This window comes from Oryza glaberrima, chromosome 2 (assembly GCF_000147395.1).
Source record: "Oryza glaberrima chromosome 2, OglaRS2, whole genome shotgun sequence".
Classification (NCBI taxonomy): Eukaryota; Viridiplantae; Streptophyta; class Magnoliopsida; order Poales; family Poaceae; genus Oryza; species Oryza glaberrima.
This window is the reverse complement of record NC_068327.1, coordinates 11,710,766-11,782,587: the sequence shown is the minus strand read 5'-3', so window position 1 is coordinate 11,782,587 and position 71,822 is coordinate 11,710,766. Positions and strand designations below refer to the sequence as shown.

Genomic DNA, 71,822 nt, shown 5'->3' with positions numbered 1-71,822 from the left:
AAGGCAACATTGTGACCATCACTCCAGACAAGCTGACACCTAATCAAAAGAAGGATTTTGAAGCGATGATGCAGCAAGCACGGAACCAGTTTTTAAGCTCATTTATGCAAACTCGCAAGGGAACAGTGGTGCAGAAGTATAAGGTAAAGGTAGTCGCTGATGTTCCTGGGACTGGTTCTTCTAAGGATGGAGAGGTGAAACAAGCTCCAGATGGCTCGGCTCAACCGAGTGATAAAGGTGCTACAAATGGTTCTCAAGGAAATCAAGGTGACAACTCTCAAGGAGTACAGGGAGTTTAAGGTGATGGTGCTCAGGGAGTTCAAGGTGGAGGTGTTAATCAAGACAGCAATACAACACAGTTGCAGTTCAACAACTTCCAAGATCAGGTTGACTATGCTGTACACCATGCTTTGATCAATCAATCTGGAATATTAACCAATACTTTGGCAAACATGGTGAAATCAATGGTTGATGGTTCAATGGCTGAGTATAAAGCTACAGGACCGGTTTATATACCAGGAGGAGTGTTCCCAAATTATAGGCCATTAATCACTGACAATCAACCAGTTGTCCAGTCAATCCCTCTCAATGCACCATCGGCTCAGCCGACGGCACCAGTATCGGCTCATGCACCTGCTGCACCGTCATCGGCGCCAGGCCAATTAGTTAATCCTCGGTTGCTGGTGAGAGAACAACCACAGCACAGTGGACAGGCAGCAGGTTGTGCAGCCGACCCAAAAAACACCCCCAATCCAACAGGTTGTACAACCAGTTCAGCAGACGCCTCAGAGATGGTAGGTTTTGCAGCCAATTCAGCATACGCCATTAAGGCAACAGGTTGTTCAGCTGATTCAGCAGCAAGGCTTAATGAATGCATCGGCTGGGTTTGCGACACCTGATGGTCAGCCTGTGCAGCATGCTGCAAATCAGGTCGTCCTAGAGCACTTGGTTCATCACGTGCAACCGGATGGCACGGTGATACCTCAGGTTATTCCTGAGCATTTGGTGCGCAATATTCAGCCGGACCTTCAGAATTACCAGGGGGGCAATTTGAGTTATCAGTATCAGCCGCCATCCCCGCAAGTTCAATACCAGTAGGCAGGATCGGCTCAACCCCAGTTTGTTCCTCAATACAATCAATTCGAGCCCATGACACAACAACCTCAAGGAACACCTCAGCAACGACCATGGGCCGATATGATTGCGGATATCATGAAGGAGCAGTTTGGGCTTAGGCCGAAAGATGCTGGAAATTTGTACCGACAACCTTACCCTGAATGGTTTGAGAGTGTTCCTCTACCTAATCGGTTCAAAGTTCCAGATTTTTCAAAATTCTCAAGACAAGATAGTACTTCAACTTACGAACTTGTTAGCCGATTCTTAGCTCAGTGTGGTGAAGCATCGGCTGTGGATGCCTTGAGGGTTAGGTTGTTCCGGTTGTCTTTGTCTGGATCAGCTTTCACTTGGTTTTCTTCTTTGCCATATGGGTCGATTAACAGTTGGGCCGGTTGGGAGAAACATTTTCACAGATATTTCTATAGTGGGGTACATGAGATGAAATTATCCGATTTAACAGCAATCAAGTAGAGACATGATGAGCCTGTGCATGAGTATATTCAGAGGTTCAGAGAGATGAGGAATAAGTGCTACAGCTTAAGTTTGACTGATGCCCAGTTAGCCGATTTGGCATTTCAAGGTATGATTGCTCCAATCAGGGAGAAATTCTCATCTGAAGACTTTGAAAGCTTGTCGCATCTTACATAGAAGGTAATCTTGCATGAACAAAGGTTTGCAGAGGCTAGGAAGAATTATAGAAAGGTTAATCATGTCTGTCTTTATATATATGGATCGGATGATGAAGATGATGATTCTGAGATAGCTGCAGCCGAATGGGTAAGGAGCAAAAAGGTTATACCATGCCAATGGGTGAAGAATTCTAGAAAAGAGGAGAGGTATGACTTTGATATCACCAAGGCTGACAAGATTTTTGACTTGCTACTCCGAGAGAAGTAGATTCAACTTCCTGCTGGTCACACAATTCCATCGGCCGAAGAATTGGGCAAGAAAAGGTATTGCAAGTGGCATAATTCTGGGTCTCATACTACTAATGATTGCAAGGTCTTCAGGCAGCAGATCCAGGCAGCTATTGAAGGAGGCAAAATCAAGTTTGACGATTCTAAGAGGCCGATGAAGGTTGATAGCAATCCTTTTCTTGTCAATATGGTGCATACAGCTGGCCGAACAGCCGATGGGGGTCGTGCAAGAGGTTTTCAGGTGAATTCGGCTAAGATTATTAATAAATATAAGAAGAAGTATGACAAACAGTAGGAAAAGCATTATGAAGAGGATGGTGATGGCTTTGATCCTTATTGGGGTTGTGAGTTCTTTAGATTTTGTTGGAATGAGGGTATGAGGCTGCCGTCTATTGAAGACTGTCCTGGGTGCGGTGATATTGTGGAGAGCTCAAGCCGATCGTGTAGTAGGGGCAATCGGCTAAGGCAAACAAGAGTTCCTGTTCATCAAAGATTAGGTCCAGTGAATCAAGATTGTAGCTAGGAGGAAAATGAAAATAGGAAAACTCAATGGTCTCCTTCTGGTATCTTTACAAAGAATCAGAAAAGAAGGGTTCAAAGATTGAGGAACAGGGAGTGCTTTCAGAAAGTCGAGCAGGAAATCAATCATCGGCTGAAGAAAACAAAGCCGAAGCAGGAGTGGCGTGTTAAGAATCAAGCTCCTGTAGCCGATGAGGCCACGGCCGATGAAGCAAAAAGATTGGCTAAGGGAAAAAGTGTTGTGACCGCATCGGTTAACATGGTTTTCACGTTGCCTGCCGAATTTGGGGTGAAGCAAGCCGATGTCGATGAAGTTGAAGAGGAATCGGCTAAATTAATTTTGTCACCAGAGCAGGCAGTTTTCGAGAAGCCAGAGGGGACGGAGAATCGATTGTATATAAATGGTTATGTCAATGGGAAGCCGATGTCCAAGATGATGGTCGATGGTGGGGCTACAGTAAATTTGATGCCTTATGCTACATATAGGAAATTGGGCAGAAACGCTGAGGATCTCATCAAGACAAACATGGTGCTCAAGCACTTTGGTGGCAATCCATCAGAAACCAAAGGAGTTTTGAATGTGGAACTAACAGTCGGCAACAAAACCATCCCTACAATATTCTTTGTCATCGATGGGAAGGGTTCTTACAGCTTGTTGCTTGGAAGGGATTGGATTCATGCCAATTGTTGTATTCCTTCAACCATGCATCAATGCTTGATTCAGTGGCAAGGCGACAAGATTGAAATCGTGCCAGCCGACAGGTCAGTCAATGTTGCTAGTGTCGATTTAGCTCTTTGGAAGATGCAAGTCTTGATTGTTTATCTGGAAAAGTTTGGGATGGAGATTTTCTAAAAGTGTCCGATTCTGATATATAGCCAATTGAAGATGGAGAACCGAAGCTATTATTTTGAGGGCGTCGTGGAGGGTTCAAATGTCTACAACAAGGACACAGTAGATGATCTCGATGACAAGCAAGGACAGGGTTTTATGTCGGCCGATGATTTGGAAGAAATTGATATAGGTCCAGGTGATCGACCAAGGCCGACATTTATTACTAAGAATTTATCTGTAGAATTTAGAATCAAGTTGATAGAGCTGTTGAAAGAATTCAGAGATTGCTTCGCTTGGGAGTATTATGAGATGCCTGGACTCAGCCGATCGATTGTTGAACATCGGCTACCTATCAAACCAGGGGTTAGGCCACACCAACAACCTCCGAGAAGATGTAAAGCCGATATGCTTGAACCTGTCAAGGATGAGATTAAGCGATTATATGATGCTGGTTTTATTCGTCCTTGCCAATATGCTGAATGGGTTTCTAGTATAGTTCCTGTTATCAAGAAGAACGACAAGGTCAGGGTGTGCATTGATTTCCGAAACTTGAATAAGGCTACCCCAAAAGACGAATACCCAATGCCAGTGGTCGATCAGCTGGTTGATGCTGCCTCGTGGCATAAGATTTTGAGTTTTATGGGTGGTAATGCAGTATACAATCAAATCTTTATGGCCAAAGAAGATATCCATAAGACAGCTTTTAGGTGTCCTGGTGCAATCGGCTTGTTTGAATGGGTTGTAATGACTTTCGGCTTAAAGAGTGCTGAGGCTACATATCAGAGAACCATGAATTATATATATCATGATCTAATCGTCTGGTTGGTTGAGGTCTACATTGATGATATGGTTGTTAAGTCTAAAGAGATAGAGGACCACATAGCCGATTTGAGGATGGTTTTTGAGAGAACCAGGAAATATGGCTTGAAGATGAACCCGACAAAGTGTGCTTTTGGCGTATCGGCTGGCCAGTTTTTGGGATTTCTTGTTCATGAGAGGGGATTTGAGGTAACCCAAAGGAGTGTTAATGCGATCAAGAAGATTCAGCCTCCGGAGAACAGGACGGAATTGCAAGAGATGATCGGCAAGATAAATTTTGTTAGAAAGTTTATTTCTAATTTGTCTGCAGTTAGAGCCTTTTACACCATTGTTGAGATTGAAAGCCGGTCAGCAGTTTACTTGGGGGGCAGAGCAACAGAAGGCTTTAGATAGTATTAAGGAATATCTTAGCTCTCCTCCTGTTTTAATTCCTCCGCAGAAGGGAATACCTTTTAGATTATATCTATCGGCTGGTGAGAAGTCAATCGGCTCAGTCTTGATTAAAGAGCTTTAAGGGAAAGAAAGAGTTGTATTCTACTTAAGTCGTCGGCCCTTGGATGCAGAAACTAGATATTCCCCTATGGAGAAGTTATGCTTGTGCTTGTATTTTTCATGTACGAGGTTAAGGCATTATCTATTGTCCAATGAATGCACTGTTATATGCAAGGCCGATGTTGTCAAATACATGTTATCGGCCCCGATTTTGAAAGGAAGGGTTGGAAAGTGGATATTTTCCTTAACTGAGTTTGATCATCGGTATGAGTCGTCGAAGGCGATTAAAGGACAAGCTATAGCCGATTTTATTGTAGAGCATCGAGATGATTCAATCGGCTTGGTTGATGTTGTGCCATGGACTTTATTGTTTGGTGGGTCAGTGTGCACTCATGGTTGTGGCATCGGCTTGGTTATTATTTCCCCTAGGGGGCAAGTTTTGAATTTGCTTATACTATCAAACCTTATGCGACCAATAATCAAGCTGAGTATGAGGCAGTGCTCAAAGGATTGCAGTTACTTAAGGAAATTGAAGCCGATGCTATTGAAATCATGGGGAATTCTTTGCTGGTAATCAGTCAATTGGCAGGAGAATATGAATGCAAAAATGATACATTAATGGTTTATAATGAGAAGTGCCAAGAACTGATGAAGGAATTTCGGCTGGTTACTTTGAAGCATGTATCTTGAGAACAAAATATTGAAGCTAATGATTTGGCCCAAGGGGCATCAGGGTATAAGCCGATGATCAAAGATGTTAAGGTCGAAGTCGCAGCAATAACAGCCGATGATTGGAGGTATGATGTGCATCAATATTTACAGAATCCATCTCAATCGGCGTCTCGGAAATTAAGATATCAGGCGTTGAAGTATAATTTATTGGATGATGAGCTCTATTATCGGACGATTGATGGGGTGTTACTTAAGTGTTTGAGTGTTGATCAGGCTAAAGTTGCAATAGGAGAAGTTCATGAGGGAATTTGTGGTACTCATCAATCGGCTCATAAGATGAAGTGGTTGCGTCGGCGTGCAGGGTATTTTTGGCCGACAATGCTGGAAGATTGTTTCAGATACTACAAAGGGTGTCAAGATTGCCAGAAATTTGGGGCAATTCAACGAGCTCTGACGTCAACTATGAATCCTATCATTAAACCATGGCCATTTAGAGGTTGGGGGATTGATATGATCGGCATGATTAATCCACCATCGAGTAAAGGACATAAGTTTATATTGGTGGCGATCGATTATTTCACCAAGTGGGTAGAGGCGATTCCTTTGAAGAAAGTTGATTCTGGGGACGCTGTACAATTTGTTCAAGAGCATATAATTTATCGATTTGGTATCCCTCAAACCCTTACAACTGATCAAGGTTCAATTTTCGTGTCCGATGAGTTTGTTCAGTTTGCCGATAGCATGGGTATCAAATTGTTGAATTCTTCACTATATTATGCACAAGCTAATGGGCAGGCTGAGGCATCTAACAAGAGCTTAATCAAATTGATCGAGAGAAAGATTTCCGATCATCCTCGGCAGTGGCATACTTGGTTGGCCGAAGCATTGTGGTCTTATCGGATGGCTTGTCATGGATCGATCCAAGTCCCTCCTTATAAGCTTGTTTACGGACATGAAGCTGTTTTGCCATGGGTGGTTAGAATCGGCTCAAGGAGAACTGAGTTGCAAGATAATTTAACAGCCGATGAGTATTATAACCTTATGGCCGATGAAAGGGAAGACTTGGTTCAATCTAGATTAAGAGCCCTTGCGAAGGTTACCAAGGATAAAGAACGGGTTGCTCGGCATTACAACAAGAAAGTGGTACCCAAAGATTTTTCGGAAGGGGAACTTGTATGGAAGTTGATTTTGCCGATTGGAACTCGAGATAACAAATTCGGCAAGTGGTCGCCGAATTGGGAAGGACCGTTTCAAATTTATAAAGTTGTATCTAAAGGAGCTTACCTGTTGCAAGGACTCAATGGAGAAGTTTATGGCAGAGCACTAAATGGCAAATACTTGAAGAAATATTACCCAAGTGTTTGGGTTAATGCATGATCAGCTGATGTTGCCGATACATGATAGCCGATGTTTTTTCATCGCCTTGAGATGGCCGATATGGTCATATCGCCCTTAGTTGTTTTTAGATTGTAATCGGTTGTGGTTTGCCGATGTACAATGGCCGATATGGTTATATCGCCCTTAGTTGTTTTTTCGATTGTAATCGGTTGTGGTTTGCCGATATACAATGGCCGATATGGATATATCGCCCTTTGTTGTTTTTCATATTGTAATGGGTTGTGGTTGCCAATGTGCAATGGCCGATATGATTATATCGCCCTTAGTTGTTTATATAATTTTATCGATGTTTTTTTTTGTCATTGTAAAACTAGGGGGGCACATACATGGAAAATTGCAAATTTTTGAGCGAATTATATTAATCGGCATAAAGGATTGTCAAGACAGCAAAGTACTAGAGTATCTTAGCCGATTACAAAAATTTCTAAGGCCTAATATACAAAAAGTCACTGGGACAAATAGTGCTGGATAGCCGATATAGCCATTTGCCTAATTTGTTCTACTTCTTCAATGGCTTGGGCGTCTTGAGCATTGGTTCCAGGGATGATTTTCAAATACTTGGTTAGATCAGCAACATTCTTGATGGCCGATTTAAGTCTTGCCTTCTACTCTTCGATAGACTTTGGGAGATCGGCCAGCTTTTTGTGTTCTATATCCAGCTCGGCATTGCATTCTTCAAGTTGTGCCAAGAGCTCAATCTTGCGAGCCTCAAGCCGATTAATATTGGACTTAATCGGACTCTCAGATAGCTGATCAAGTTTGGTTTTCTCTTCATGAACAAGCTGCTGATTGGTTTAGATTGTAGCTTCGATATCTTTGCGCTCCCGACGTTCGGCTAGTCTTAGCTTGGCCTTCTCCAGCTTGAATTGATGTTGCTCAAGATGGACCGCTAGAGTAAGGATATCGGCTAGCTCATCTGGGATTAGAGCTTGGATCTCATGTAGCCGAGTCCTAATCGGTCCACAGTTTACCACCAAGTTGTCCAGTGATGATGCTTCCAGCCGATGAGAGATGTCTTCAAGGGTTTTCTTCACATCATTGGACAAGGGAACCAGAGATTTGCTGGTTGTATCTTCTTCTGCTTCTTCGTCAAGATAATCTTTAATGTCAAAAGAAAACAGATCAGCTAAGGCCTGCAAGAAAGAATTTTAAACTGAGTCTCGACATGAGTTATGTGGCCGATTCAAGATTGTTATAAGACAAGACTTACCGGGATGGTAGGAGCAGCTGGTTGTATTTCTTCTTCAATGTGATGACTCCCTACAGCCGATGGAGTTCGGTCACTTGATGATTGCTGTACAGGAGGAGAAGGAGGAAGGGGTTGTAAAAGAGACAAGTGTTAGACAAAATCGGCTGAAATCAAACAGTAAAATTAAGAATATCTTACTGGTGGAACTGGTTTGAGAATTGTTGCTGCCGATTTCCTCTTTACAGCAATTTTCTTCTTCTGCAACTATAAAGAATCAGTGATTAATCGGCCGAGAAAACAAAGCGATTACGAAAAGGATCAAAGAGAGCTGCTTACTCTTGAGAAATGAGTTGGGGTAGAAGGAGTTGGAGGTGTTTGCTTGGGCGAAGCCGATGGTGTTCTTTCTGTATCACTCACTTCGGCTGCAGCCTGATCAACATCATCTTCAATATCTTCTTCATCCAGAGCTTGTTCGATAGATGGATCCAAGACAGGCAGATCATCGGCTAGTTTAGGTTTCTTGAGTTTGGCCTTCTTTTTCGGGGCTAGAGCTAATGTATCTGCAGCCGATGACCTGGTTCTTCTCTTTTTGCCTGCATCGGATGGTTCTCTGATGAGCCCTTGAAGAAGGGTTGAGGTCTTGGGGGCATTGTAGCCGATGACAGGAGGGGATAGTCCACCTCCATTTGGAATTAAACCTGGGGCGTATTTGATGTCTCTACCACTGTTGCTTTGATGTGGAGGGGAAGATTCTGTTGTCTGCAAAATAGAAGAAAAGGTTAGTTGAATTATGAATCGGCTGATAGTTGTTCAAGCAGAATTAATGAGACCAAAGTTTACCCGAGGTATAACATCGGGGAAGAGATATGTCATATACATAGAAGCCGATTGGTGGAATAGATGCAGTTTCCACTCGCCCCACCATCTATCAAAGTTTTTGCTCTTGAAACCCGCCAGCTCGATATTTTCAATACTGCCTAAAGGAGGTCCTTGGAGATTGAGCAGCCAATCCATCATTAAGGTTGATGAAATTTCCCCTCGGCATTGGATCTTGTCGGCGAAGAATAGGCGATTGGGAGTTGGCCCAATCCAAGTTGTCTAGCTGAGCTCATCGGGTGGTAAAATTCATAAGAGACCTGAATGTTTCTTCCCTGATAAATGCCGACAGGTAGAATGCATGGGCTGATTGCAGCTGTGAAAACTTCCCTGGCTTTTTGGTATCTTTCATGATTAATGTCTTCAAATCTGAAGTCTGATGGAAGTTCAAGGTCTGCTGAGTCTTCATAAGGAAACCAGACCCGGGCATCTTTTTGAAAACCCTCATAAAAGCTGCAGAACCAATCCTTGAGCAGCTCAGCCGACAGCTTTGCTCAAGCATCGGCTAGCGTAGATGCGTATTCTCCATATGACATGCATCTACGATGAGTGCGTTCTTCTTCATCATCTTCCACAATCAGATCCAACCTTGGAAATTCAGCTTCTGTCACAGATGGCCAATTGACAACTTTCATGACCATCAGATTTAGCCAGGTCTGCAACAACCACCATGGTCCACCTGCTCCAATTACTGAGCCGACAGCTATCTTGGCCCCGATGCATTATTCAACATTTAGTATAGATAGCCGAGGAGGATTTTGCCCAAAGGAAATTGTTTCTTTGATTCTAGGGCTTCGGCTACAAATTGCCAATTGGTTGTAGGTCCACAACTGGATCCACAGAAGAGGAATTTTTCTAGCCACATTAGCAAGAAAGCTACATGCTCCCGAGGAGTGACAGGTCCTTTACCCATATATGCTGCTACATAGCCAGACCAACCCCCTATGCTTTTGGTCCTGAAGTAAAATTGGTTCTTGGTGTTCATACTCATAGGGTTAGCCGATGAAGTTATATCTAATTCGGTGATCATGGTGATGTTGATCAAAGTTGGAGTCATCGGCCCTTGGTTGAACAGAAAGGCATTGATGGTGTTGGACCAGAAATAAGTGGCGGCGGCCATCAGAGGTTCATCCTTAGCTGAATTGGCTATGGTAAGGGCAAGCGCTTGGCCGATCCCGATATCGTCCCAGTGAACTTTTTTACTAGCCGATACGCGCTTGTACCACGTAATCCAGCTCTTCTCGGGTGGGGTTTTCTCAAGCGATGGCCAAGATTTAAAGGTGTTTTTCCAGTAACCTAGATCTGAGTTGGCTAATCTGAAAGGGACCCTATTTGTTTCACCAATGATGAACTCAGTAGGGTCAAGGTTGCCGATTGGACCAAGAAAGTAATGGTTTTCATGCGATAGGCTGGGAATCGCAACTAGATTGGAGAGGTGCTACAAATCCAAAAGAATCGAGAAGAGGAAAACAAGATGAGGAAAAGGGAAATCAATCCGGTGCAAGAAAAGGAGATCTAGGCCAATGAGAACTCACCTCAGCGTACTCGGCTGACGGCGCGGATGGGCTGGCGGAGGACGACACCACAACGGGCGGAGATCTGGCCGGAGATGGAATCGCCTTGGGATCGCCTTTTGCGTCGGAGGAATCACCGGAGAGGGAGAAGGCAAAGTTTGCTTCAGCGGTGAAAACGGAAGAGGATGGTGTGAGATTTCTCGGGGGGTAACGGTTAGTATTTAAAGCACGGGAATAACGGTCGGAAAACGGCAAGAGCGAATTTCACTCGGAATCGGCATATGGCAAATCCGAAACATTATCCAATATTCCGGACTTGGGGGGCATGTGTTAACAACCAAATTTGGCAGTATCAGCATTGGAGATGGAGATTAGATCGAGGTGGAATTGAAGACGAAGATCGATTCGGGAATAGAGTAAGAGTCGGCTGGAGTCCAAATCGGCTACTATCAGGATCGGCTGAGTCCGAGTTAGGCTGGATAAGCCGATACAGCCGATACAGCCGATTCCGGCAAGATGACTTGGTGTATGACATCGTGTTGACTTGATATGCTTCAAGATGATTGCCATGCATGGATAGAGTCCTGAGAAGGCAATTATATATATTAATTAGGATATTTTATGTAATTTTCTTAGAGATATGTTTGGGCAAAAGTCTGCCGTAAAGACTTATGGTATCTTAGAGTTTGTTAGAGATAAGAATCGTGTCCGATAAGGACATAGTTTGTAATTTTCGGGTATAAATAGACCCCGAACCCCATGTAACCAATTAACACACACGTTCAATACAATCTCGGCGCATCGCCACCCTTTTTGCTTTAGTTTTATTTCAACGAGTTCTTGCTTTCGGATTGAGCTGCATCGGTTTCGATCTTCAACAAGAGGTAAAACTTGTTATGACGGTTTGCGTTCTCGGGATTAGTGCTTCCATCTTATGATACTCTAATCTTGTTTATGTAAATCCGTCGAGTTATCATATATCTTCCATAATCTCTAGCAATATCGCTATTTAACCTATAATCGGCTAACATCTGTCAGTAGAGGGCAGCCGATTAGGTTAAATATCGATGTTGATTTAGATTATATAAGATATCCACCACACTATGAAACTTCCGGCGGCTTGATTGTCTAGATATTGTTCTTCTTTTCATACTTAATGCTGCATGAGTTGAGTTTGATCTATTAAGTCGTGCTTGGAATATCAATCTCTAGCCTGCCTTCTGGTTGTCGATATCGGGATTTCAGCCGATCTTATCTGATTTAACTACATTTGCTCTATATGTTTTATTGACATGTTAAATCTGCCCTTTATGTCAAGATCTTATTGCATCTAAGTATATTAAGCTTCTGTTTGGTATATTCTGTTTGTTTTAATATCTTAACATAGAGTTGTATCGGAGTATTGCCAATACATGCTAGATCTATCTGATCGGCTATGCTATGAACATACATAGTCTTGTTGTTAATATATATTTCGATCTAAGTGATTTATACTGTCTCGGCATGGCGACCGATCTATCCCAATCACTTGATTTAAGTATATATCAACACCAGGATTATATATTGTTAATATCTACAGCCGATCGAGTAGATTTAGTTCTTTATTATCTATTTATAACTGCCGATTGATTTACATATGACATCGGCTCAAAGATAAATGATACGTCATCGGCACCTAGCCGATCAGCTATCATTTATGGATTTAACCACGATTTCTTTGTCTGTATTTCTTGTTGATTGCAGGATCAAATCAACTGGCATGCTAGCATACCCAAAGGCGAATTTTGGACCTGCACTAGAGTTAAGCAGATCTCCCAGGCCTCGTGTTTTTCATCAACAAAACCCTAAAGCGAATTCCAACCGATATGATCAAATTGTGGTGCTAAACTAGATTAACTAAGATATATGATAATGATAGCTTACCATAAAGATATTAATACATCTAAAGCGACATAATAGGCCGGATAATGTAAACAATTGAGACAAGTTATCTCTCGTTATAAGATCGAAGTCAATGCCCTAACTTGAAGCAAGAACTCGCCAAAAGAGTTGTATTGATTCGTCCGCTTTTTACATGATTCTGGGTTTATATTTATATACCTAGAGTACAAACTATGTTCATTATAGACACACCTCTAACTTCCCTAAGCTTAAAAAATACGAACAAGCCCACACGGTAGACTCTTGACAAATATCTAAGAAACCGCCTTTAAATATCTAATTATTAGATACAACTAGAAAATTAGGCACGCACATTGGCGTACCAACTATTTAGCCTGTCTGTGCTTAGAGTTACATTTAAAATGCATAAAAGACATAATATTTGAACATATTAGCTAAAAAATTATTGATGAGTTTTTTTTTTTGAAACAGTCGATTTATCAGCCATTCAGATTCACGTCACAACTCACAAATGACAATAGTTAGATAACTATAGAGTAAATAGCATCAGCGGTATACGAACTTGTCAGGTGGGTGCAATCTAGTACATGAACTTGTAAAACACTCGTTTTGGTGCATGCGAACAAGGTCAAAATCACACGGCAAGGTTAATCGTATTGATTTTGTTGTTAATTTAAACTCTATGTAAACATGTGTCTAAGAAGGATAAACATATAATAAGGCATAATGATTGCATAAAAAAAATAAAAAACCGAGTAATGATGTAAGGGATAGAAACAAAGAAAGATAAAGTGGAAAGTAAGTTTATAAATATAATCGTTCTGCTATGTGAACGCACATCATCTACTAATTTATACTCCCTCCATCTACTTTTGATAGTCATATTTCTAAATCTGAAAAATTTATTTTTGATAGGCATATTTCAATCCAACAATCTATCATTTTAATGACTTTCTCGGATTTAATGCGTTACTCTATTCTTCCACGCAAGATTGGCTATATGGGCATCAAGAAATGTAAATATTAATGAATCGCTTGTTTACGAGGAATGACTAATAGCATGTTTAAATGGATGATAAGTAGAATTATTTATCCTTGGTCTGTGTGTCAAGATAAAATATGACTATCAAAAAGTAGATGGAGGGAGTAATGTCCAACATAGAAAAATCAGTCTTATTGTGCCATTTTAGCCTTAGTTTGCATATATCAAACAAGTTCATGCACCAAAACGAGTATTTTACAAGTTTATACACTAAATTGCACCACCTGACAAGTTTCATATACCGCTAATGCAATTTACTTGTAACTACATTATAGATAAACTATAATTATACTATGACTACATTTGAAAGTCTAGCCCCATATATGAAAGGATATATTTTTATCAACAATCGTTGTAGCAAAATCTGTTGCACTTAAGAAAATAAAAAACACCAAATTTTCCATCCACGTTTTTACAAATTTTCCGGGCTTTTCATTAAATTTATGGAAGTCAGAAGATATATTAATTATGTCAGGAAGGAAGATATATACTCATGTTGCTGTCCTTGCTAGCTTAATACAAAATCCACTAAACCCTAAATTTAGGGACTACAAAGCAAAGTAATATATGGTCATATCATTTAACTTAATTGAACAAATAAATATAGTATTAAAGAAATCTTTGAATATTGTTTAATATTTAATTTCATATAAAGAACTTGCAAAAAGACCGATTATGCATTTATTTTTTTTCTTATTAGTATTACATTGATTTTATATTTATTTTAACTTGTCCTCGTAGTCCATTGGGGCATGCGATATATATTTGGCCCAAACAACGTGGGTCAGTTCAGAGACAGACGTGTTCTCGTGTTTTCTTGATATAGATCAATCGATCTCCATCTCTGCCTTTTCTTTTCTGGAAGGGCATCGGTCCATCCATAAGTTACGTGCGTCAGTTCCTGGAATACCTACATGGACACGTGTCAACAAAACATTGAAGGATGCAAACCAACCAATCAGCTGGCTGCAAACCAGCCAGCTTGACATAATTAGATTGTCTAAACGGACTCTTTCCTTGCACGACAATGCTTTGTAATCTAATTTGGGTCTGTTACGAGCCCAACTGTATCTGTATCGGCTCAAGTTTCGCCTCATCGGCTCAACCCAATCCGCCTCTATTTCCAGCTGATACAAGCTACAACCGATGCACAAATCTGCTTTAGTGTTTTATCTCCAAATCCAAATATATCTTACCAAATTTTACCATTAACATTGTCCTCCTATTAAGATTTTTTTTTTATGTAGTGAGTAGGCCACCAAGGAGACCAGGACAACACTTATCTTTAGGCTGAAACGACAACCTGAAAATTGATAGAATCAACGAATTTTTTTTTTACACAAATGACAGTTAAGCAAATCCCTAAAATATTACGGAACGAAAAGCAAACATAAAAGGGAAAATAACCACCAACAGAAGGAAATAAGGAGTCCTGGTTATCCTTGCCGTGATTTGGAAATAAGGGCTACGATTTCAGAGGATTCAGGGAGGCGAAGCCAACCTCCTCCTCCTCCGCCGCCGCCGCCGCCCACAACCCCAATCCCACCGAAGCTGGTCGTGGCCACTGCTCCGCTCTGCCCCCACTGACGCCGGCGCCGACGCTTCTCCACTCCTCCAGTCCTGGCTGTGCTGCTCGTGAGGAAGAACCGGAGGGCGGTGTGATTTTCTCAACTCATCTGCTCATCAGCTCTGCACATATAATGTCAAGACAGGAGATAAGAAATGGGAGATTAAGTTCAGAGTTTCAGAGTTGGGAAGGAAACTTCAGTTAAGTTTAGAAAAGATCAGAGCTAAGGGGAAAAGAAGAGGTGATACCCTTTCGCGAATATGTAAATTAGACGGAGGAGATCAAACTGGGACCACTGTAGTCGTTTTTGTCGTTGTCATTGCTTTTTTGGGGACAGAGGAAGATGCTCTGTTTCATGTGGTTGTTTAACTCTAGCTTTACAGCTGTGTAATAATATTTGTATGCTACTTATAGCGGCTATTAGCCCATAATGAAGCAGGAAATGAATCTACTATATCTTTGTCTTTAGGAGTAGCAGTAAAATTAGGGTTTTCTTCAGCGTTCTGAGTCTTACGGCGACCACCATCTTTACTGAATTTTCCTGAAGAATTCCCTACTCCTAATCCAATGTCCTGACAAAGGTATCAGAGCTTGAACAATCCTTGGCTCTTGGATCCATTCGGTGAGGGTTGGTGGAAGGAGGCGGTGAAATCCACTGTAAAATCCCCCCTGAGCTGTGGTGGATTCAATCCGGTGGCGAGGAAAAGATAGGCAACAGATTTGTTGAGCGAGGGTTGGTGAGCCATCTTTGTAGGTGTGCTCCTGTAAAATCTCCGGAGCTCCAATTCTGGGTCGGGCGGCGGTAGATCTGAGTGCAAGTGGTGAACAGGGAAGGGGGAAACTCCTAAACTGAACTTGCAAGGGAGGTTGATGGTAACCAAGACTCGGTCGAACGAGACAATTATTGATATGGAGGAGATGAACGAATTTCGAGTGGACATGGCTGCTCTGAAGAAGGAGGTGGCAGATCTCAAAGGGTTGAAGAATGAGGTAAAAGAAATCAAGGGGCTTTTGTTGGATCTCTGTAAGCGGAAGGAGGTTGAAGAGGCTGAGGTTACTGCTGCTGCGGCTGCTGCAACTACGGTTACTGGTACTACAGCTGCTGCTATGGGGACTGGAGCACAATCTTCTGCTATGGGTGCGGATGTGGCACAGACCAGCACACAAGCTAGAGGTAATCAACAGGGTCCTGAGTCCCAATTTGCTATTGAAGTGAACACTGTGAATCCAACTCTCCCAATGAATTAGTGGGTTTCTCCATTTACTCTGCCACAAAGGGTCAATGTGAGGGGGGTTCATACTTCTGCAGACACGGCTGGGACATCCATGCACACGACCCAAGGGGGAAATGTTCCACCTAACACCACAATTCCATTCGCTGATTTTACTTTCCAGCATTTCCAGCCACGGGTAGAAAGAGCTGGGGGGGTCAGTGAGTGTGTTTCAAGGGAATCCCAGAGTCCATGTGATTGATCAGCAAAGGAATGGGCATCATGGTCACTTTGTGGAGGGAAATCATTATGCAGAAGCTGTGATCAAGGGACCACGACTGGAGATATCTTTGTTTACTGGTGAGGACCCGGTAGATTGGTTAAAGCAATGTGAGAAGTTTTTTGAAATTACTGGAACTCCTGTAGACCAGTGGGTTAACTTGGCAGTGGCACATCTATATGGAAGAGCAGCTAAGTGGTTCAGAGGTGTTGGATTGCGTTGGCAGGTCATCACCTGGCCCCAGTGGTGTGCTATGGTGTGCACAAGGTTTTCTGCAGCCAATGTACACGAGGAAGTGGAACTATTTCAAAATGTAAAACAATATGGGCTGTCAGTGGAGCAATATACAGATAAATTTGAGGAGTATATGGACCTGGTAAGAAGGGATCATCCTTACTTACAGGAGCAATATTTCACTAGTTGTTTCATCAGTGGCTTAAGAGGAGAAATCAAACATGATGTGTGTGGGCAGAAACCTCAGGGATTGTTGGAGTCCTATTGGTATGCTAAGAACTATGAGAAGGCTGCAAATGCAAGAAAAACTGCTTCTAATTTTAATAGGAATAGGAATTTAAACCTGAATGCTGGCCCACCAGGTAGAAATGCAGGAAACAGAGCCAAGCAGAGGGGTGAGGTGGAGAAGAAAGAAGAAAGGAAGTGCTGGTTTTGCAAGGAGCCCTGGTTTCCTAGGCATCAGTGTAAGGTGAAAAATGCTCTTCATGCTTTGTTGGTAGAAAAGGAAGAACCAGAGGAGGAAGAGATGACTGTGGAGGATGTTACAGAAGAGGGACAACAAGTAGAAGGGATGGTTGCACAGCAAACCGAGGAAGCCAAAGAGGAGTTACTGAGTATCTCTTTAAATGCTATTGAAGGGACCAGTGGACTTGACACTTTTTCTGTCATACTGAAGTTCAATGGGAAGAAGGCAGTGGGGCTGATTGATAGTGGTAGCACCAGTACTTTTATGGACAATGAGTTTGCAATTAGAAACCAATGTCCTTTGATTCACACCAAAACCAAAAGGGTGGTAGTAGCTGGAGGTGGAGAATTGAGATATGAGATACAAGTTCCTGAAATAGTATATGACATACAAGGAGAACATTTTAGGAACTGCTTTAACTTACTGCCATTAAAGGGATATGATGTGATTTTAGGAGCAGATTGGATCTTTAGGTATAGCCCAATCACACTAGATTTAAAGAAGAGGGAGCTTGGGATAACTAAAGATGGGAGGAGAATAGAATTCCGAGATTTTACTAGGCCAGGGAAAAATATTCAAGTCAGTGGTAAGCAAGTGGATAAAATGTTGAGGAAAGGAGCTGTGGGATGTATACTGCAGGTGTGTGCTATTTCTGATGAAGAAAACTTTTCTAGAAGCATACCTGAGGAAATTCAGGAGGTACTCATGCAGTTCCCTGCAGTGTAACAAAAGCCAAAAGGACTACCCCCTAGAAGGAATTTTGATCACATTATCAATTTAAAAAAAAGGGGCAGAACCACCTAATCTCAGGCCATATAGAGTGCCACATTACCAGAAGGAGGCCAGGGAAGATATTGTATCTGAGTTGATCCAGTCTGAAGAAATCAAGGTGAGTGATAGCCCATACTCATCACCTGCAGTAATGGTAAGAAAAAGGGATGGTTCGTGGAGAATGTGCGTTGATTATCACCAGTTAAATGCTCAGACTATTAAGAACAAGTTCCCTATGCCTATAATTGAAGACCTACTAGATGAGCTGAATGGGGCTAAAATATTCTCTAAGCTAGATCTCAGGTCAGGATACCATCAAATTAGGATGGCTGAGAAAGACATCCCAAAGACAGCTTTCAGAACTCATTTGGGGCATTATGAGTATAATGTAATGCCATTTGGGTTAACGAATGCGCCGGCAACATTTCAGTCATTGATGAACCAGGTCCTAGCTCCTTACATCAGGAAATTTGTATTGGTGTTTTTCGATGATATTTTGATATACAGTAACAACAAAGAGGAACATCTGGGACATATTAGGTTGGTGATGCAAGCTTTAATGGAGAATCAGCTAGTGGTCAGACTGAAAAAGTGTGAGTTTGGCCTTAGCAAGGTGTCATACTTGGGCCATGTTATTTCTGAAGAAGGGGTTTCTACTGATCCAAAAAAAATCAGTGACATCAAACATCGAAACGCACCTACCAATGTAACTGAATTGAGGGCATTTCTAGGATTGTCTGGTTATTATAGAAGATTCATTAAAGGATATCATGAAATATGCAGACCATTACACAATATGTTAAAGAAGGATGGGTTCAGTTGGGGGCAGTCTCAACAGGAAGCTTTTGAGCTGTTAAAGGAGAAAATGTGTAGTAGTCCAGTCCTAGCTCTGCCAAACTTTGATCAGCCATTTGTAATTGAAGCTGATGCTTGTGGATATGGGATTGGGGCAGTTTTAATGCAGGGAGGAAGACCAATCTCTTATTATAGCAAAGCTTTGGGACCAAAGGCAGCCCAATCAATTTATGAAAAGAAAGCCATGGCAATACTAGAGGCATTGAAAAAGTGGAGACACTATGTGCTAGGGGGAAAGTTGGTGATTAAAACTGATTAGCAGAGTCTCAAAGGTTGGTTGAAGGAATACAACACAAGCTGTTATTGAAACTACTGGAGTACGATTACACTATTGAGTACAAGGTAGGAAAGGATAATTTAGTGGCAGATGGCCTATCTCAGAGTCCTAATCTCAAAGTAGGTGAGGATGAACAATGTTCAGCTGTGGCTGTAGTAATGAAGGAGATATTCAGGCACATAAGTTCTTGAGCATAATAGGAACTGAGGTAGATCCTACTGGCAATTACAGAATGGAGGCAGGGTTATTAAAATATCAAGGAAGAATTTATGTGGGAGAGAGTACTGACATTAGGCAGATGTTGTTACAAGCATATTATGTATCTGCATTTGGAGGTCACTCAGGAATCAGGGCTACTTATCACAGAATTAAAAAGTTGTTTTACTGGCCTGGTCTCAAGAAAGCAACAGAGAATTTTATCAGATCTTGTCCCATATGTCAAGTAACAAAAGCAGAACATGTACAAATTCCTGGGTTGCTGAATCCATTGGAAGTACCTGATATGGCCTAGACACATATCAGCATGGATTTCATAGAGGGTTTGCCTAAATCTAAAGGGAAGGATGTTATACTAGTTGTGGTGGATAGGTTGACGAAGTATGCCCATTTCTTAGCTCTATCTCATCCATTTACAGTTGAAGATGTGATTCAGGTGTTCACGGATAACATTCACAAACTCCCTGGAATGCCTGTGGCCATTGTGACCGATAGAGACAGAATCTTCACTAGCAAATTCTTTCAAGAGATTTTTAAGGCAAAGAGAGTACAACTCAGATTCAGTACGGCTTACCATCCTCAAACAGATGGCCAAACCGAAAGAGTCAATCAGTGCTTGGACTCATATTTGAGAAGTATGACCTTTCAAGAACCCCAACAGTGATTTACCTGGTTAGCTCTAGCTGAGTGGTGGTACAATACTACCTTTCGTACATCGATTCAGATGACTCCTTTCCAAGCTTTGTATGGGTATCCACCCCCACAAGTGAATGAATTTTCAATTCCATGCAATGTATCTCAAGAAGCAAGGGTTACCCTGAAAGAAAGAGCAGCCATTTTGCAGAAATTGAGGGATAGCATGGGTGAAGCTCAGAGAAGAATGAAACATTATGCCAATTTGAATAGGACTGAAAGAGTGTTGGAGGTTGGAGACATGGTGTACTTAAAGTTGCAGCCCTATAGACAAGCTGCGTTTGGCATTAGGGGATCACTGAAACTCAGGTCTAAATTCTATGGGCCATTCAAGGTTATTGAAAAGGTGGGGAAGGTTGCTTACAGGCTGCAATTACCTGAAGGAGCAGGAATCCATCCAGTGTTTGATGTGAGTCAATTGAAGAAACATTTAGGACAGCATGTTGTTCCTATGCCTAATTTGCCAGCAGTAGGTCCTAAGGGACAGATTAAGACTGAACCAGTCGCTGTGTTGCAAAGGCGCATGATTCCAAGAAACAATGAACCAGTAATTCAGTGCCTTATTCTTTGGCAGAACTTGACGCCGGCTGATGCGACCTGGGAGGATGCGACTTATATTCAGTCAGCTTTTCCTTCTTTTGAACCTTGAGGACAAGGTCCAACTTAACCGGGGGCAATTGTCAAGACAGGAGATGAGAAATGGGAGATTAAGTTCAGAGTTTCAGAGTTGGGAAGGAAACTTCAGTTAAGTTCAGAAAAGTTCAGAGCTAAGGGGAAAAGAAGAGGTGATACCGTTTCGCGAATATGTAAATCGGACGGAGGAGATTAAACTGGGACTACTGTAGTCATTTTTGTCGTTGTCATTGCTTTTTGGGGGACAGAGGAAGATGCTCTGTTTCATGTGGTTGTTTAACTCTAGCTTTACAGCTGTGTAATAATATTTGTAAGCTACTTATAGCGGCTATTAGCCCATAATGAAGCAGGAAATGAATCTACTATATCTTTGTCTTTAGGAGTAGGAGTAAAATTAGGGTTTTCTTCAGCGTTCGAGTCTTGCGGCGACCACCATCTTTACTGAATTTTCTTGAAGAATTCCCCACTCCTAATCCAATGTCCTACATATAACTAGGTAATTGACAAACGTACACACTCTGGAAACTTTAATATGCTTTGAGTTTACACACTCTGGAAACTTTAATATGCTTTGAGTTTCAGATTGCTGTGTACTCCCTCCGCCACTGAATATTTGACGCTTTGACGCCATTGACCTTTTTAAAGTATGTTTGACCGTTCGTCTTATTCAAGAACTTCTGTGAAATATGTAAAACTATATGCGTACATAAAACTATATTTAAGATTGAATCAAATGATAGAAAAAGAATTAATAATTACTTAAATTTTTTGAATAAGACGAACAGTCAAACATGTTTAAAAAAGTTAACGGCGTCAAATATTTAGTGATGGAGGGGTAATACGTATGTTTAGAACATGCATCTTGGCTGCAAATATGCTTGGATTTGCGATGTTCGTTCTGATAATGTAAGAATATTTTCTGTTTGTTAAGCTTTAACTGAACTTATACTGTATTCCTTGTTCAAATATCCTTCGATTGGTGCAAATACTTTCTACCCTGGATAATCTTTCGTGTGATTTTACTTAGATTTTAATATATACTTGTAATCGGTTTTAACTTTGGGCATCTATAAGAAACACAGCAAATTAACCTTTTAATTTCCATGTCAGTGTTCCACCACCAAAGTTGATAGCTCCCCTCCATAATGGCAATTGATTGCAACACTATCTCCTCTGCCATTGTCGCCGAAGCTGTGAGCGGGTCACACGTAATGAAGATTGATGGATACTCAAAAACCAAGCGCTGATCAAGAATGAAGAGTGTCTGTCATCTACCCCATTCAGCGTTGCTGGCTACACCTGGACCATCAGATACTATCCCAATGGTCAATCTACGGAGTGTAGAGAATACCTGTCGGTCAATCTACGGAGTGTAGAGAATACCTGTCGTTGTACCTGTTTCTGGACTCTTTTGCCAGGGACGGCAAGGCAACTTACAGCTTCAAACTGCTGGACAAGAATGGAAGACCATTGCTACTGAACAGCATCGCCAGCCCTATCAGAACCTTCAAACTTAGAGGTACCGGTTGGGGCTACCCAATGTTTATCAAGAGCAAGGATTTGAAAGCATCAGAATCTCTGAGAGACGACTCATTTTCCATCCGGTGCATTGTCACGGTCATGAAGCCCATTTGTAGCAAGGAAACCCCGGCCATGCCCAAGCCATCTGTGGAGGTTCCTCCAGGTGATCTGCACCAGCATCTGGGTGACTTGCTGAAGAACATGGATGGAGCAGACGTGACGTTCGACGTTCGCCAGGAGAGATTCTCGGCACATAAGTGCTTTCACGCCCGGAATTTCTATCCAAAATTCCAAACGCTTACATGTGTGTGAACCCTCGTCCAGGAATCAGCCGAGGCACACAATAACAAATTGATAATAGAGTACAATTATTACTCTAATTAATAAGCGAATAAAATGTCATTACAGAGGTAGATAGTTCCTCTCAATCAATAAAGATCTAAGCAGCGGAAAAATAAGATAAACGGCGCAGATGACTCCACTCCACAGGCAGCTTGACCAGAGCTACACCTAATCCTCCACACCATCAGCATCACTGTAGAACTCCTCCTCTGATGAATGATTGCAAGGTGAGTATATGACATACTCAGCAAGCCACGCAGCAAATATGCAAGTGCACAGGATAACAAAGGATGGCATAGTAGGGTTTCATTTGCATAAACAGTATTTAATAAACATTTCAGAATTTAATAAAACAGTTAAATAATTAAGGAATATTAAACCAACGCTATACAACATACCCTGTTGCATAGGCCCAACCATTCTGAACAACCATCCCGGCTGCACAGTTCTATCTCCAAACCAGGAATATACCATTCCAAACCAGGAGCTAATCCAATTATTACCAGTTATAGCATCTTTTATTATGGTGAGAAGTGTGAAACTAATCACGAAAGACATTGTTAGACTCGCCCATAACCGCGGGCACGGCTATTCGAATAGTTTTACTCTGGCCAGAGGTGTACCACTGTACCCACAAGACACAGCCCCACAACATGTCACCATGTGCCTCAATACCACCACGGTACCTTGGAAATGAGCTGTGACAGTACCCCTCGCACAACACCATCCACCACAGCGCACCATTCCTGGATCCTAATCAGCCCCTTATAAACAAGGCATGGACTCCCCAGCGACCCCCGTGGGCTTATCTCCGCCACTTCTCAGTCTGGTGCCCCGCAATGAACCATGTTATACAAAAGGTAAAGCCGTTGCCCACGCTGGCTTGTGGTTGGCACGGTTAATGTTTCACAACTGAAACTCGTGAACCGGTCTTTAATTGTCATGAGCACGACCAACAAAACCATGTGCTCACAACCCACCATTATCAAGTTTTAGTTGGCAATTTAATTAATTAACCAATCACGATTGACCATCGTGAACTATCATTAAGCCATCATTAAATAATAGTGAGTCATAAGTTATCCCAATAGTGTGCTAATGTTTCTAAGCATGGCTAAGCAATCATATCTAATATCTAGCTGAACCAATATATAAAGCCCAACTAGTCAAGTTATAATAACCCAAGGTATCAAGGAATAAAATAATCAAGAACAAAAGGGCTATAACAAACAATAGGTTAATTCCACCCAATGACATTTGAAAATAAATGCAATAGTTGAATAGAAACAATAGCTTTAAATGGGATCAACATGTTCAAAGGGTTGTTTGGGATCTGTGTGACTTGCCTTGCTGGCCTTGGAACTCCTCAAATTCTTCTCCTGCGAAAACGGACTCTCCGGAAACGTCGGAATCTAAACAGAAAAGAGCAAAAACACTAAAACAGCACATAAACAAGCATGAACAATACATGTGGATATTTTTAACATGTAGATATCAATTTTAGAAAAAATTAGAGACTTGAACCAACTAAATCCGAGCTAAGATGAATTAGTTATGAATTTTTAAAGATTAAATCAGATTAAAACACTTATATGGATTTTAATTGAATTATGACGCAATAATGAATTATTTTTGAAAAGGAAAAAGGGAATTATTGCGTCAGCGGCTAGGGTTCGCGGTGGACCGGGAGCACGGCGGCGGTTCACGAGATTGGACGGCCGAGATCCATCCATCAAAAGCGGACGGCCAAGATCCATCGGTCCACGACCGGGCCACGGGGAACGACGACGATGACGTCAGCGGTGACGTCACCACTAGCGGCGGCTCGGGCGTGCATGCTCGCCGGCGAACGACGGCGCGACGACGCGAACGGAGGGCACCTACGGGTAGCGGACGGCACGGCGAACTCACCGGTGACCAAAACGGCGGCGGAAGATCAACGGACGGCGACGGCGACGAGGAAGAAGCGGCGGCGACCTTCGGCTTGACGGCGACGGCGGTGCTCCGGCGGTCTACAGCAAGGGTGGAGGGGCGGACGAGGACAGCGACACGACGGCGACCACGACGGCGGTCTTCCCGAGCGACGGCGACGACTGGAGCGACGGCGGCGCACGGCTGGAGCGACGGCGACGACGGCGGCGCGAGGTCTCACAGGGCTAGGGCGCTACGGACGACGGTGGGCAAAGGCGTGGGTGGCGACGGGTAGCGGTAGGCTTGGGGGTCCTTTTATAGGGGTTGGAAGGCGGTGGCGAAGGCCCACGGCGACCGGCGACGCGAAGGAAAGTCTAGGGTTCGGAGGAGAGAGATCGGTCCGAATCGAACTCGAATCCACGGATTTCCAAACGAAATTAGCCGACGATTCCAAAGGAGAAAAGGTAGAGGAAATCCCGAAGATCATTTTCCCTCTACTGATTTCACCGGAGAAGGAAAGGCGCGAGCGAATTTGGAAGGAGACGACAGCGGCGCGGCGCTAGGGTTCGGGCGGCGGCCGACCGGAGGTAGACGAAGACTGACAGGTGGGCCCCACCTGCCAGCGGCAGCGAGCGCGCGCGCGGGTGGCTTGGCTTGACTTGGGCCGACTTGGGCCGAGGAGGAGAGAGAGAGGGTTTGGGCTGACTTTCGGCCCAAAGCCAAAAGAAGACTTTTAAAAACCTTTTTCAATTTAAATTATTCATGAAATGCAATTTCATTTATTAAAAATACTTCCTTAGCTCAAATAAATCCCAGAAAAATCTAGGAAGTATAGAATTAAGCAAAGTATTTAATGAAATTTTATCTGGCCCCATTTTATATTGGAATTTATTAATTAAAACTAGATCTTTTCTTCTAGACTTTTAAAATCGTTTCTAATAATTCCAATTTAGACAACAATTTATATACTTAGGATTTTTAGGGTGTGACAAGTGCGTGCTCGCTGCTCGATCATCCGTCTTCGAGGCAATGTTCTTTGGTGCTACGAGAGCGAAGCCCCGTAGGAGCAATATCAAAATTGAAGATATGGAAGCTGGCGTTTTCAGATCATTCCTACATTTCGTATACACTGACTTGCTGCCTGATACGTCGCAAGACGTGGTGATGGCTCAGCAACTACTTGTCGCGGCAGATCGGTACAATGTTGAGAGGCTGAAGCTAGTATGCGAGGAGAAGCTATCAGAGCACATTGACTCCAACATGGTGGCGACCAATCTGGCTCTAGCTGAGCAGCACAGATGTCATCAACTCAAGGAAGCTTGCTTCAAGTTCCTAATTGATTCTCCATCTAATATTGAAAGCATGGTGGGAAGTGATGGTTACGAGCATCTGAAAACCAGTTGCCCATCTGTTCTTAATGAGCTTGCTGCGAGATTGCTTCCTCATGAAATGAAAGCAGCAAAACAAATAACTATGGCTCTTAGGTAGTTTTCTTTTTTCTTTTTAACTTTTGAGTAATTCCATCTGTAAGGATGCCATGCATATCTTGAATATTTAGGGAAAACATAAATAAAGTTAATACAATTCCTTGATATTTGGGTTAATTTGATCCATATCATTACAAAAATGCCAAAGGTAATTTGTAACTATGCCATTGCTATACCTCTAAAATTGTATCCATACCATTTTATATGCATCAATCATGTTTTTAATTGTTCTTTTGCTACCGTATTTTTGGATGGACAAAAATACCCAGAAACGGATTGTTTCGCTTATATTTGCAAATGAAAAAACATTTGTGAATAGCACTTTTATACATGTTCTTAGCTATCTAAAAGCAAAGGATGAAAAATAAACTTCGATAAAAAAAATCCAAAATCAACTTTAAATTTAAGGTAAAAAAATTAAATTTTAGCTGAAGCATGAGCGAAAAGATGAGGCCCCCAATATGTATGTGGGACCCACACGTCAGTTCTCCATCTCTTCTCGTATCTTCTATCTTCTATCCACCTCGCTTCTCCTCTCCTGTCTTCTCTCCGGGCATGGGTGCATGGGGGCGTGGGGCAAAGAGGGTGGCAAGAGGGAAAAGCAAAGACAGTGGGTGGCGAGCCATGGCTGTCTGTGGGCGGCGAGAGGGCGAGGTGATGCCCACGGTGGCGGACGGGCATGGATGTGTGCGGACGGCAAGAGGGAAAGGCAGTGATGGCAAGTGGTGAGCCATGGCTGTCCGCATGCGGTGACAGGGCGAGGCGACGCCGGCGGTGGCGGACAATGGCTGTGTGCGGGCGGCGAGAGCACCGTTGTCGATGAGCTCTTCCTCCAAATCTTGTTCCTCCTCGTCAGCGATGCCCATGAAATCGGCAAGGAGTAGCTTGGGCTTGCCAGTAGGATGGGGAGTCTGCTTGGGGTGATTGGGCTCGTCGATGGCTTCATGCCCACGAGGCTACCGATTCACTAGCTCGGCGACCCCAGGGGAGGAGCATCTTCGGCACTCCTCAACCGAGATGGAGAAGCACAAGGTTGACGATGCGTCGTGGGAGGGGATCACCGGCGCACAGAGAGAGAGAGAGGGAGAGAGGGAGAGAGAGGGGAGAGGAGGGAGAGGAGGAAACCACCAGCCCCATCCTCGATGGTCCGAAGCCCTTGCCTCTCTCTTTATCGCACCATCCTTAGGTGGTGTTTGGATCCAGGGACTAAACTTTAATCCCTGTCACATCGAATGTTTGGATACTAATTTGGAGTATTAAACATAAACTACTTATAAAACTAATTACATAAATGAGAGCTAATTCGTGTGACAAATTTTTTAAGCCTAATTAATCCATAATTAGCATATGTTTATTGCAGCATCATATAGGCTAATCATGGATTAATTAGGCTCACTAGATTCGTCTCGCAAATTAGTCAAGAGTTATGGAATGTGTTTTGTCAATAGTCTATGTTTAATACTTATAAACATCTAATTCCTTGTTGGCTGGGAAGAAGAAGATAGGGTAGGCTAGGGGAATTTCGACCATACGAAAATACAGTACAGATAAAATGAGATAAAACAAGTCTTCTCAATTTCTTATTTTTATTTTCTGATGTTTTTTATTTTAAAATTTCCTCAATTTGATAATGTATTGAAACCGGGAAATATTATCATCTCTATTGGTGTTCTTTTGAGCCGCGCTCAGAATTTCAAACCAGGAAATATGCTCATGGCATCGCTGCTATCACCGGCGTCCTGCACATGGGCTGGGCCATAATCGGCCTATCCCCAGAGATATGATGGCCAGGGAATCATGGCTGGGCTTGCCAAATAAGGCCTAAATACATCAGAAAGAGAGAACTAAGAAATGAAACGAATTCACAGATACCTTGGCAATCGAGTTGGAGTCTCCTCGTGTAGCCAAACTTGAAATCCGCCATGCGATCGAGGATATGCATCTCGATTTACTCACTTAGTCCATAGTCTAATCCTATCATCAGCTCATCATTAATTTCGATCGAGGAAATGTATCGATCTTTCGACCGGTTTAACTTCTCAGTTCCCACCGCTACATTACTAAACATAAACAGTGGCACCGCAAAACATTTCCTCGTCTGCTAGTGTTCCACCATAACCCACTGCCCACCTCTCCACAATGGCAAACAACATTACCTCCTCTGCCATTGTCGCGGAAGTTGTGAGCGGGTCACATGTAGTCAAGATTGATGGATACTCGAGAGTGAAGCTGATGGAGAATGGCAAGTATGTGTCTTCTGTTCCATTCAGTGTTGGGGGTCATAGTTGGTTCATCAAATACTATCCCAATGGGAACAACACAGACAGTAAGGATTACCTGTCGGTTTTCCTGACTCTTGGTTCTGCTTGCGCCATGGCCATGAAGGCAAACTTCAGCTTTGTGTTGCTTGACAAGAATGGTAAATCATTGCAATCATACAGCCAATCGCACCCTTTACACACCTTCACGGGAAAAAGTTCAGATTTCGGCTACTCCAAGTTCTTGAAGAAAACTGATTAAATTAGAAGGCTCAGTACATCTTATGGACGACTCATTCTCCATCAAGATCGATGTAACTGTCATGAAGGATATCTATAGCAAAGAAACCACACAACAGCAGTTTGTGGTGGTTCCTCCAGGTGACCTGCACTAGCATCTGATCGACCTCCTCCTGAAGAACATGGACGGAACGGACGTGACATTCGACATTAGTCAGGACATATTCTCAGCGCACAAGTGCAAACTCGCTGCTCGTTCATCTGTCTTCAAGGCTGAGTTCTTTGGCGCCATGAGTGCCAAAGCCCGTAGGACCATCAAAATTGAAGATATGGAAGCTGGTGTGTTTAGATCACTACTGCATTTCATCTACACTGACGCTCTGCCTGAGATGGCTTTAGATGTTGTGATGACTCAACACTTGCTTGTCGCAGCAGATCGGTACAATGTAGAGAGGCTGAAGCTGATTTGCGAGGAGAAGCTGTCAAAGCACATTGACTCCAACATGGTGGCTACCACTTTGGCTCTAGCTGAGCAGCATAGCTGCCACGGATTGAAGGAAGCATGCTTCGAGTTCCTTAGTTCTGATGCCAATCTTGAGAGGATGAAGGCCAGTGAAGGTTATGAGCATTTGAAGGTTAGTTGCCCATCTGTTCTCAAGGAACTTATTGCGAGATTCATCTCTCCGGAAATGGAAGCTGCAAAGGAAATAACCATGGATCTTCAGTAAGTAGCTGGTGAAATTTAGTACAACTTTTGTTTGACTAGCTACTTCGATCACTAAGGATGCAATATCCTGAATGTTGTGGGACAACCATGTTGAATTTGTCCTCATGTCTAGTTTTGTCTACGACTTTCAATCTACCTAGTCTTTCCAATATTGAATCAACTGGTGGTTCTTCTTACCATTTTCTCTACTGAGTATTTCTATGTGTGGAATGATATATTTTTACTATGTTATCCTATCTGTAGATTATTTATGTTATTTTCTGAAATATACTAAAATGCTGTAATTGTAAATTGGTTAGATTTTCTTAGATCCGGGAGAATAGAAACTCTGCACCGCCATCCTCCGCCGTATTAGTTGTGAATACTTTGCTTGAAAGTTTTGTGACTTTGTGTTGAAAGTTTGGTTCATGAGTAGAAACTTGAAGATTTGGGTTGAAACTTTTGATAGTTTGTGTTATAATTTTGAGAATTAGAAGAAGGTAGATTTTGGGTTGAAATAAAGGGTTTTTGGTTGTTAGATGAACGCTTTGGATTTTGGACATGAAGTTTTGATTTCAAGTTCTAAGTTTTGTTGATTTGTTTAATGTTCTGGAGATCCAATAAAGATACCAGAAAAGGAAAGGAAATGGTGTTCTGCACCCATGGACGGATCTACAGTAGAAAGGCCGGTGTCAAGCGACACCGATAACTTACAGCAAAATCTATAGCGAAATTGCTTATCCATATGTTATAACACCATGATCTAAGCATAATTAGTATTATGACACCGATAGACACGTTATGACACCAATGAATCGATTTTCTAGATTCGCCACTGTCTGCACCAACTGTGATAAGGAAGCCAAACCACGAAACTTCTTTGCTGATTTATCTTCCTCTGTCCCACTATAGCCCCATGATATTGAAGTGTTGTATGCCTTTATACAACATACAACATTGCCCTAGAGAACCGTGTTTTGAAATGGGATGAAATGGTAAATGCACAATTGTTCTATAAAGGAAAAGTACTACCAGAAGAAGGAAATCAACAAGTCTTGATTATCCTCACCATTTATTGGAAAGGTAAGATCAACGATTTCTCAACAGCAAGGAGAATCATATATACAGGAGTTCCACTCCGGTGCTCCTTACTATGCACTATACCTATGGTAGAAAGTAATATAAACTATTGATCTCATTTGATTGAAGAGTTTTAGATCTACTTCTAACTACCACCACACTTAATTAATGGTAGTAGAATTGTGGAGGGTATTTTTGTGCAGGAAAATTATTCGTGGAGGGCATAATCGTCCTTTACACTCACTAACCCTTGCTGCACTTGGTTCATTTGCCATTATTAGAAGCAACGAAAAAAGAACTACATATCAACGAACCTTAATTCCTGGTGGCTAATCGACCTAATTAAGGCGATAAGAATAACCACACTTAACTATGAATCAAATCGCACCTTGGCCTGGTAACATCATATAAAACACTTACACACACACAACAACGCAAGAACCAAGAACTTGGATTGATCAAACATATTAGTATTAGCAGATAAATTTTGGTGTATGGCATCAAAGATCCTCCTAGTGGTGATCGGCGTCGCAGCCACCACGCATTCACGCTGCAATATTTCAATCTAATCTACAACTAATCTGTAGTACTATATTACTAATCAACCCTTTAAAATAAAGGGTTGAGATTATCTCTATGGTTAGTACGGAGGGCAAACGGCAGAGGATACGGAAGGGCACAGCCAAGCCAACCTTCACTCCGCCGCAGCCGTCGCCGTCGCCGTCGCCCCCCTCTCCCCACGTCGCACGTTGTTACTGCAGTGCTTTTCAGCCATCTGCTCGAAGCCCGGCGCCGGCGGGCGGCGCGCGGTGGCACGCCAGAACAATATTTAAGAAAGGTAACATACATTCTCGAATGTCTTGCTTTGTAGGAATCGTACCATATATGCTTGGTCTTTCAGAATTCAGATTGCTATGTCTAAAGAACAGGCATCTTGGCTTCAGATATCCTTCGATTTTCTATGCTCGTGATAGTTTGATGAGAACATGCATCTGGTTCAAGAAAAGTTGCTCGATCTGTACTTTGTTTGTTGAGGGGATTCTTTTTTATTTGGTACTAAGTACTCAAAATTCTTTAATTACCTGCATATACTCGACATAGGTACAAACTGAACTGCTGCCGTAAACACCAATCGTTGGGTGGATAATGGATTCATCTCTTGTATCGAAAGAATAGGCGAATTCTACTACATTCAATTGCTATGAATATCACATTCTATTTAGCGTCATATGCTACTTACTAAACGTTGCAATTTTTATATAAATTTTCTATATATGAATTTTTAAAAGTTGTTTAAAATTTATTTAACTTTATAATAGTTAATTTATTTATTGTACTCTTAAGACATGACTATACTGTTTATATTCCATTTATAGAAGAACATACCTTTAACAGGAACTTAATATATCGTAATAATAGTTTATTATGTTATCTGAATATATATATTGTGCTAGAGAGAAGTATTTTATAGTGTTGTGTTGTTACTACCTTTACATATACATTGCCATTAATCAATTCCAGTTAATTATTCATGTGAGGAATCAACGTAATGAATTAGCAGCTTCCTGCTTGGTTTTATCTACCGTGAACTCTCTTGATAAATATTACTATTTTTAAATACTATTCATTGTACATATATTAAGTATAAGTAACTTCTTACGGGTGGATTTTCATGGTCGTACAACATGCCACTTAGTAGATAGTACATTTGAATACCTTTGAATCACGGTGAGCCCGCCTCTTGTTGAGGGACTTTTTTATTCAGTAAACTACTCAAAATTCTTTACTTACTTATATTCTGACATAGGTACAACTGAACTGCTGCTGCTGTAAACACCATAGCTGATAGCTCACCTCCAGAATGGCAAACCATTGCAACAACACCTCCTCTGTCACGGTGGCTGAAGTTGCAAGAGGGTCGCATGTAATCAAGATTGATGGATACTTAAGGACCAAGGAGCTGATGGAGAACGGCAAGTATGTTTCATCTATCCCATTCAGTGTTGGAGGTCATAGCTGGTTCATCACATACTTCCCCAATGGAGTTAACACAGAGAGTAAGGATTACCTGTCGGTTTTTCTGACCCTTGATTCTGCTTGCGCCGGGGGCGTGAAGGCAACCTTCAGCTTTGCATTGCTAGTCAAGAATGGTAGATCAGTGCAATTATACAGCAAATTGTACCCTTTACACACCTTCACGGAAAAAGGTTCAGATTGGGGCCACTCTAAGTTCATGAAGAAAACTGATTTGGAACGCTCAGTACATCTGAGCAACGATTCATTCTCCATCATGTGCGATTTGACTGTCATGAAGGATATCTGTAGCAAAGAAACCACACAAAAGCAGTTTGTGGTGGTTCCTCCTAGTGACCTGCACCAGCATCTGGGAGACCTCCTCTTGAAGAACATGGATGGTACGGACGTGACGTTCAACGTTGGTCAGGATATATTCTCAGCACACAAGTGCATACTCGCTGCTCGTTCATCTGTCTTCAGAGCTGAGTTCTTTGGCGCCATGAGTGCCAAAGCCCGTAGGACCATCAAAATTGAAGATATAGAAGCTGGGGTGTTCAGAGCATTGTTGCATTTCATCTACACTGACTCACTGCCTGAGACTGCTCAAGATATTGTGATGGCTCAGCACCTAGTTGTGGCAGCAGATCGGTACAATGTCGGGAGGCTGAAGCTGATATGTGAGGAGAAGCTATCAAAGCACATTGACTCCAACATGGTGGCTACCACTTTGGCCCTAGCTGAGCAGCACAGTTGCTATGGACTCAAGGAAGCTTGCTTTGAGTTCCTTGCTTCTCACTCCAATCTTGAGAGGATGATGGCCAGTGATGATTATGAGCATCTGAAAATCAGTTGCCCATCTGTTCTCATGGAGCTTGTTGCGAGGTTCCTCCCTCAGCAAGAGAAATAACCCTGGCTCGTCAGTAAGTAGTTTGTGAACTTTACTTTTGTTTGACTAGCTAGTTTGATCTCTGATGACCTTATGTTTGGTATTGAAAGTTTCTGATGACCTTATGTTTGGTCTTGAAAGTTTGGATACAACTAAGCTAAGGGTGCAATGTCCTGAAAGTTTTGGTACAACTAAGTTAAAGTTAATGTCCTGATGACCTAGTCTATCTTCTGAAAACAACTGGTTCTTGTAGGACGAGAACAAGAACCAGTTGTTATTAGAAGATACTAGCTAGTTGTCTTATCTATGTTATTTTCTGAGAGATACTAGCTAGTATAATTGTAAAATTAGGCCGACCGGCCGGCAAAAACTCCTACTGTACAATCTTGAACAGACGAAACATGCCAAACATTTTAAGCATATATGAAGGAATTACTTAATTTTAACACACGAAACTTGAATCACCTGGAAGACTTTTTGTAAAGTTGTAAATGGCTTAATGCCCGAATAGCATTAGAGTGCTTAATTTCGTCGTTATGATCATGCTCAAGGAAAGCTTAAAAGTAAATAATCGTATTCCTTGTATTGCTTAAGCGCTAGTTATGGCACAGCAAAAGACAGAATTTGTCTGATGATGATGCTATTTCAATTCAAATAGCGCGCTATTATTCAGTCACGTAATGATAGAAACTTTGAGCAATTTTTCTGTCTGTTACGTTGGGAAAATGGCTTTGACGATGATATGCAGTCGAGTAGTCGACCATGGATCACAATCTCAGCGGTATAATGGCGAAACATCTCATCTTGGGCCCCGAGGGTATTTTTTCCTGGATAAAAAATTCGGATTCATCGAACTTATTTAAATTTGATTGAAATTTTCCTTAAATTGCTTCAAATTAAAATAAATTTTATATTTTCTGTTGGTGAGGTTTTTTTCTAAGATAGAAAAATCTTGCAATATCTCACTATCTCGGCCCTCCTAAGATTTTGGTGCAAAACGGTAAATTTATCCTGAGATCAAATCCGTGTTTAGTGCCCATACATTACTGACTAGCAGCTAATACCGGAGAGCAGCTAATACCGGAGAGCATGATATTTGTTTGAAAAGATCTCTACAAAAACTTCAAATTGGGGCCACCACAAGTTCGTCAGCAAGAAGTAATTGGAGTACTCATCATGATATTGGTTAATTTTATTGGCTACTATCGGTTAGTTAGGAAAATGATAAAATCTCCCTAGTCCGTTCCTAGCTGTCACACCCTAAAAATCCCAAATGTATAAATTATTGTTTAAATAGAATTATTAGAAATGATTTTAAAAGCCTAGAAGAAAAGATCTAATTTTAAGTAATAAATTCCAACATAAAAGTGGGCTAGATAAAATTTTATTAAATACTTCTCTTGATTCTATAGTTCCTAGATTTTTCTGGGATTTATTTGAGCCAAGAAAGTATTTTTAATAAATAGAATTTCATTTCATGAATAATTTAAAAGGAAAAAGGTTTTAAAAGTCCTCTTTTGGCTTTGGGCCGAAAGACGGCCCAAGTCTCTCTCTCCCCGGCCTGTGCGCGCCCGGCCCAAGCCGGCCCAGTCCGTCACGCTCTCCCTCCTCTCTCTCTCTCCCGCTGACAGGTGGGGCCCACTTGTCAGGGCCATCTTCAACCTCTCGCCGCCAGCCGCGCCCTAGCCTCGCGCAAGCCACCGCCGCCCTTCCAAATTCCGTCGCCCCTTTCCCGATCCGATCAAATTGGTAGAGGGGAAATGATCCCCTTGACCTCCTCTATCTTTTCCCGTACAGAAACTTTGGCTATTTTCGCTTGGAAATCGCCGGATTTGATCTCGATTCGGATTTGTTTTCTCCCTCCAACCCTAAACTTTCCATCGTCGCCGCAGGCCGCCGTGGGCCTAGCCGCTGCCCCCTAGCCCCTACAAAAGGACCCCCGAGACCTCCTCCGTCCACCGCCACCTTCACCTTAGCCTTCCATCGCCGGTAGAGCTCTAGCCGCGTTAGCGTTTGCGCCGCCGTCGCTGCCGCAAGTCCAGCCGTACGCCGCCGCCGCTCTGGTCATCGTCGTCGCTCTGGAAGGCCGCCGTCGGGTTCGCCAAGTCATCGCCGTCCTCGTCCTGTCCTCCATTTCCGTCGAGGATCGCCGGAACATCGCTGTCGTTGTCGACCCGAACACCTCCGCCGCTTCGACCTCGCCACCGTCGCCGTCGGTTGCCGTCCGTCGTCGTCCGAGCCCTTGGTGAGTTCGCTGCGTCGCCCTCTACGCGTAAATGCCCTCCGTTTGCACCGCCGCGCCGTCGTTCGCCGGTGAGCGTGAGATGCCGAGCCGCCGCCAGTGATGACGTCATCGTCGACGTCAGCGCCACGTCAGCCGTAGACCCGTGGTGGATTAGATCGATCTCAGCCGTCCGTTTTGTCTAGATTAGATCCTAGCCGTTCGTTCCGTAGACCGTTTCCGTGCACCCGGTCCACCATGAACCCGAGCCCGCTGATGCAATAAATCATTTTTCCTTTTCAAAAATAATTCTTTATTGCGTCATAATCCAATTAAAATCTATATAAATGATTTAATCTGGTTTAATCTTTAAAAATTCATAACTAATTCATCTTAGCTCGGATTTAGTTGGTTCAAGTCTCTAAATTTTTCTAAAATTGAGATCTACATGTTAAAAATATCAACATGTGCTGTTTATGATTGTTTATGTACTGTTTTGGTGATTTTGCTCTTTTATGCTTAGATTGCGACGTTCCCGGAGAGTCCGAATTTGCAGGAGAAGACTTTAAAGTGTTCCAAGGCCAGCAAGGCAAGTCACACAGATCCCAAACAATCCTTTGAGCATATTGATCCCGTTTAAACCTATTGTTTCTATTCAAATAATGCATTTATTTTTGAATGTCACCGGGTGGGAATGACCTATTTCCTTTGTTATAGCCTTTTGTTATTGATTGCCTATACTTTGTCACCTGGTTAATAATTGGATTAGCTAGAACATTATATGGTTTTAGCTAAAGTAATTAGGATGCTTAGCCATGCTTAGAGACACTAGCTCATATGAATGGGATAATTAATGACTTATTACTTAATGATGACTTAATGGTAGCTCATGATGGTTAATCATGATAGGTTGATTAATTAAGATGCCAACTAAAACATGGTAATGGTGGGTTGTGAGCACATGGTTTTGATGGTCGTGCTCATGACAATTAAGGACCGGTTCACGATTTTCGGTCGTGAAACATTAACCGTGCCAACCACAAGCCAGCGTGGGCTACGGTTTTACCTTTTGTATAGTGTGGTTCATTTTGGGGCACCAGACTGAGAAGTGGCGGAGATAAGCCCACGGGGGTCGCTGGGGAGTCCATGCCTTGTTTTATAAGGGGGTGATTATGATCCAGGAATGGTGCGCTGCTTTGAATTGTGTTATGCGAAGGGTATTGTCACAATCTCTATTCGGGTACTTGTTAAGTATCGCGACGCATGGTTGACATGATGTTGAGGTTGTATCTTGTGGGTACAGTGGTACACCTCTGGCCAGAGTAAAACTATTCGAATAGCCGTGCCCGCGGTTATGGGCGGGTCTAACAATGTCTTTCGTGATTAGTCTCATACCTCACACCATAATAAATGATGCTGTAATTGGTAATAACTTGTTTAGCTCCTGATTTGGAATGGTATATTCCTGGTTTGGAGATAGAACTGTGCAGCCGGGAATGGTTGTTCAGAATGGTTGGGCCTATGCAACGGGTATGTTGTATAGCGTTGAAATAATATTGTTTACTTAGATACTTTACTGTTTTTCTAAATTCTGAAGTATTTATTGAATGTCATTTATGCAAATGAGACTATTTATGCCATCCTTTGTTATCCCCTGCACTTGCATATTTGCTGCGTGGCTTGTTGAGTATGTCATATACTCACCTTGCAATCATTCATCAGAGGAGGAGTTCTACAGTGATGCTGAAGGTGTGGAGGGTTAGGCGTAGCCCTGGTCAAGCTGCTTGTGGGATGGAGTCGCATGCGCTCTTTATTTTATTTTCCGCTGCTTAGATCTTTATTGTTTGAGAGGAACTATCTACCTCTGTAATGACTTTATATTCGCTTATCAATTAGAGTAATAATTGCACTCTATTATCAATTTGTTATTGTGTGCCTCGGCTGATTCCTGGACGAGGGTTTACACACATGTAAGCGTTTGGAATTTTAGATAGAAATTCCAGGCGTGACACTAGCTAGCTAACAAAAAACAAATAAGAGATAATATCTTTTTTTTTATCGGTAAAAATCGGATTTAAATTTTAATTGAAAATAAACTCGTGAACCCCACCAGCATCACATATAAAAGAAAGAAGAGGAGAAGGATAAGTGACGTTTGAGTTCTCTATAACCCTTGAGTTCTCTCTAACCCTAAAATCTAAATCCAATCACTCGATCGATTAGACACTGCAAGGGGTTCATGAGGTATCTCTAGGAGGTCTTTTTTTCATAAACAAAAAGCAGGCACCCCTTGCAGCGTCCTTGAAGCCGCCGCCCCAGCTTCCTCTACTAACTACAAGAACAGAAGGAGGAGCAGAAAGGCAAAAGGAAAAACAGCAAAACCAAATACATGCTTAATGGCTTTCAAAAACAAGATCATCAGTTAGATCAATTTTTGCATTAAGCAGAGGTGATCATATATAGGGGCTAATATCTTATGTAATTAAGAAAGATTAAACTCCAACACATCAGTGATAGCATCTGGAAAAATGCATGACTTACTACCGTTTTATCGTTGCTAGCTAGTTTTTTCTTTTTTGCGAGAACTTATTTTAGGGAACGTCGGTAGCTTGTTATGTACACCAAAGTCATGAAGGAGAGATCCTTAACTAGAGTAGAAACCCATGTAACTTTATCAGCGGTCTGCTCATGACCAACATATGCACCTCAAAAAACGAAAGCTTTTAGAAATTGCAAACACACAGGACAGATAACCCAGCCTTTCGTAATTCGTATACTGTATATCCTTAGGCTGTGATTCAGCTATTGGATTTAGTTACCACTCCTTTTCTATAAACACACTTCCTGACCTACTACAATAGTTTTTCTATATAGAGCTTTTTAAAAAATTAAATAAAACATATTTTTCAAGTTTATAATAACTAATATTTAATTAATCATACACAACCAACTTATCTTGTCTTGACACTAGCTAACAAGCCTAAAAAAATAACACGAGTTTGGTCTCGATCTGGTTCGATGGACTTCCCAATATAAAACTATTACAGTTAGACTAGTCGTCGGACAACACACGTTGCATTTGTATAGACTATCAATACTTAAAAAACTCGATGGACTTCCCAATGTAAAACTATTACAGTTAGACTAGTCAGCGGACAACACACGTTGCATTTGTATAGACTATCAACACTTAAAAAAAGATTTTTCAGACAGCCAGATTTGGTTTTTGCATGCGGATGGCTAGGCCATCTGCACAAGGTCTGCAAAAATAGTGATTTTCGCATGAGGGCGTTGCACCCGCATGCTAAATTGCTATTTTCGCATGTAGTTGCTTACGTGGGCTGCATGCAAAAATAAAAATCCAAAAAAAATCACGTCAGCCGCGTGCCGGCGTCGTGCCCTCTGCTCCCATTGCCGTCCGCTCCCGCTGCCGAATCTAGGCGGGAGGAGGCCTGCCACCGTCGGATCTGGGCGGGAGGAGGCGAGCCGCCGCTGCCGTCCGCTCCCACCACTGCCGTTCCTACTGTCGGATCCAGGCAGGAGGAGGCCCGCCGCTGCTGGATCCGGGCGGGAGGAGGCAAATCACCATCGCGAAAGCCGCCAGCGTCCGCTCCCACCGCCGCTGCTCCTACTGCTGAGCCGCCGACCGCTCTCGCCACCGTTGCCAGATATGGGCAGGAGGAGGCCTGCCGCCCGGCGTCGACCACTGCTGTCGCCTCCTTGTCGTCGGCGGTGGCAGCGTCGGGGGGGGGGGTGGATGGAGCTGGTCGCCTCCTCGTCGTCGTCGTCGTCATCGGCAATGAGGAAGGGGATGGCAGTGGCGCCGCCGCCCGCCTATCGCCGCCCACTCAGAGGGAGAGAGAGATTGAGGAGAGGAGAGGAAGCGAGGAGTGGAGGGGAGGATTGAAATATCTTGAGAGGAGATGGGTAGAAAAATTAAAGTGGATGGGAAAAAAGAAAAATGAGATATTTTTGCATGCGGTCCCTCAAGAGGTCCGTATGCAAAAATGGTCTTATTTTCGCATGCAGCTCCTTAAGATGTCTATTTACGAAATCGATTTTTGCATGCGGGCATCTTAAGATGCCGTATGCGAAAATGAAGGCCGAATTTTACAAACGCGGGCAGTTATGGTTCGTCTACAACCTAACCAGGCTCTCGTCTAGCAAAAACATTTATGTAGTAGTGTATTTGCATTGCATATTTTGTATACATGAAAACTTTAAGGCTTAAGAACAAAACAATTTAATTTAATTCCTACTTCAAAAATACCTGCAAAGTTGTATTGAAAATTCACTCTAATGATTTTTGTAATACCATAACTTAATTATTTTAAACATATTCAATAAATATAAAGTTAATTGTGCATACTCTTAATTTTGGAGTGCTATCATAAACTATTTTTTTATTTCTTTAAATATCTAAAATTTCAAATTTAATAATATGTATACTCATCCTAGTGACGCTTTGATAATATTTATTGATTTAATAGTTATTAAATTAAATTTATAAGTTAATAGTTAGTAGTCGCTTGATGAGTTTGTTAATAACATGGGGGAGGAATCCTCTCTTTCTCAAAAAAGAAAAAAAGTTAATTAATAGTTAGTAAGTTGTAACTAACGTGGACTAGACCAAGTTGTACTCCGCCTGTAGTCTCAATTTTAGTTTTTCTTAAGCTTTAATAATTCTAAAAGTCAAGGATAATAATTATATGATATTTCATTTTCTTCAGTACCTTGGACTCTCTATTGAGTATCTTAGTAATTTAACTGAAGATTTTAAATAAAAAAATAACTCCCTATGTCCCAAAATATAATTTTGGGATTTCAATGTTCACTAGTACAGGCAATTTAATTTTCATCTTAACCATGATCCAATTGATTTTCACCCTATTTTACCACTACACTCCTACTCCTGAACACCTCTTCATTTAATAAGTGTTATCATAATTTTCTTCTTCACCTATTAAAGCTAGAAGCCGAATCCAAATAAATGCACTTCCTTTAGACTATTTAGCAATGTTTATATATTATTGGGACGGATGGAGTAACAGGTCATAAATCAATGATGTGAGGCTCTCACATGGTCTGCTGGTTGGTTATCAGCCACATATCAAATTTGAATTTTCAAAACTAATTTTAGAGTTAATTTTGGGGATTTTTATTGGAAGAAGTCCGAATTACCGCTTGATGTTTTGCAATAAGTTCGATTTACTCGATCCACCAGTCCTCCTGTGACGAGTTGACTCATCCATGACCTGAAGTGTGTGCACGACACCTCCACCATCACCGAAGAAGATGGTGCTGCCGCCGGATCCCGTCCCCTGCCTTCCCTGTCCTCCTGCCAAGAAAGAGGGATTGGTTCAGAGCTGCGCGGAGAGGGACTGTGGGGACCAGTATGTCGTGGAGAGGGGCAGCAGGGCAGCAACTAAACCATTGCCGATCGCTGCGGCTGGGAGAGGCCGGCACCGCCATTGGAGGGAGGGGTGGCAAGCGCGCGAGAAGCCTAGGATCGAAACACAAGGAGAAATCCTACTAGAGTGATGAATGGTAGACCAAAAATCAAAACTTGGCGAATACAACTCGAGCGCCTGATCTTAAGAGGAAAAATCGGGTGTCCACTACTACACGTTACACGCATGCTCTCTCATACATGAATACCTACATGCATAGCCACTGCCCCCTCACTCTCTTTGTGCGACAATTTAAAAAAGAGCAAATCTACGATCCTTGAGGAGGTAACATGAGGTACAAAAAATTTAGTGTAAAATTTGGTACCTCATGGTACCTCATAGTATCTAGGTACCAAGAGGTATCAAATTTATAATAGAAAAAGTGGTACCTTATGATACCTCCTCAAGAACAGTAAAATTGCTCTTTAAAAAAGGATAAGAGCCTTGTGCAGCTCAGTTAGCTAACTTCTCATATTTCCATCTTCCGCACTTTAAAAGTTTTTTTTCTTCTAAACTATTTATCCGATTTACAATCTAAACTAGCCAAGCACAAGTGCTTTCTCAACTTAACCCAATATTAACAGACAATAGTATTACATATGCATAGTAATCATATAGAAGTCATAACATGAAGTAATCATGAGTATCCAACTAAACAGCTGGAAGCTAACTCCATACATGAGCTAACCTGTTAGACCGTTGAGTTACCTGATCTGACCGTCCGCACAACCCTGATCTGACCAGCGCACACTGCGCGGTCTGATCGACTCAAATAGCCAAAAAAAAAAAACATGTTCATCGTAAAATCCCACTGTTCACCTCATTGCTTTACTCTTGTTTACAAGTATTGAGGGTTAAAAATGTGGTTCTATAATTAATTTAGAGGGCTAAATTGAAGTAGTGCGTAAGTTCAGACGGATAATTTTGTATTATATTACTTTACTTAAACACCGTGGGAATGGGGAAGATTAGCTTGCCACCTTATCAATATTTTCAGAAATACCCCTCATCTTTGGTTAATTGTGTTCCGGTTCAGGCTATTGAGGTCCGTTCGTTCACGCGCGAAGGAAGATCTGGCCGTCCACGTGTCCCAGCGTGGCTGCTCTTCCACCACCGTGAGATCGTTGGATCAGGAACGGATGGCCTGGATTTGCCAAGAACCCTAGCCACCTCAGTCTCCTCGCGCGGCTCAGCCGCTTGGCTCTCTTCTCGCCCGCGCCGCCTCGCCCTCCTCCCTCGCCCGCCCTCCTCGCCCTCCTCTCCTCACGCGTGTCGCCGCGTCGCATCCTCACCCTCCTCTCGCCGCCGCTGCACCGCCTCCGCCTCCCTCCCCAGTCAGGCCACTTCATCTACCAGCGAGGAGACCAGGGGCGTCGAATCCGGTGACCCCCTCCTCTCCGCAAGCGATTCCGGCCGCCCGGACGAAAGGGTCATGAGCCACCACCACCATCTTCTCCACCCTGCTTGGTGTAGTGCCAGATCTGCTGGCAGGCCGTCGATCCAGTGCTTCGTCTCCTCCCGGTGGATCTGGCCGCTCAGAGCCTCGCAGGCACCGAGGACAGCGAGCTCGCGCGGTGGCTCAGGGCCCCGCCGTGGCCGCGGGGAAGCGCCTCAGCTTCATGAACGAGTACCTCGCCGAGGACCGCGACCCTGTCAGGTGCTGGGTTGTTGCCGCCGCCATCGCGTTCGTCGCGCTTCTCTCATCCACCCCGGATCTTCTCTGCCTTGTGTGCGAGTGAGGCTCTGACTACGCCTCGGCGTGCAGGTTTGGTTTATGCCGTCGTGCATCACGATGTATGATATGGGCGTGCACGATTAGTGTTCAGTCATTAGAGGGGATGGATCTAACTAACTGTTTGGTGCTCTTTTTTTCCCCTGAAATTTTATTTGGATTTAGAATCAATCTGTCTCTTTATACGGCGTTTCTACTGTGAACGTTACTCCATATATATATATTGGTTAAAGCGTGTAATTATTTCAAGGAGATTTTTTTTGGATTGTGGGATCCATGCCTAGTGCGCTTGTGTTTATGCCTTCATGGCCATGGGGTACAATGCATAGTGGCCTACGGGCAGTTTGAAATTCATGACAGGTCAACCTAATGTCTAATATTGTGGTCATTGGTCAGTCAATTGTTTTACTATTGAGCCAAGCTAGCTGCTTTTTTTTTTGCTGTATTGATATTACTATTTTGGTGCCAACAGATTGCTTGCCAAGTGGATTCTTTTTGCCCTCTTTGAGTTTTATGGCACTTGGTTGCTTATATGCGAACTTGACGCATGCTAGCATGTAGAATTTCTACCCAGAAGTGTTCCCTTACCCTCTTTTACATGCTACACATCGTAAAAATCATTTTGTCAATGCACTATGGACTTCAATTGATTTGTGAAAAATGCGAAATCCAAGTAAACAATTTCTTAATGTAGGGATCAATTTTTTATCGCTTGATTAAACAGGAATATTTTGTATGCAGTATTAGATGTAGGGAGTGTTGATGATACCCCAGTAGAACTGCCAAAGAAACTCTACATAGGTCCCCCAAGTGCCAAAACAATTCAACTTCCTGATGGAAGGCATCTGGCTTATAAAGAACAAGGAGTCACAGCTGACAGGGCAAGATTTTCACTGATTGCTCCTCATTCTTTTCTTTCGTCGAGGTTAGCAAGTAAGACCAAATGTTGCATTGGTTGGTTTAACGTATCATCACAGCATGACATCAGTACATATTTGGTCTACATGGTTTCTTCGTGAACAGGAATCCCAGGAATCAAACCATCCCTCCTGGAGGAATTTGGGGCACGACTTGTGATCATTAATTAACACTGTAAAAGCAACACTATGAAAAATATGGGTAAATCATCTACTATCCAGGCTTTCTTATGATCTCATAGTACCTCCTCATTTTTTTCGTGACAGCTGTAGTGTGTACATCTGTTGTTTATGCTCGCATCATCATCTCCTCTGAGGCATCTAGAGGGTTGGCATGCCAAAAATAATTCAAACTGCTTGAGTTCATATAATTCAGTGCGCCTTCTAAAATTGAAGAATAACCTTTACATTTAGCTTTTGGGATAGCCAGCTAGGTAGCACCTAGGTCTGCGGGTGGTTTGAAATACATTCCCAAAGAAAGAGCATTTTTAGCACTACAATTTAGGTGCCTTCATGAAAAAAGTCTCATCAGATCGGTACAATCTACAGGCCTAGACTTTTAGAAAGCATTAATGATTTACAATTACTGCTATCACACGTGACATTCCATTGTTTCTACCTTCAGTTTTGCCTATTTTTATCTATGTGAGGTTCAGCAGCATGTAAGGAGCCTTGGCACTGCTATTACTGGTGTGTTGAGTCCGATTGTATTATATCTGAATCTCACAAAAAACATTGCAGACCATCATATTTTAAAACATATTAGAATGTATGCAAGTATATATCATCCTATGCTCCTATGAAATATGTATCTATGGAATGTGGGGCACTATTCTTTTTGTTGGATATAGGATAGTTTACTTACCAAATGGAAGTCAACTCTGTTCTAATTTAAAATTCACTATTAATTTCATTCTTTATGAATATCACGTGGTGCTGCGCATATGTATTGGTTCCCAATGTGTAATAATTATATTGGCAAAAGGTGATATTTGTAGATATACAAAAAGTTAAGCTTAGTTAGGTGACTTCATTGTTTCAATAGATAGCTTTTCTTTCCATTTTCTGAATTGAGGTCATGAGGGACATGAATCTATAAATGTCTTGCCAACAGTTTACTCTTGCTGTTATCAGGGCATTCAGTCCTACTGTGCTACACTGCTATGAGTTCTTCTTTTATCGGACTGCTGGCTACAAGCCATAACATTTGGGTTTAGCATGTCCATTACCTTATAAGCTATAACAGGATGGATATATCATATATGTAATGTATCATATACATATATATAGGCAACAGCTTGCCCAAATTGTTGTCTAGCATGGTAAAGGTACATTCTTAGAAACGTGCAAATGCCTGATAATATTTGGTCATATATGTTTTGTACTGAAGGTGATAATCCACATTCTTTTTATATATGTATATGTCAGTAAAATAAATAGTAATGCTTCATACCACACCTAATGTATCTATTATTTCTTATTTTGCAACTATCTGCCTTTAGCCTTTGCAATTTGTAGATGGACGAGCTCATGAACACAAATGAAGTATGAACAGTTGGGGAGCCTCATATGTGAGATAAATGACTAATCCGGAGGATATGTTTTTTTTTCTTAGTTTTTATTCTTAATGTCCACATTTTGTAAGAGTTCTCCACTAACATGCTCTGCTGTATGATTCTCAGTTCTATAGTGTGGTCACAACACTAGCTGTCAACTACTGACTGCTCTCTTGGCTCCCATATTAGGACCAACACTATTTGTTGACACTTTAACATTTGGTGAAATTTATCATGTGCACTGAATGATTTGTGAATTTTGTAAGACAATTCTATTTCATCAATTACTGTTTCTCCTTGCTCATTTCTAATATGCAAATGATCCAAATACATACTATATAAAAAAAATACCGTTAAGTTTATTTCTCTTCTGATATTGGACGGGCGCAGCGAAGCGCGCAGTTATTTCTAGTTATTATTATTATTATTATTGCTGCAGCTGCTGCTGTCGCTGTCTGTTTTTCAGCCTTAAGTGTATTGAAGTGGCGATGTCCAAATATAACAGCAAGTAAAAAGTACGGATGTACCGGTACATATGCCGTTAGTCTTAACAAACAATGTGGTTAATGTGACTGTCTAGGTCAGCTGTCCTTTCGAGAAAATATGGCGCAAACATCCGTTACTGTCATTGATCATGCCCACTACAAAATGCAGAATATAAACATGCATGCACGAATGTTCCTATCTAATTCATAAATCACACGATATAGTACGGTAGCTATAGTAGCCCAGCTTGACACTTGGAAGTTACAACATCAAAGAGCTACTAGCACATAGAGGCATATAGAAAAATACAATATATCGCAATAAATCCATCATGCAATATATGGCGCCCTATCATTAGTATAGTATTATTGATCGTTAGCTTATTCTGATCAGAAGATGAAAAGGCAAAGCAAACCTCACTATTGGTCCCCTCTCCGTATATGTTGCATGGATAAGCATGCACCACCAACATAACCACAACAAAACTGGAGACGTCTCCCGCTCCAACTAGAAAAAGGATGGTCGAACCAACAGTTTGGCCGTTATTTAACTGCAAGAAATTATTGAAAGCCCTCCTTCTCCAACTCTCACTCCCTACTTAAACCCCAGCCCTAACACCGCACAGTACAGTAGTAGCTATACAGAAAGCAAATTAATTAAGCATCCAAAATGGCTTCCTCCCCAAGCACAGTATTTCTTGTACTGTCCCTAACCCTAGCCACCGTCTCCGTCGTCGTCGTCTCCGGCGCCGGCGAAGCGCCAAGCCCGGCACCGACGGGGCCCCTCAACCTGACGGAGATCCTGACGAAGGCCGGGCACTACAACACCTTCGTCCGGCTGCTCAAGGACACGGAGGTGACGTCGCAGGTGAGCAGCCTGCTGAACAACGACCGGAACGGCGACGGGCTGACGGTGCTGGCGCCGACGGACGCCGCGTTCGGGCGGCTCCGGCCGGGGACGCTCAACCGGATGGACGCGCAGGCGCAGGCGGAGCTGGTGCTGTACCACGTCCTCCCCAGGTACTACGGCTTCGTCACGTTCGAGACCACCACCAACCCGGTGCGCACCCAGGCCTCCGGCCAGCGCGGCGTCTGCACCGTCAACGTCACCACCGCCGGCGAGGACAGGGTTCGCGTCTCGTCCGGGGTGGTGGAGGCCGAGCTCGGGAGGCCGCTCCGCGACGGCCACCCGCTCGCCGTGTACTCGCTCGACGCCGTCCTCCTCCCGCCCGACATGTTCGGCCCCGGCGCCAAGAAGGACTACGGCGCCGCCGACGCGCCCGCGGCGGCGGGGAAGCACGGGAAGCCGCAGACCGCGTCGTCGTCGTCGGTGGCGGCGGCGCCTGACGAAGCGCCGTCGAAGGAGGTGGACGCCACGGCGACGGCGGCCGCCGGCAGGATGGCGCCGGCGGGATGGGCGGCGGCGTTTGCAGGGGTCGTGACCGCGGTGGCCGCCGTGAGCCTGCTCTCGTATTGATGAGCAGGCATGCATGCGATGCAGGCGATGCACATATCGTTAATTTACATTGGGTTTTTGCTCGATATATGCTACGCACAAGCACGCTCGATTTCGCGCTGTTAATATGTTGTGTACAAACAACATTGCATTTTGTTTATCAGATGTATACCTTGTGAATGCATGTTTTACATTCCAAGTTACTGCACCGATGTAGTTTAATAATTTATATATACGCTCAACTTTAATTCGTACACGCTGTGTGTCATCTGAGTCAAATAGTACTTGTACTTGTTTTGTGCGTCAGTACCTCAGTGGGGACCACCTATACATTTGTCGACAAATTTTCTATTAAAAATTTGACAGATGTAATTATAGTATAATCATAGTGTAATTACACTGTAACTTGTATGTAATTACACTGTAACTTGCATATAACTACAGTGTAACTTGTATGTAAGTTTCACGTAATTTTGAATCGTTAGATCTATTACAAGATTTGTTCTGGTGAGGAAGAAAAAAATCACAGCACACACATATGTGAAAGAATTTATTCCCAGGACCTCTATTTTACTGAAATAACATGTTACTGAGAGATTCTCGAAAGTTACATATAAGTTACATTATAGTTACAGTGTAATTACATGTAAGTTACAGTGTAATTACACTACGATTGTACTGTAATTACATCTGACAAATATTAGAGGGAGAAATTTGATGACAAATATCTAGCAAAATCGCCTCACTGTGTGGGGTGGGACGGGCCGGATCGATCCAAGCATCAGCGGGGGAGCTATAATAAAACGAGGGGAGTTCCCACCACACTGGGTCCGCACATTACTGACAGGCCCATATCATCACCTCTGACGGGTTCGGCTCTCGCATCAATGATCAATGGCAGTGATGACTGCATCTCATCTCTAACGGGTGGAAGCCTGTCAATGATGATTAACACCTCTAACGGGCCGCATAAAAATAACCCGTCACAGATGAGAGTCACTTGTGATGGGTGGCTCTTTCCTGCCATCTGAGGTGATAGACATCTCTGACAGGTTTAATTCACCACCCATAGCTCACGACATGAAGCAACATCTCAAGATGCAAGACACCATAACTTTGCACTTTATTGACATATCTGTTAACATCAGAGAAATAGCTACACATGAAGCACATCCACACAAGTACATCACAGATTACACAACTTGAGTGACAATATACATCACACCAGTAATAATCCCCATCTTAACAAACTACAAATCCACACAAGCAACCGAGAATATAACCCAATCTGAAATGGCAATGAAAATTTGCAAGATAAGAAAAATCAAGCATAACCTACAAGAGTCAGAAACGGCGGCAGCGCTCTTGGGTAAAGGAGACGGTGGAGGATGCTGGCGGTCGGTTGGGGGATCCAGCTGCTGCCGGTAGGGTGGCAGAGGAGGAATCGGGGGAGGGGGGAGGCCGCGGACGCCAGCTATGGAATGGAGGTGGCGGAGGCCCGATTTGGCGCCCGACAGTCGGGTGGCGGAGGAGAAGGCGGCTAGTGGTCGGGGGAGAGGCCATGGTGGCCGGATCTGCGTCCCATAAGTCCACGAGATCCAGTGGCCAGTAGTCGGTAGGCAGGAAGGCGGCTGCCATCAAATCCGTGTCCCCTAAACTCGTCGAGTCCAAATCCTGCGGCCGACGGTGGGGTGGCTGAGGAGGAGGTGGCTAACCTTTGGGGAGAGGCCGCGATGGACGGATCCGCGCCCCGTAGGCAGATCCGAGCAGATCCGGCGGCCGGTGGTCAGGAGACGGGGGAGGCACCGGTGGCCAGCGGTCGGGAGGCGTCGGCTGGAGATGTGAAGGAGAGAGTGATGAGAGGAAGATGAGACAGGAAGATGAGGACGGGAGGAGAAGGGGCACAGGGGGTGGGGTAGGTGCGGGGATGAGGGGTGGGAGGGTTTTAAGTTATCTCTGACGAATATAAGATGTTAACTCGTTTGAGATGAGATATCTCATCTTTGATAGGTTGCAAACTTAACACCCACCACAGGTTGAAGGTCACCTGTGACGGGCCTATATGTGGGCCCATTAGAGATGTCATGTGCTGTGTTCTGATATAGGCCCGTCATACTGTCATAGATGAGTTCTTACCTGTGACGAGTCATCCCCTTGAGCCTTATCTACAATAAGTTTTAGTTTAACCCGTCAGACATGATGTCATCTGTGATAGCTACTTCGGTCCGTCATAGATAGGCCATCATAGACAAGCTGATCTGGTTTACTGTCCACTCGCTTGCTTTACTTGATACAGATGTCTAAGTTTGAACTAACAGAATATATATATGATGAAAATAGATAAACTAGCTCAAAATTTTCTAAACTGAATTTCTGGGCACCCGTATAAATACGTAGGTCCGCCCTGCAAACGGCGGCTCCAATAAAATAAAGCCGCTCGTGTGCATGTGTGTGGGGAGGCCTACCGGTGCCGGAGAGGGTTGTTCATGAACTTTTTTGGTCAGCAGTTGTGCACTAGAACTAGGCCTGCAAACCACACAACATGTACGTGTGCTGCGTCTGTTGTATGATAAGCTCCATTGTCTGGTCACAAATTGATTGAAACTGATATTGTTTGATTCATCTTAACGTCCTCTCCCCGGCCAAGTTCAGACTATTGACCCTGGTTACCACTTGTGGAGAAACCATCTTTACTCGATCGGCCAAAATCCACAATAGTCCTGGTTGTAATAAAAACCGGGATTAAAGATTATCTTTAGTCCCGGTTTAAAAGTTTAGAGCTGCTTTTTAATCTTTAGTCCCGGTTGGACTAAAGATCTATTTCTAGTCCCGGTTGATAACACCAACCGGAAAAAAAGATGCATACTATCTTTAGTCCCGGTTGGTGTTACCAACCAGGACTAAAGATCTATTTTTAGTCCCGGTTGGTTGGCGGAGAATATGAGGCATCTGCCATCTGCGAGATCGAGGAGGAGGAGGAGACGGGCAGCCTTATCTCTTCACCTCTTCCTCCCCTGACCTTATCTCTTCATCCCATCTCTTCCTCTTCCTCCTCTCCTCTAACTCCTCTCCTTCCCTCCCCCATCATCCCTTCATCTTCCTCCTCTCTAACTTCTCTCCTCTAACTCCTCTCCTTCACTTCCCATCATCCCATTGATAGATCGGGCGGCCGGCGGCCTTGCGGCGCGGCGGGGCAGAGGCCCGGGCGGCGGCCTCGCGGCGGCGGGCGGCGCGCCAGCGGGCGGAGGCCCGGGCGGCCTCGCGGCGGCGCGGCGCTGCGGGGCGGAGGCCCGGGCGGCGGCCTCGCGGCGGCGGGCGGCGCTGCGGCGCGGCAGCGGACCGGGGGGCCTCGCGGCGGCCGGCGCGGCAGTGGCCGGCAGCCTGTGTTATTTTTCTTTTTTTTTTTAAAGAATTTGTGATTCGGATCTGTGTATTTGATTTGTGTGTGATGTCCATAAATATGTGATGTATTTGTGATGAATTTTGTAGAAGTTGTGATGTAATTTTGTTTTAAGATTTTGTGATCTATTTGAATATGGCCGATTTGGGGATTTGAGGATAATTTATTTGGGATTTTGGGATGGGGATGGAGTGAAATCAATATATTAAAAACACAATGAAGAAAAGAAAATAATAATAAAGTAACCGATCTAGCTAGGCTAGCTCTATCTTTAGTCCTGGTTGGTAACACCAACCGGGACTAAAGATAGATTTTTACTCCCGGTTTTTTTACCCGGGACTAAAGATAGTGATCTTTAGTCCCGGATTGGTAGTCCCGGTTTGAAAACCGGAACTATAGGGGGGTTACGAACCGGGAGTAAAGCCCCTTTCTCCAACAGTGTACATTACCCAAGGTTACGTAGACGTCACTTAGTTTATTAGGTGTGTTATTATATAGCTTCTTTTTAGGGGCCAAAGCAACTGTGTTTGGGCTTGAAATACTGAGTCAGCCCTTTGACAGAGGGAAAAAAAAAGAATTAAGTCGATTCTGCATCCCTTAATTATGTCCAGTCCAATTGTTGTGCCTCGATCACGATACAGGATATAAAAATTCTCTCAACTTTAGAAACCGGATCGATTCATCTCCTCGATGGTAATTATATGTCCAGTCCAATTGTTGTGCCTCGATCACAATACAGGATATAAAAATTCTCTCAACTTTAGAAACCGGATCAATTCATCTCCCTCGATGGTTTGCGAGGTGATTTTATCTAATATGGTACTTACGTGGCAGATTGATCGACCAGGTATTCGTCCAACATGGCAGGTAGGTGACGCTTACATTGCATTACAATCGAAAAGAAGAAGATACAAATAAAAACCCCAAATGGAGCTGTTCAACAATCAGACCAACAAGGCAACAACAACCCATCTCCAGTTCGATCCCCACTAGCAAGCGTGTGCATGCTCACTGTCTTTGCCGTGAAGAGCTCGACCTCGCGGAGCGACTTTTGCTACGACAATGAGCGACAGCCAACACGGCGCTGCTGGCGGGAATTGAAGGTTCCCGCCGCCGCCACCCGTGACGACCTAAGACGCGTAGGCGCACTGTGGCGGCCGAAGTTCTCGACGGCGTGATCCTCGTGTCCTCCACGGCATTCCCGTACAACTTCCTCGTCGCGCTCGAGGCCAGCAGCTAGTAGCTCCGCGCGCCGGTGGTGATGGCTCCTCTTGCTCTATGTCAGCGTCTCCGAGGCCGCTGCCATCGGCCTCCTGCTCGTGTTCATCTGTCACCTTCGTGGGGTTGAGTGCGCAGGGGCATCGACAGCGAGTAGTGAGCACGACGGCCGCACCCACCTCGATCCCCATCCCGGCGCGACGACGACTGCTTCTCCTCGGCAGTGGCTATTGGCGGGAAGGAAGGGCCTCGGCGTCGGTGGCTCCTCTCCGTAGGAAAGCGAGCAGCAGCGGGAACCGAGCGCGCGGCCTCGGCTCACACCTTGACACGTACGTGCATCCCTTCATTCTCGCTGTCGCTGACCTCCGCGCCAGTGTCGTTGCCCCTGCCAGTTGAGCGAGCCGCAGAAGGAGCAGGGTTAATCCTATTGGTTATGCCGATTTGATCGGGTCTCACCAAAATACCGAAATTTTAAAAATTTTGATTCAAAATTTCCGAAATTTTAAATAAAATTTAGTTAAATTTGAATAAATATTACCAAAATTCATGAAAAAATTGAAGTAATTTCATCCGAAATTTCCAACTCCGGGAAGGAGGGTAGGAGCCACGGCCAGCCGAGGTGAGAGGGAAGCCACGGTAGGGAGGTAAATTTATCCGGTTTTCAATAGTTAAGCGAGTCTTTATACCTGGTTGTACGGTTAAGAGATGTGAATTAATTAAACTTGTCATATGATTGAGGGATGCAAAACAAACTTTTTCCAGGAAAAAAATAAAAATGAAAGACAGCACAAGGACCTCATTTTTTCGCTTATGCTTATACTTATCAGCCAAAATTAAAATTTTCAACCTTAAATTTGGAACTTATTTTGAGGTTTTTTCATCGAAGTTTATTTTTCAGCCTTTTCTTTTAGATCGCTAAGAACACGTATATAAAAGTTTTATTCACAAATTACTTTTCGTTTACAAATATGTCGTTTCGCTTATTCCATGAATAAGAGAAACGATGGCTCCGCAAATCTGTTAATGGGGCCAGACCCGATCATACTTCCACATGTGAGCTATCGCCACACAAGTAGGAGGACTATCAAGAAAAATCTCGCGACGGTTTCTTTTAAAAAACTATCAAAAATTAACTATATTACGCCACACTAAAATTAACGTAATTTATATAACTATATTGTATTATAATTTATATATAAATTTTACATAAGTACTAGAAACAAACGAAAAATCTATATATCTTGTACGGATTATACAGTAAGTTTTATAGAGATTAAAATGTTATTACAGTACAGCTATATATAGGGTAATAACACTATGGGACAATTGCTCATTTGACCCTATTTTAGAGTCTAACTACTAATCTGACCCTACTTTTCGTAGTTTGCTTATTTGACCCTGCTTTTCAAAAAGTTACACTGTTAGGGTTTCATTTAGGAAAAAAAAAAGATCAAATTATTATTCAAACTGACCAAAATACCCTTGAACTCAACACTATCATCTCACTCCCAATCCTATCCAGTCACTCTCAACCCCATCTCTCTCGGCGTCGGTGCGCAGAGGCGGCAGCAGCTGCTGCTCCGCGCGGAAGGAGGGAGTCGCGGGACCTCGTCGCCGCGGTGTGCGAAGCGAAGGAGGCGCGCGGCGCGGGAGCCCGCCGCCACCGCCAAGCGCGGAAGGAGGCGCGCACGCAAGAGGAAGCGCACGGCGCGGGGCGCGAAGGGAGGCGAGCGGCTCGGGAGCTTGCCGCCGCCGGCCGCGGAAGGAGGCGCGTGGCGTGGGAGCTCGCCGTCGCTGGCCGCTAGAATTTTGCTGCTTTGTTTTTGCTGTTGCTGCTGCTCTCCATCTCTCTCTCGCCTCTCTTTGTTCTTGCCTGGTGCTCTCCTGGTCAGGAGGATGGCATGCTGCTGGTGCTGGAGGGATTATGTAAATTTTTTTGTGAAATTTATCAAAAATCTGTCAAATGTATGTTAAGTTTCTCAAAAATATATCAAATCTAAGTGAATTTCGTCCAAAAAAAGTTAGAACTATTTCAAAATTGTCAAATCACTCAAACCTAAGTTAAATTTGTCACTTATGTTAGTAAAAAAATTGTCACATTTTTAGATAAAAATACACGAAATTAGGCAAGCAAAAACTTTGAAAAAGTAGAGTCAAATGAGTGGGGGCATAAAGGCTATTTTTTTCTAAATTAACACCGTTACGTTGCCTTAACGGAATAGGGCCAGACCGAACGTTCGTTTGTAAAAAAGAGGGTCAAAAGAGCAAACTTAGGAAAATAGGGTTAAATTGATAGTTAGACTTTAAAATAGAGTCAAAAACGCAATTGCCCCCTAACACTATATAGGTAGTAGATAGATTTCAAAGTTCAATATATAAGAAAGGTTCAATTGATAAGGATTTATCAATCATTCAGGGGTGGCAAGCCTAATAGTCTACAAGTAAACTACCTCAACTATATTTCAAGGGTAAAGGGAAGAATAGTTCAGAAGAACACTACAAGCAAAGAGTGATAACGTTTGCAGATTCATCCCAAAATTCTTTCGGTGAGTGACATTTCACTGCTAAGAATATTGTGAAGAATATAACTTTCGGCCGAAAAAGTGAGACATATGTACAAAGTTGTCTCCACTTTAGCTAAATGAAGGAAGCCGTGAAGAAAAAAAAAAGGAAGTGCTACTCTGTGGTGTTAGCCAGCTCGTGAAATTACAGAGTTGAGAAGATAAGCACGAAGCACCGACAAAGCCTCCTTCTCTAGCCTCTATAAACGGAGTTGGTCCAGCTAAAGAGCACAGACCAGAGAAGCAAGATCCTCTAGCTTAGTCTTTAAGAACCTTCAGCCTCTTAGTCCTGTAGTAATGTTAATAATTTACCTTTCTAGTATATTGGGAGCAACAAATGTTATATAAACGGTCTAAGGTGAGAAAACTTGTCTGTACCTTTCTTTGGGGTCCCGAAAGGGAAAACCATATGTAAGCTTACTTGTTTAATATGAAGTAACTTTCTTATATATCATTGTTTGTTTGTTGAGAAACCTCTTTGGTAGTTCTTATTCTTAGCTTGCATCTTGTATAGGCATCCGGTGGTCCTTGTATCTATAGAGAAGTGTTCTCTTTGGGTAAAACTGCCTAGAGAGGCAGGAGAAACTACTACTCTTGCTTCTCTGGTGTGTTCTCTTCAGCTAGACTGACTCCTTCTATAGAGAGCTAGGAGGCTCGTCAATGCTTAATGCTTATCTTCTCAACACTGTGATTTCACGAGCTGGCTAACATCAGCGGAGTAGTACTTCCTTTTTTCTTCACGACTTCCTTTGTTTAGATAAACTGGAGATACATGTGTACATATGTCTCTCTTTTCCGCCAAAAATTATATTTTTCGCAGTATTCTTAGCTGTGAAATGTCACTCATCGAAAGCAGTTTTGGATGAGTCTGCATACATTAGAAATATAATTGAGATAGATTATTTGTACCTTTTACCTTAGAAAGCTTCTTATATAGTTTCTTCCTTTTACCTATAATTGAGGTAGATTATTTGGACAATATTAGGCTAGTTATTTATCTCTTATTTTAAAACACTTTCAAAATTTAACTTTTATACTGTACTAAAACTAACATATATAATTTCTATGAGTATTTCGTATTATAATTTATATATAGATTTTACATAAGTATTGGAAACAAAGATACATTAATTCTATATATCCTGTACGGAGTACATTGTAAGTTATATAGAGATTAAAATGTCATCACAGTACAGCTATAGTGTAATAACACCATATACTAGATAGATTTCAAAGTTCTTTCACCCAAAAAATTGTGATGGGTTCTTTAGCATTTGCACGTAGAAGCATATATATATATGCTCTCCTCCACATGCGCGCTGCATGCATGCAAAAGCGCTCGATGATTGACTCTTGTTAATTTATATACTCCCTCCGTCCCACGTCCCACGATACGGATTTTGAGTTTTTATTGCAACGTTTGACCACTCGTCTTATTCAATTTTTTTTTACAAATATAAAAAACGAAAATTTATACTTAAAATACCGTAGATAATAAAGTAAGTCAAAAAATAATAATAATTTAAAAAAATTTTGAATAAGACGAGTGGTCAAACGTTGCAAACAAAAACTCAAAATCCCTTATATTATGGGACGGAGAGAGTACATGGTTAATCTCATGGTTGAAAATTAGATGTAAACGAACAAATTTATTTTTCACTTGAATGTAACGTAGATATATAATTTACTAACCATTATCCAAAACTTTGGTTTTGTTCACCGAAATTTCTGTGCATAGGATTTGTTGAGAGATACGTATGGTATTGTGTGGCGCAGTCTTATCACAAACAGTCAGCTTATAAAAAAAAAACAACCTTGTACTCATATCATAGCACCACGAATCTGGACATACTCTATGTCCAGATTTATTGTACTAGGATGTATAGTACGATATTGGTTTTTTTAATGGAGGGAGTACGCTGAGTACCTACGTACTGTCACTTATTGAAATGTACTCTCTTCGTCCCATAAAAAACCAAACTAGTACTGGATGTGACACGTCCTAATACAATAAATTTGGACATAGTCCCTCCATCCCAAAAAAATGAATCTAAAACTAGATATGACATATTCTAGTACAATGAATATGGATATAGGTATGTCTAGATTCGTAGTACTAGGATATGTCACATCTAGTACTAGGTTGGTTTTTTATGGGACGGAGGGAGTACATCTATCTAGATTCGTTGTACTAGAATATGTCACATCCAATCATAGATTCACTTTTTTTGGGACGAAGGGAGTACATGTTTTTAAAGGAAAGAGTTGTATCCTATCTTACTATAAAGTTATCCCTCACTAACTTCTTAAGCTTAACATGCAAAGATGTCACATCATCATCCACTAATTAACAAGATGCCACATCATCATACACTAACAATCATCATATTTAAACAATTAAACATCATGCAAACATGCTATATCTTTATAGTTTTTATAATTTAAGAGCTTTTCAAATACAAACATGTTAAATTATCATCCAACATAATTCACATAAAGTTTCAATGTATATCTTTATTAAGTTTTATGATATCCTATATACTTATATAGTTTATCCTCACTTAGTTAGTGCTTAAATGATTAATCTATGGTCTAAATTATCTTTCTCCTTTTTTCTCTAATTAAGTCATATCACATCTATTGTTTTTAGCCTTTAGATGATTAATCTACGGTCCAAGCTATCTCCCTACTTTTCTTCTTCCATAAAGTCATACCACCTTACTTTTTATGTTTGAATCACCATTCTACATACTATTTAAATTTAAATTATCATAAACCACATTAATTTACTTAAGCTGATATTATCTAGCTATCTTACACGTTATTTTTTTTATTGTTATCATACTAAATTCCCGCAGCAATGCGCGGGGTTTCACCTAGTTGTTTTAAAATTTTAGCCCATGAGCTGCTGTGGTGTTTAAGCGGACTGGGGTCAATTAGCTAGCTTGGCGGCCGGGTCCCTGCCTACAAAATGTTGAGGATATGTTGTTATATGGTCGGATGACTCGGGTCATCTGACCCTGGTGGTAGTAATGTGGATCCTCCTTGTCCAAATATCTTTGTTTCAAAATATAAATATTTTAAAATCTTTTAGCAACGATTTAGATTATTTTAAAAAATGCACAGTGCCTTTCACTACATAAAATGTTATGCGTAAGATGAAGACAAATTTAAATTAATGAGATGTTACTATAGGACACATAAGCTTTTATTTTTGAACTTTTCATATTGTCGGCTTTTGAAATCCTTTTTTTTAAAAAAAAAATGGTCACCTCTTCCATGGAGCATCCTAAACATTTTTTATAAGCAAAATAAAGTGTAATTTCGCCACAGAAAACGGTGCATAAACCTGATGAAATAATAATAACCTAAGAGAATATAATTAAACTTATGTAAGATTGGCCGGCTGCTCGGTGTGGGGATGTTATATTTCACATGTAGCAGGGGTACGTTCATCACCTGCACATTGTCTGGACGCCGCCACGTACGTACGGGCCAGCTGCCACACCAGCTAGCCGGCCGGCCGTGTACGTGAATGTGACGTCGAATCCGACGATCGAGGGGACCGTCTCGATCGACCTGATGACAAACCGGACGAACGATGCAGCAATCCGACCCATCGAACAGGGGATCAATATCATGCATATCGGAGTATCTTGTATGTCATGACGGTATATGTGTATGTGTGTGTGTCTATATATATATATATATATGGTTACGTGGCTACAATATGTAACTCTCTCCGTTTCATATTGTAAGACCTTTTGGACTAACATAGATTTATCCATTAATCAATGTATATGTTTTTTTATATATGTCTAGTTTCATTAACATCTATATGAATTTGAGTAATGCTAAAAAGTCTTACATCGTAAAACGGAGGAAGTATGTCTTAGCACGCAGTTAGTACATTCGTTTTTTATATACACTCTCCATTTTTATATATGACGTTTGTTGATTTTTTACATCACCACAACTCCAGAAAAGCACTTCGGTACCAGTTGGGAATCCCCTTGGGTGCCGGTTTTCCCAACCGGCACCATGGAGGCAGCACGGATGACTTCGGTCATCGGTGCCGGTTTCAAAACCCTGTATCTATATGTGTGTAATAGATGCCGGTTTGTAGGTTTTAAAATCGGCACCTTTGAGACGTACGCGATCCAAAAAAAGGCTCGATGCACTGGATTGAATAGAGCCGATACATCGAGCGCATCCACCCCGCATCACTGAACTCCTAAATCATTGTAAGCAAATCACCTACGGATAAAGTGGACACAGTGACTTCAAGACCGCTGATACAATAGGTCCCCACCAAAGAAGAACAACCACAAGGACCCACTGGTGGGACAACCACGAGGACCCACTGTCATAATAGGACTCTAATGATGATGACTACTACGAGAACGGTGACAAGGAGGAGGGCATGGAGGCCAAGGCCGAGGCTGAGAGGAGGCCTGTCACCATGATGTGGTGATGGCAGTGTCTTGCATAGCCGAGGCACAGGAGGAGGGCCTAGCACGGTTGTGGCATAGGTGGCGAGCGCCTGCGATGCGGAGGTGTTGCTGGATGAGGCGAAGGCTAGGGTGCCAGCCAGATGGTACTGAAAACGGTCACGGAAACTCTCGATGCAACCAAGCATTGTTTCTGTATAAGGGGTATCATTTCCTACCGTACTGTTTATAGCTATTTATAAATTTTGTTTTTTTAATTTCTTTATGCGTCGTATTAATGTCGACACTGAGTAGCTTAAATGATAAATATGATCAATTATCGGCCGATCCATCGTCGTTTCCGAAGAGATCCTACCGATTCCGACCATTTTCACCCCTGGTAGAAAGCACTAGCAGAAGGGGAGACGGAGGAGAACGCGTGGCACCAGACTCATCTCCTTTCGATTGAACAATTTATTCCCATCGAGAAGTAGGCTTATATATTTCCCAATTTTGCACAGGGTACTCTGCTCTAGGTAGGTAGCCTAGGTGAGGACACAGGTGAGGGCTGTCTGAACTAACGGTTGGCAAATGAGCTAACAGCCAACAATTGTGAAGTACTCCTACCTGTGCTAATTGCATGAATTAAGAATTTTGTATAGAAGTGCAGAACAGTAGTGAAATACGAAGTAGTAACATAGATTGTACATGAAAAATTAAGGATTTTTTATTAACTAGTGGTTGGTCCATGATTATATATAATGAAACTGTGTGAAAAACCAACCAAAAGTTACACACCACCATCACCAGCTTACACTCATTCAAGCTCTACTATCCAACATCACTCGAGGTTCTTTTGGAGAGGTTACGAAAGAAGAAAAAGACCATGATGCTCTCATTAAATAGGGTGTGAGTAGTGGTAGATGGGTGATCGACGGTAAGATGGTAAAAAATATTAAATACTAATTAATTAATGGAATAAATATACTATAGGATTTCTTATATTTTGAGATAAAGTTTGAATTTTGAATCATATATTATATATTATAAGACAGAGTACTCCATCCGTCAAAAAAATATTTGTCCTCATTGTCATAAGATAGGTCACATCCTATTTTAAGGCTGTCTTCATGTTGCTCCTGGTTGGGAACTAATGCCTTGCGTACGGAAAACGGAGCAGTCTATTAATACGTGATTAATTAAGAATTAGCTAATTGTTTTTTTCAAAAATGGATCAATATGATTTTTTAAAGATTTTTTTAAGTAACTTTCGTATAGAAATATTTTATAAAAAAACACACTGTTTAGCAATTTGAAAAGTGTGCGTGTTAAAAATAAGGGATATGCGTTGGGAACCTGACTAACTAACGCAGCCTAAGTTGGCTCTAAGTAATAAGCTTACAGCTTTTATTAACCTCTCTCTGCCCAACATTAACCCGCTTCACTCCAAAGCACCCACACCCATCCACCAGCTCACAATGTCATGTCACTATGCATCTCACACTTCTCTCTCCATCCCCACCTTCACGTTCCTCGCCACAACAACACGTACAAAACAAAAATTCCCACTCACATGCAATATATGCATATGCAAACCTCTCCTACCTCACACTCCACCCTAGCTAGCCCACTACACCTCCTACACCCTCACCATCCAATAGCGCAGTGACAGTGCCAATGGCCTCTCACACCACCCTCATCCTCCTCCTCCCTCTCCTCGCCGCCGCGGACGTCGCCCCTGCGCCGGCGCCACCTGCGGCGCAGACGATCAACCTCACGGGCATCCTCGAGAAGGGCGGGCAGTACAACACGCTGCTCCGCCTCCTCAACGCCACCCGCGTCGGCGAGCAGCTGGGCAGCCAGCTGAAGACCACCTACGACGGCCTCACCTTCTTCGCGCCGACGGACGCCGCCTTCGCCGCGCTGAGGCCGGGCACGCTCAACGGCCTGAGCGACCAGGAGCAGGTGCAGCTGGTGCTCTACCACGTCCTCCCGCGCTACTACACCCTCGCCACGTTCCAGACGGCCAGCAACCCGCTGCGCACGCAGGCCACGGGCCCCGCCGGCGTGTACACCGTCAACGTCACCACCACCACGGGGCAGAGCCTCGTCAACGTGTCCACCGGCGTCGCCGCCGTCCCCCTCGGCACCACGCTCTCCGCCGACTTCCCGCTCGCCGTCTACTCCGTCGACGGCGTGCTCCTGCCGGAGCAGATGTTCGGGAAGGCCAAGGCTCCCGCGCCGGCCGCCGCGCCCGCGTCCGCCGCCGGGAAGGGCGCCAATAAGGAGCACAAGAAGGGCGGCGCCATGCCCAAGAATGAGGTCGCGGCCACCGCGCCGACGGCCGGAGCTGGAGGAGAAGATTCAGATGACAGCGCCACCACCAATGCGGCGGCCGTTGCAGGCGCGGCCGGTGTGGTGTGGACTGCTGCTCTCGTGGGGATTGCCAATCTTGTCATCGCGTAGAAAGTGTGTGCTTGTCTTTTTCTCCTTCGCCGTTTTCTTTCGTTTTCGTCGTTGCATATGTTTCATTGCACGTGTCCTATTTTGTATGTATGCAAGAGTATTTATATATGTTGATGATGATTCACTCAGTGAAATTTACTGGCTTCTTTTGGTCTTTCCATTGCATGTGCCCTACTTTGTCTGTATCTGAGAATAGTTATATAGATGATTCACTCAGTGAATTAAATTCACTCTTTTATATTTCTTTCCTACGGCATGTATGTATAAGAGTTTAAGGTGGCCTTTTTGGGAACACATAACCTATATTAACAAGGATGATAGCCCACGCAGGGCATGTATATTATAGTCTGCATTTGAGAAACTTCTAACAATTGAATATCAACCATATGGGACCATATCCTATATGAACAAAAGCTTCCCGTGCACAATCAGTGCACACCAACTAGCACATGTCACGAAAAATTCCCCCAAAAATAGACATTTACTCCTAATAGTATTACACGTATCTATAAAGTCTCATATTCAAATTCATTATATTTTAGCGATAACAAAAAAGTGAAAAAAATCTGACAGATTTAAGGGTAAAAATCTGTTAGAATTTTGTCTTTTTCTTTATGACTAAAATATAATGAATTTGAAGATAAGATTTCACAGGTAAGTGTAATACTATTGGAAGTATGTGTCCAATTTTTTTTAAAAAATTTTGTGACATTTGCTAGTTGATGTGTACGGAGTGTGTATAGGAAGCTTGTGTACATAGTATATATTCCCCAACCATATAGCACTTGCCAAACTTTAGAAGTATGTTTTCTTCATAAATTTATTTGTCATCTTTTCTTAAATAACTTTTCTTACATAGGAGTATTTTTCACCCATATACTATCTAATATTTAATTCATCTATATAAGCTATTTTTTTCTTCATCATTTAAAAAGGAGGTAGACTTAGTTTGTTTAGGAAACATGTCTAACAAATTAAGTTTAAATTAAAACTAAGGTGTTTTTTTCTTTTTTAATTGAATGTTTTGGGGCTCTTTTTTGAACAAATCTTGGAAAACTATTATTGCTAATAATGTACCATCAAGCTAGCCCTCTTTTTAATTGGTTCACATTGATGCAATTTGTTATATATATTTACATATGAATCAATAAAGAGAGAGTAGATATACATATCCTAGATCTTGCTTCCGAGAGACGTACACATGTCATACGACAAGAGGGGGGGAGGAGTTATGTTTCCTTTGAGATAGATCCAATGGTTTCAACAGTTTGATTTATAAATATAATAATGACCCAAAGTAATGTATTTGTTTTATACTTGTTAAATATCTATTTCTAATTAAATTGTGTATTATCATAATATTATTTATAAATTTTATGTGTATTTATAACATTAATTTTATGTGTTGCATATTGTTCTATTAAAAGCTTTGTGTTTTTAAATAGATCATTAAAATATCTATATGATTTTACCTATAAATGTGTTTTATCTCTTTTACTTATTAAATATATAGTTAGTTTGGATGATCTAATAATGTATGTGGATAAAATATTAGCTATATGATTTAGAGCATATAATTGTTCGGAATTTATTATCACAAAATATGTTTTCTATCTAATATAGAATGAAAAGGAGGAGGGGAGGAGGTATGGCGTACGTACGTGTGCTGGTGCACGTGCACGACACGGACGGCCCGTGTGGATCTTTTTTTTAACTCTTTTTATTAACTAGCAAAATACCCGTGCTTTGTTACGGGTAAAAGACAAATAAATTATTTATTATGCTAAGTATTGATCACAAATTTAAATGATAATTAGGATGGATGAAAACCAGTATTGCATATTGATATACTCATATTCTCATCATAATAAAGATGGGCATTGGTGCTCGGGCAACGAAGAAAACCAGAACAACAGGAACATGGCCGGCAACGACGTGGCCCTGATAGAGAGAGAAATGGCATTGGCGAGCTCTGGTGGTGAACACGAGCAGATGAGTGTGTTAAAACATGTTCCCAGACAAGGGGTTCCATTTTCCTTGAATGCGTAGAAAGAACGAAGATGAATAAAAACAACCAACACTATTCATCATCTTCCCTAGCCGAAGCAAGAAACAAAAAAGAGGGAATATGGGCGTCGGTGCTCTGGTGATCATATGGCGGTGAGGAAGGTGGTCGGACATGTACCACGATGTGACTTGTCCATAGATGGTGGCGGTTGGTTATAAAGAAAATCAAAGCAGCGGGAACACAACCAGCGACGATGTGGTCCCCACAGAAAGAGAAACGGCAACAACGAGCTCTAGTGGTGAACACGGTCGAGTGAGCACGTCAAAACATGTTCCCGGACGAGGGGGTTCCGTTTTACTTGAGCGCGCAAGAGGGAGGGAACGCAGAGGAGAAGAGGGGTGCTGGGAGGAGAGGTACCAGGGAGGAGAGGGGCTACGGGGGGAGGGGGATCACGAGGCAAAGATGGGAGGTGTTGAGAGGGAGGGAGGGAGGGAGGGAGGGAGGCGAAAGCGGAGGCACGTGGGAGGGAGAGAGGGAGGCGGAAGCAAAGACACACGGGAACGAGACAGGGAGGGAGGCGGAACCGGAGACCATGCGTGATGGGGAGGTGGATGGACAAAAATTTGTCTGGAAGCCTTACATATTTTTTTAATTAGGTATAGAGGTGCACCCAACAGTAGAAAATAGTGATTTCACCGTATTTAAAGTAAAATCGATGCTTAGATATTTTTATTTCTTTAGAATTGTTTGGATTTTACTCTACTTTATTAGAGCACCACGAGGCGGCTTATGAGAGTTTGTAGGAAGAGCGTTTTAGGAAATATATAATAGATAGATAGATTTCATACAAAAATAAATATACCCTTGTAAGTTGAAAACCATAAATCTGTGCGATGGGGCTTTAACACCCATCAGTAATGCATATATGGTACGCACGTATAAGAATTGAACATAGTTTTACACTAATATTATTAATTACAACAAATTGATACTGCAGTGTCAATTTTCCAATAACTAAGCTATATTCTTATTTACAAGAAATGTAATATATATTATAAATATATATCCAAAGGAATTAATCGTCAAAGTATATATGTATTTACATGTTTATTACATATATATCTCACCTCTTTGTGATGAAAATTTGGCTCAGTCCGTGGTTACCCACTGATGTTTTCTCGTGACTTTTATATCTCACCTCTTTAATTAACACATTCTGTATCCTTTATAGTCCTGTTTGAAGAGACCATGTTTTGATTTAATTGAGTGTGTGTTTTAAATATTTGTTTTCACTTTTATGCGTATTCCTGTTATTTTAATACAGTTTAATCGTAAAACAAGTAATTCCTGTTAGTTTAATACACAGTTTAATCGTAAAACAAGTACTACCTATGTTTAGAGTATATGACCGGCTTTTGTACGTACATCTGGCCTTACAACTTATTAAAAGATAGTGCAAATATCATTTATTTTGTTATAACTTATATTTGTACTATATTTTGTAATAAGACAAATAAAAGATGAATGATAAGACAATGTGTCCAAAAGCCAACTGCTTCTTATATTTAAAAATGGTGGAAGTACCAAACTATGGGTTAATTTGTGCAGTAGTATTTTCCAGTGTGAAGGTGGTAAAATACACAGGGCAAGTACAGTAGAGTTCATATTGATTTAGAGATGCAAACTAATATAAATCATTCCACACTGAAGGACAATAAATTTGCTATATATAAAAATGATATGTCATATAAGTACTACATCCAGTTCGGATTGAATTATAAATTGTTACAACGCGATAACAACATATGAAGATTCATAATGACAACGCTACATTCAGCAGAAAATTTCACTCCAGATAATCACGATGTCCCCAAGAACTATTTTTGAGCTTTTTTCGCAGAGGGCCTACCAACGTTTTTCTTTTTGCTGCCAGAATATCCACCAACGGTTTTCTTTTTGCCGCCAGAAGATCCACCAACGTTTTTCCTATTGCTGCCAGAAGATCCATCATTCTCTCTCTTCCTCCTAGGATTTTTCAAGATTTTTATAATTTCTTCAAACACTCTTGCCTTCTCTTCTTTGATAGTATCAATTTCATCAATAAATCTCGCCATCCGCCTACTTGACATTGCAGTGACCGGTTTGTTGATGATCCTCCCTATCTTCTTCTTTATACTTCTTATCTGTGACAGGTTAAAGAACCAAATTAATATCACATAAAATGAAATCAACTTCATTTTATATGCAATGAACTATGTACAACATATATTACTACTCCCTCCGTCCCAAAATAAGTGCAGTTTTAGCACTGTTCATGTTCAACGTTTGACCGTTCGTCTTATTTAGAAAAAAATTATGATTAATATTTTTATTATTATTAGATGATAAAACATGAATAATATTTTATGTGTGACTAATTTTTTTAATATTTTTCATAAATTTTTCAAATAAGACGGATGGTCAAAGCGCTAAGCACGGATATCTATGGCTGCACTTATTTTGGGACGGAGGTAGTACTCAACAACTAGAGGCATGTAGATGATCGTTTTCCATGCACATGCGTACCTGCTCCACCGAGAAGGTTATTAGAGCTTTGTCTTCCCCATCACAAACCTTGAAGAAATTGTTCAGAGTCTCCAGTTCCTTGTCAGTTTCCACCGCTGTGGCGCGCAGATACTGTATCACCTCGTGTGGAGCCATTCTTGATGGCGTCGCCTGCGCCCTCTTCCTCTTCCTGTCTACCATGCTCGGGTACATGGTAGCAGTAGCAGCAGAGCTACCTCCAGCTTGCTGGGTCACTTGAGATGATTCCAGTATCTTCACGTCTGCCCTTTTCGCTGCTGGACGACTGTTTGCAGCGGCATAGAATTCTTCAACTTTGAACAGTAAGGTAGCAACAACAGCATTCTGCTCATGGGCTGCTGGCGGCGCCGGCGCCGGCACCGGCGCTGGAAGCTCTGCTGCTGGAGGAGCTCCGATGAACTGTGCCGCCGGCGGGGACGCTGCATCTGTAGTTACTACGCACATAATATCAATTTGTATGAATTAATACACAATGTACAAATTAAAATGGTTCAAATGAAAACATCCATGCCATATCACTCGCTCCACTGTTTCAGTATCGAAAATTTGACGACGGCTCGATCATTTACCGTTCTCAAATGGGGCTGACACGATCGTATGGAGCATGTTCATTTCCATCGCCGTGTGACTGTTGGCCATGTCGGTGCGGACCGCTCCGGAGAAGTTGTAGCCAGTGTCCAGAAAATGATGCCCAGTCGTATCATTTTTCAGCTTCTCAACGTTGCTTGCGATGAAGTCGCTCGCGGACTCAATGGTATGATTGGTAAGGCTGAAAACATTTGAAAAAGAAAATTACGATATAGAAACTGTTCTGATCCCTTGAGAGGTTGTCTCCTCGCTTGTTTAAATCCATCCAAAAAGATATGAGAAAAAGTCTCAAAAATTTCGACAATATTCATACAACATATATATATACAAGTACACAACATCATGCAAACTCCACTCACACTAAGATATAAAAAAAACAATGCAACAACGAATGGAGGTGAAGGTGAAAAACAATCAAAGTATTTATATGGTTTCACAAGAAGGTAATCCTAACAATATAACATTTGTAAAAAAGAATTGGGGGAGGGGGGATAAGCAATGTTGTTTTTCATGCACAAGAGACAATTCAACGTCTTCTTTTTGAAAGTCACATAGCACGATTTGTTTGACAAAGTGTTTTCTTTGCATCCAATATTCCCACTCCTCATAGTGCTCAAAATATATTTGAAAATTGGCTTGTCAAGATATCCAAGTCCAAAAAAAACAAATTATGATCTGAGCCAATGCACTATGTTGTTCAATTTGGCGTTGCCCAAATGGTAAATCTTTTTGTAATAAAATTTCGCTAATCCTATAGAGTAGGTTATCTTTATGTGAACCAGCTCTACACTTGGTATTAGAAGTAGGAAACTATGCGTAGTTATATATACTGCAGTTGGAATTAGTAGCCAAATGGTATTTTGTTCTGTTTTATATGTCTTTGTACCTATAGAATTACTTACTGGAATTTGTGTGATTTGTCTTAGCTTTTAATTCAAATGGTTATCGTTTTAGAGGAGTTGGGGACTTGTCCCAACACTCTATATTGTTTTCTTTTTCTTTCTCAATACTAAAATTTATTTGTTGTATCCCAGTTGGTAGAGACCGGGAGATATAAACCACTTCTATTAACTAAAAAAGATATAAAAAAAGTACTATTCATATGATGAATTTATCTTTTATTTACTGTGCAGGACAAACATGAACGTGATTTTTGGAGTGATAGACGTCATTATACTCACTATTGTCAATTTTTTTACACTATTTGTATTGAATTTGAAAAAAAAAAAAAAAAGGTACACGAGGAGAGACGTACATCTCCTCAAGGGATTATAATCTGTTTTCTCGGTAACAGCGTGTGATTGTTGGGAATTTTATGAACAGCCGGTTTTGGGGAAAAAACATTGGATACAACAAAACAAAGTTAATTTAATTTGAGTCGATCCCTTACTCGAAGTATAGCAGTTGTCTCCCGGGGAAGTGTAGTCCTTCAGCACCAGTAGCAGTGTATCTGCGATCCACAATCGCATGTTGAAATGATCCAACCCCGGTTGCATGAACCAAGAAGTATATTGTCCGGCTAGCTGCGCGGCACAAAGGGCAACAATTTCACAAAATCACACGCCGGACATCTATTCATAATTCATTATCAAAGCAATAATCACAGTCGACATTGCCAAGTAGTTCTCATTTTGATGCGTATTAATCTGCACATAATTAAACACATGAAAGCATATGAAATATTGATAGAACTTATTTACCGTTTGCATGCATCATCTCCCTGACAAGGTGGCAGTTGGAGCAGTCCAGATCTCCGGCCTGAAATGGGACGAAGTCGGCGTACTCATCGACGACGACGGGCGGAGCAGTGTCGCCGCCGGCGGCGGCGCCGTGTGTGTCTTGGTCAGCCCACATCAGGACATCATCCATGTCGACGTCGCCCATGTCGACGTTGAAGTCCATGAAATTGAACATCACGGGGGAGCATGGAGCGTCCCGTGATGGGGCGGCCAAGAACAAACCGTCGTCACCGCCTGAGGGCGCCATCGTCGTCGCCGGCGCCGGCTGGCCGGCGAAGCCGTGCGCCGCCGGCAACGGGGCCAGCGGTTGCTGTTGCTGTTGCTGGTGATGCATCACCGGCGGCGACGCCTGAACCTGAGGAGTGTATCCACCGGCATTCATCGCCGGCGGCGGCGGCGGAGAATGAAAATTCAACTCGGGAAAGAAGTCGAGATCGACATCGAAGCCGAGATCTGCAAGCACCGGGTTCCCGAGACCGAAATCCGCCGCCGGAGCGGGCTCGACGTGAGCCGTCGCCGCCGGCGCCGGCGCCGTAGGAAGCGGCTCGACGTCGGGGAGGACGGGCAGGGGCAATGTGGTAGCCGCTTCTGCCTCACCGAACAAGGGAAGAAACTCCATGTCGTCGAGCATGTAGCGGCTCACATCTCCATTGGAGTCGTAGAAACGGTGCTCGCCGGCCATGGAGATGGTGATGGTGATGGAAATAAATCGCAAAGGCGGCGCGGTGGGGAGCAAGGAGAGAGATCGAGTGAGAGAGAGATCGAGAGAGTGTGGCAAGTTAGGAAATGAGTTGGGGAATATATATATATATCTCGCGAGCGGGAGGGGGTGGTTTCGAACGGATCGAGGCGGCGGTTGGCGATTTCCCCTCGCGTGCGCGTTTCTTTCTTTTTTGAGGTTTCTTTTCGGCCGTCGGATGCGTATCGGGCGGCGCTTGGCGATGGCTGCGGGGGCAAGTGGTGATTAGAGCAAAGGCGGCGCACCTTCTTGGATTTTCAATTTGGCCGTTTTGGGCAAGTTTCGGGATGTGAACATGTCCCTGTCATAACGTGTGGATGGTAGAAGAGTGAGACTTATATACCAGTGACTGTCATAACATGTGGATGATAGAAGAGTGAGACTCATATACCAGTGACTGTAATGACAGTAATATTATGGTCGAGGATTCTCATCCAACTATTATTTGCCTGATCTGCGTTAGAATACCAATTATAGATGGAGCAAATATATGGATTCTCGTTCACACATATATAAGGATGACCATCCACTCCTTACCAGTATAAGCTAATCAATACTTCAACATATAAATCTGAAAGAGCATAAAGTCAGAGGTTGTAAGCCTAAGGCCATGAGGTAACCGGTAGTAGTTGCAGAAAAAAGTCCAAATCTGAAATAAAAGTTTGAAATGAAAATCTTTAATTAGATAAGAATGAAAAAAGAAGCTGAAAATCAGAGAAAAAAACTTTAATATTGGAAAATAGTGATAAAATTAGGGAAAATCAGAAAAGTAAACAAATTGAAAGTACTACGAAGAAATAAAAATTACTGAGCATACAAAAATTATGAGAACTTATCAAAACGATCCAAAACCTAAGTAATTGTTTTACTAGTTTGAAAATAAAAACATCTCAAAAAAAACCACCACGTTCATTATAAAGTCTAGTAATTCCTACATTAATCGAAGGGAAAAGTATGCTTTTAACTAGAAATATAATTTAGAAATAACTTAAATTTGGAATAACGAAAACTGAAAGAAGTGTCTACCAAGAAGACAACACGATATTAATTAAAATTTAAAATAAAAATAATTGCAAAATTATATTTTAATGTGAATTTAAGTAGGAATATATAATATAGAAATAACTGAAATTACAATTAAAAATAAATAATATTGAAATATAAGTCCATCTAGAACACAACACATGATTAGTTAAATATCTGAAAAATATAAAATAAATTACAAAATTGGATTTTACTAATTTCAAATAAATTTAAAAATCACAGGTTCACCTCTGACAGGGTGTTTCAGTGCCCATTATGCATGATCATCGGTGACGGGGTGGAGTTTAGAACCGACAAAGATGTATGTCATCGGTTACAGGTATTTGTTGCGACCCGACACCGATGAGGCTTTTCATTAAAAAAAACAAATCGGTTTTATTGGCTAGCCTCAAATGCTAGCCACGCCCGCTATAAAATTCGCAGTATTCCTGCAACACATAACTTCCCCCATAGTCCCATATATTTGACATTCACATAAAAAAATAAGATTCAGAAACGACCACAACACATAAATTCAAAACCTCAAATGCATGCAAGTCTCAATAGTTGGATTACCTCAATTTTTTCAATTCTCTCAACGACCAATACCTTTGATTTCTTACCTTACAAAATCACCGAAGCATCTTCAAATGAGAACCATCAATCACAACATGTGAATGCAGTTATAATTTAAATTAACCAAGTGATGAATATATTAGTTAATATGAATATTACCAATGTACATACATATAAACAGAAGCCAAGAAAAATCGTTTTCCAATAGAGAATGTCACTTAATCATCCATTTAACACATATACGGATAGCTGTCCTATGATAATTCAGCTACTACTTTGCACAAAAACTGCCCTTTGGAGAGACAATTTTTGCTAGGATGAAGGCAGCCAATTCATTTCTAATATCCTCGAAATTATGCTCTAGAATGTTTGTAACAACTGTTGGTATTTAATACGGTCACAGATAAAATCCGCAAGCGCACGGATATACCGATGTAGCACTTCCCCTACGGAGTATTTCAAGGGTATCGAATCCAAGGGAACGTGTGTGGTCAAATCTTCCTCCGGTTCATCCAAGGACACCAAGCAAATGATAGGCCAGGATAGAGAGGATTTACTAGTGAGAAACAATGTCTAGGGAAAGCTTAACATTAATCCTAACGCAATATTTTAGGCACAGGCAACCCGCTGTTCCCAGATGTCGCTCTACTACGTACCCGGACAGGGAGAACTTAACTGATCTCGAGGGCTGTCACCACCTCTACACCTACCTCAACGCACTGTGGGATACACAACAATTACTGGATAACAATTACCTAAACACCACGTCTAACCAATTAATATCTACTTTAGTGTTTATAACTCACCAAAGCAATCACTATATTTTAGTTGATTATAGTGAACAATAATCCCGTATGCTATTTACGAACTAACCAAGAGATAATTCTCACAAGATAAATCTAAATTACTCAAGAAGAATATTATATTAAATTCAGAGTAATAAATAGAATAAAAAAATAGGAGAAGATTACCGACAACTCCGGAATTCTTCCGACTCCTTCTACTCTACACTTTTCCTATTCTAGTATACAATATAGTACAATAGAGCATCTTATAATTCAGCTCAAGCTTGGAAGTGTGTGTGAGAGTGAATGAAGTGAGGTCCTTTTATAGGGCAGTTATGACGGTTGTGAGAAGGGAAAATGTCCGAACTGCCCTGCAACTGTCATTGGGAGAACATCTGGAGCGTCCACGCCAAACCCCAGGATCAACGGTGATTAGGGGGGTTCGGCCGAACCAGGGGGTTCGGCCGAACCTGGGCTGGGCCCTCTTGGCCTGGCCTTCGGTCGGTGAACTCCCTAGGCCGTCCTCTATCCATTTCTCGGAGTTTTGGGTTGATTTACTAATGTTTCGATGAAGTACACAATCCCTCCTTGTATGGATACATAATTCTCCTCACTCTAGTCTAATTTTCCTCCCAACACCGGGGTTTATTATCTGCATACAAATATGTACCAATACTTGTGTAATATTTGAGATGAAACACCTATCACTATGTTGGATGTTTTATTATCCGAACTTTATGCAGATGTTGGCGGTATAGAGTCGGCATTTAACAGCCGCCAACAACAACCTCCTGAAAGAGAGGCGTTAAGTTAGTACAGATCCTAGGTGCAACCATACCAACGTACTAATTTGTTTTCCCAAATCAATATACCACAAACCTCGGGATCTAGCGCAGTCACCTGTCCTGTGAGGACCTTCATGGTATGGCACACGTGGAAACCACAGGTCTC

The 71,822-nt window shown here is 42.2% G+C and overlaps 5 protein-coding genes, 1 long non-coding RNA gene and 1 pseudogene across 6 annotated transcripts; 6 read left to right on the top strand and 1 right to left on the bottom strand.

Moving 5' to 3' along the window:
* Positions 1-14,693: 14,693 nt before the first annotated feature.
* On the top strand, positions 14,694-20,853 carry LOC127762752 (uncharacterized). Its single transcript, XR_008015561.1, has 2 exons — positions 14,694-15,096; positions 20,644-20,853. It is a non-coding gene; the product is annotated as an uncharacterized LOC127762752 (long non-coding RNA).
* Positions 20,854-21,380: 527 nt separating this feature from the next.
* Positions 21,381-25,753, top strand: LOC127762504 (BTB/POZ and MATH domain-containing protein 2-like). Its single transcript, XM_052287018.1, has 3 exons — positions 21,381-21,397; positions 21,910-22,175; positions 25,248-25,753. The coding sequence occupies exons 1-3, from the start codon at positions 21,381-21,383 to the stop codon at positions 25,751-25,753; spliced, it is 789 nt and encodes a 262-aa protein (XP_052142978.1).
* Positions 25,754-27,891: 2,138 nt separating this feature from the next.
* LOC127764157 (uncharacterized) lies at positions 27,892-33,075 on the top strand (annotated as a pseudogene).
* A 5,320-nt stretch (positions 33,076-38,395) lies between these two features.
* On the top strand, positions 38,396-43,518 carry LOC127762503 (uncharacterized). Its single transcript, XM_052287017.1, has 4 exons — positions 38,396-38,417; positions 42,101-42,293; positions 43,066-43,274; positions 43,365-43,518. The coding sequence occupies exons 1-4, from the start codon at positions 38,396-38,398 to the stop codon at positions 43,427-43,429; spliced, it is 489 nt and encodes a 162-aa protein (XP_052142977.1). The 3' UTR covers positions 43,430-43,518.
* A 2,396-nt stretch (positions 43,519-45,914) lies between these two features.
* Positions 45,915-47,138, top strand: LOC127763976 (fasciclin-like arabinogalactan protein 13). Its single transcript, XM_052288779.1, has one exon. The coding sequence runs from the start codon at positions 45,970-45,972 to the stop codon at positions 46,774-46,776; it is 807 nt and encodes a 268-aa protein (XP_052144739.1). The 5' UTR covers positions 45,915-45,969; the 3' UTR covers positions 46,777-47,138.
* A 12,833-nt stretch (positions 47,139-59,971) lies between these two features.
* On the top strand, positions 59,972-61,018 carry LOC127764252 (fasciclin-like arabinogalactan protein 6). Its single transcript, XM_052289105.1, has one exon. The coding sequence runs from the start codon at positions 60,042-60,044 to the stop codon at positions 60,828-60,830; it is 789 nt and encodes a 262-aa protein (XP_052145065.1). The 5' UTR covers positions 59,972-60,041; the 3' UTR covers positions 60,831-61,018.
* A 3,548-nt stretch (positions 61,019-64,566) lies between these two features.
* LOC127764612 (uncharacterized) lies at positions 64,567-67,795 on the bottom strand. The gene is made up of 5 exons (XM_052289510.1): positions 67,710-67,795; positions 67,400-67,532; positions 65,991-66,190; positions 65,404-65,855; positions 64,567-65,021 (listed from the first exon to the last, which is right to left on the bottom strand). Exons 1-5 carry the CDS (start codon positions 67,723-67,725, stop codon positions 64,716-64,718), a joined length of 1,107 nt encoding a protein of 368 aa, XP_052145470.1. The 5' UTR covers positions 67,726-67,795; the 3' UTR covers positions 64,567-64,715.
* Positions 67,796-71,822: the final 4,027 nt, after the last annotated feature.

What these genes read in the sequence shown, in the direction of transcription:
- LOC127762504 (XM_052287018.1), top strand. An exon ending in ATCTGTGGAGGTTCCTCCAG is followed by an intron (nt 22,176 to 25,247) that starts GTGATCTGCACC and finishes TAGGATTTTTAG; the next exon opens with GGTGTGACAAGTGCGTGCTC.
- LOC127762503 (XM_052287017.1), top strand. Translation starts at nt 38,396, where the DNA reads ATGGCTAGGCCATCTGCACAAG. An exon ending in GGCTAGGCCATCTGCACAAG is followed by an intron (nt 38,418 to 42,100) that starts GTCTGCAAAAAT and finishes ATCTGCTGGCAG; the next exon opens with GCCGTCGATCCAGTGCTTCG. An exon ending in TCTTTCGTCGAGGTTAGCAA is followed by an intron (nt 43,275 to 43,364) that starts GTAAGACCAAAT and finishes CTTCGTGAACAG; the next exon opens with GAATCCCAGGAATCAAACCA.
- LOC127763976 (XM_052288779.1), top strand. Translation starts at nt 45,970, where the DNA reads ATGGCTTCCTCCCCAAGCACAGTATTTCTTGTACTGTCCCTAACCCTA.
- LOC127764252 (XM_052289105.1), top strand. Translation starts at nt 60,042, where the DNA reads ATGGCCTCTCACACCACCCTCATCCTCCTCCTCCCTCTCCTCGCCGCC.
- LOC127764612 (XM_052289510.1), bottom strand. An exon ending in GTCAGCCCCATTTGAGAACG is followed by an intron (nt 65,856 to 65,990) that starts GTAAATGATCGA and finishes TTATGTGCGTAG; the next exon opens with TAACTACAGATGCAGCGTCC. An exon ending in TAACCTTCTCGGTGGAGCAG is followed by an intron (nt 65,022 to 65,403) that starts GTACGCATGTGC and finishes AACCTGTCACAG; the next exon opens with ATAAGAAGTATAAAGAAGAA.